Source organism: Bacillus rossius, chromosome 6 (genome assembly GCF_032445375.1).
Source record: "Bacillus rossius redtenbacheri isolate Brsri chromosome 6, Brsri_v3, whole genome shotgun sequence".
Lineage (NCBI taxonomy): Eukaryota > Metazoa > Arthropoda > Insecta > Phasmatodea > Bacillidae > Bacillus > Bacillus rossius.
This window is the reverse complement of record NC_086334.1, coordinates 65,716,163-65,788,251: the sequence shown is the minus strand read 5'-3', so window position 1 is coordinate 65,788,251 and position 72,089 is coordinate 65,716,163. Positions and strand designations below refer to the sequence as shown.

General features: G+C 34.3%; 1 protein-coding gene across 3 annotated transcripts; it reads right to left on the bottom strand.

Annotated features, from left to right (window-relative positions):
- Positions 1-32,756: 32,756 nt before the first annotated feature.
- LOC134533272 (uncharacterized) lies at positions 32,757-53,844 on the bottom strand. 3 transcript variants are annotated; one of them, XM_063370718.1, is made up of 6 exons: positions 53,559-53,844; positions 41,160-43,909; positions 39,075-40,003; positions 37,996-38,277; positions 36,936-37,156; positions 32,757-33,015 (listed from the first exon to the last, which is right to left on the bottom strand). In XM_063370718.1, the coding sequence occupies exons 3-6, from the start codon at positions 39,441-39,443 to the stop codon at positions 32,886-32,888; spliced, it is 1,002 nt and encodes a 333-aa protein (XP_063226788.1). In that variant the 5' UTR covers positions 39,444-40,003; positions 41,160-43,909; positions 53,559-53,844; the 3' UTR covers positions 32,757-32,885. The 3 variants fall into 2 exon arrangements, 2 of the variants coding, with proteins under 2 accessions (XP_063226788.1, XP_063226787.1); XM_063370717.1 differs by lacking the exons at positions 32,757-33,015; positions 36,936-37,156; positions 37,996-38,277 and having other exon boundaries at positions 38,887-40,003.
- Between the last annotated feature and the right edge of the window lie 18,245 nt (positions 53,845-72,089).

The following is a 72,089-nucleotide window of genomic DNA, read 5'->3' as shown; positions in this document are numbered from 1 at the left end:
ACACATAGTCCAAGCATTTTATGAGAAAAAGGGGTCGATTTGTGAACAAATTGTAAGAAAAGGTTTTATTTTATCAAAATTTGCAGAAAAATTCTTAGAATATCATGTCCAAAATCCACCGAAATCCACTTTATTTTGGTAACGTTTTTTCTGGGATTTGTCCCGGAAAAATGCGGAATAAATTAATAACTGGAAAACGGTGCGTTCTACGAAGAAAAGTATAGACACTAAAATTAAAGAGAGCCAAATTTACCATAACATATAAAAAATGTACAAAAATCCACTAATAAATACTATTTTGTTTTCTGGAATTCGTCCCGGAAAAACCTAAAATATTGAAATAAATTGAAAATGGCGCATTTTATAGCAAAATGTTTTATGACAAAGTTAAAGTAGGTACACAACGATTTTCATAATGTATTACAAATACACAAAAATCAACATAAAATAGGTTTTTGGTTTTCCAGAAAATTTCCTGAAAAAAAAAAAGACAAAACGAAAACGTATCGTACGTCAAAGAAAGTCGTGACTAAACTTAAAGACTTTTTTTTGTATTAAATATAATTTCAACTCACCAAAATCTGCTCATATATATATACATACATACATACATACATACATACATACATACATACATACATACATATGTATATAATTATTTTTTTGTGACTCGTCCTGGAAAATCTTTAAAAATTCAATAAAACGAAAACGGAACATCATATTGAAAAAGTTTCGGTGGGACGAACAGAAGCGCACAAGATTTCCTATACTAGATCCTAAATTCACTGAAATCTGGTAAATAGATTTTATTTTGTGATCGGCCACGGAAAAAGTATTGAATAGGTAGGCTAAATAACAGAAAGAATTGTATCCCATGTCAAATTATGTCAGATCCGAACTATATTCATTTTCCATAATATATTTTAAAGTCACTTAAATTATATTCCTTTTTCAGTTAGTGATGTGTTAAAACGTTTTTTAAATCTACCTCAATTATTTTCCAGAAAAAAATCAGACTCATTTCAACTGCTTATCGTTTTAAAGATAAATTCGACACGTCCATTCTCACAAAACATACCATACAATTAAATTTACACAAGATTTCCAGTGACCTGTTTCGAGAAGAAATAGAAAAATAAACACACATTGGGATGCACTCTGCAACACACAATACTGAATAAACATGCATGGAAATGTAGGAACACCCTACTTTAAAAATCGTCACAGTAACTGCAGTCCTCGGGAGGTAATTCACGCCGGTTTTTACAGGTTGATCCATGACAGTTTCCACAAGCCGAAGAACATGAGATGCCGTGTTTCCTACAACTGCAGTTGGATGCACCGCAACCATCTTCCTTGCAAGTGCACCTGATTACCTTCAAAAGGCATTACGGAGCTGTTGACTTGTCTGTCGAAATTGGCAAGAGAAGGTGGCCACATTTTCTCCATCCCCATTCTTCTGGATTCATCTTAATTCGCTTCCATTCTTGTATCTGATAGAAAACCCTTAAGAAATGGAAACGAGCTGAAGCACTAGTTGGAGGTAACTGTTCTGGTTGTACACATTTGGAACTAGTAGCTGCTTTCTCGCTAAACACTTTAAAACGTAAAGTGTCGAGTGTGTCACTTCTCGACCCATTGTACAGGCGTACTAGCAGCTGTTCTCCCGATTTTACAATGTCTTCTTTTGATACACTGGGAATACTATCTGAAAATACTTTCGCAAGTTGCCTGAAGGCACTATCATTCTGGATCAGATCCAATATTTTCCCCTTTCCTATACCATAGGTATATGTGTGATGTGTCACATCCCATGAATGCATGGAAGAAAAGAATATTACTACAAATTTCATCACCGAGCTTCAGCTTTAGCTCCTTAATGTGATATGTTTTCTTCTGCCTTTGTTCACTTTTTAAACACAAACAGTTATGTGATTGTGGATCAAAGTAGTAGAGTAAAAGGACAAGTAAATCTGTGTCTGTTCCTATAACTGTTGTCAACTGTTCTTTTGCACATTTTAATGCTTCTTGGACAATGTAAATATCTGCATCACCTGGTGCTTCGACAACAGGACATTCTGCTTCGCGTAAATGTATTGCTAATAACCTTAAAAATTCTCCTTTATTTCGCTCGTTCAAAAGAAACATATCTTTACGGAGTGATAGTTGCATTTCTCCTGTTAATTCAACTACAGGTGATGCATTACCTCTTGTTCTTCTCATATGTGCTGTGTCTTTAGTACTGTGAGTTTTCCCATATCCATCAAATACAGTAGTTGCTAATCCATAATTTTTCAAGATGAAACGTACAGCTGAGCGATCTCGTTGTAAATTGCAGTATGGGGCTAAGGTAACTGATGAAGTAAATATCCTCCGTCAATGACATATTTAATCGCAGTTGCGTTTTCATTCACTCAGTACAAGGGAATGGGAATTCAATCGTATAAATAGTAACTATACCAGGACAATAGTACATAAATTTTAGGCAAATTTTGATAAAGTTCAATTATATAATGCAATTTTTTTGCCCTTAATTTAATTCACGATTTATTTTGAAGTACCGTGCACGGTTTCTTTTTCTTTTTCTTTTTATAACTTTTTCCGGGACATTTCCTGGAAAACAAAAAAACCAATTAAATGTTGATCTGTGTGAAATTCTAATATATGATGAAAAACATTGTTTACTTTATCTTTTTCCTACAGCATTATGCTGTAAAGAGCACAATTTTCGATTTATTTCATTTTTTATATTTTTTCCGGGACTAATCCCGGGAAACGAAGTAGAAGTTATAAGCCGATAGTAGATGGATATAGCCGATTCTGGGAGAGGCGCAGGATCCAGGATCCGGCGGCCATCTTGGATGACGTCATCGGCGGCCATCTTGGACTCAAAAATTCCCTAAAATTCCTTAAACATGACTCAAAATGACTCAAAAATTCCCATTTTGAGAAAAAAAATTCCCATTTTAGAGGGAAAAATTCCCGTTTCGAGGGAAAATTAGGATTTCGAAAAACCTCAAAAGCCATTTTGCCTTAGAAAAAACCCAAAATCCTAAAAGCGGCTTAATAGACCTTAGAGCTAGCCACTCAATTAATAAAATTTTAATAAAAATATGAGTCCTCGGTTCGAACCCGACGAGTGCAAAAATCAAAAATGGCATCCGATCCTTCCCTCTTGGTGGCTGCTGGCAGACTGACTCCCACCACTTTGTTCATAGTATATTTATCGTCAGGTAGTATGATGTCATGTCCGCCATCTTGAAAATCAATAATTTTTATGTTAGAAAAACGGGAAAAAAATAACTAATCGAATTAAATAATAAAAATTAAATAAATTATTACTTAAAACCACTGTTGAACATATCGTTATGGTCGCCATCTTGGATTATATTTAATTGTTGCATGTTTCGTTATGCCCGCCATCTCGGTTGAGTACGATGTTATCGTGACACTTTACATTATGACCGCCATATTGGATCCTATAATGTTGCATGTTTCGTTATGGCAGCCATCTTGGAATCGTGTAATTATTTAGCTAGAAATTCGGGAAAAAATCCATAATTAATTAAATAAATCACTCATTAATTTACTTATTGATTCGATCAGTTCCTGTCCTTTTTTAATTTTATGTAAATAAATTAATAATTTCAATAAATCATGTTCAACATTCTTAAAGAGGCTTAAAATCCTCTACTACCATCATCTTATAAACCATCATGTCCGCTATCTTGGAAATTCGTAATTACAATGCTAGAAATTCAGGAAAAAGTTCAAAACTCATTAAATAAATTGTGCAACCAATAAAATGATTAATTAGATCGACTTAGGTCCTTGGTACGATTCTGGATGCTCAAGAAAAAATAAATATAACAACAATTTAACATAATAGTGACAGGTTCGTAAATAAAACATCACAAATTCTTTCACATAATACATTTTATTACAAAATCTATATTTTACTACAGGATCACTTGCGAAAGCCCTGCATAGGCGTAAAATGACTAATTCTTAGCTCCAATCGGTTTATACTAGACAGAGACCAGCCAGAACCTTTACAGACATAGTCCTCCTCTTCTTGACAGAGTTTCTGGATACCGTTTTTAACAGTTTGCTTCACATCGTCAGAACTGTAAATTACTGCAGCCGATGTTTTGAATGCACACTTCCTCACTTCGTCTTCGAATGGATACGGCTTTCCATATATACAGTCCAACCACAAGTTATATTTTGATGGACCGTTTGTTGCTACATCATCAGTAAGCTGATTGATTATGTCCTCTCTGATATCATCAAGAAAATTACAAATGTCTTTTGACTCACCTAACGTATTTAGATAATAGTAATCTTTCAATTTTCCACGAAATGCAGACTGCGCCAAGTAGAACCCATTATCATTCACTTGTAATGCACCGAACACAGTATTAGGTTTATTTTCATGTCCAGACGTTATAGCAATCGGTTGCTGCACATTGGTTTTCTTGCTTGTACGCTTACGAGTCTCCAATCTAAAGCGAGGAGTCGAAATTTCTACAGGTAGTGCTTCAGTAGACACACGGACTTTACCGTTGCATTTTTTCACATGCCGTCGCAAACTATCAATACATGTAAACCATTCATGACACTCATCACAGCGGAACTTCATGCGAGATGGATTCTTCTTGCATTTACTCCTCTCATGTCTTCGTGCTACATGAGAAAAAGTGAACGACATATTGCAGTAGCTGCAAGGATACCTTGCTGATGAAGACGAGCCTTTCAGACCCGATCCAGATACTTACGTTGCCGCAGTTGCGACATCTCCAGGCATACTCTTATGAACATCAATGCATCGTTGTTGAATATAAACCTTTACTTTCTGCCGAACAGCAGGACCTTTGCATGTCTTCATGTGCGTTTTCATATTATCTTTTCTGGCAAACTGCTTATGGCATTTCTCACAAACAATCATTTTACGATAAAGGTTCTTGACACATTCTCTCTTTTCGTGTCGTCGAGCATTGCTGTTGTTTGTGAAAATCTTGTCACAGTAACAACACCGATGTTCGTTAGTTGTTGAATCACCAGCCATTGAAGTCTCCATTGAGGCTGAAACGAAGTTCGTCGTGTTTTCCTGTGTAGCCAGCACCACCGGCATTAAATTCTCTTCTGCTGGTGGTACCACGACTGTTGAAGTCTCCTCCAGTGTTGTCAGAGGCGTTGCCGTCGAGATCTGCTCCTTCCTCGTCGCCGTTGACGTTAGGGTTCCTGTAGACGATGGTACATCCTCCATCAAGTTCGACGTTAAAGTCGGTAAAGATGCCATCGAGTTCACAAGAACAGGTAATTACGCGACTTATGCACCAGAAGAAACATACAAGGCGATCCTTACACCGATAACGTCAGTAACAAACTGAGCATCCTGCTGTCTAGGACTCGCTTATATACATGCACAGGATGGAATAATACGCTAGTCAAATCAAGAACCATCAACAATAATACTCGAGTCAAAACTACATTAAAAATAGAAGCCCACTCAACGAAAAAGGCAGCACATTTGGAAGCAAATTCGACATATGAAATGGACACGCAATGCACGCACTTGCAGATTTCATCACAAAGTTAACATTTAAATTTCATTCAAGCGAAGTAGGAAGCCAATGTCACATCATCATATTAATATCCTATTGGTCATACTATCCTCAAAATTTCACAGTATTATAAATCACACCAGTTATAGACGGACTTATGGTTTCTAACACACAACATTTCAGTCATTTTTCTTTAATAAATTCATATTTTAAAATGCAAAATATACATGGTAAACGAAGAACCAGGTACGTAAATATTTTATATACTTTATGTACACTGTAGACGCCAAGAGCTTGAAAGTACATATGTAAGAAAGATTTTTTATAAAACTCATATTAAATTGTATATTTATTCCCATTAATACACATCAGATCAAAAAAAGTAGGTTTTATTATATAAACCTCGAATTTCTTAGTTCATGTTTCTTTGAGGACGTATAAATTTTCAGCATTTCGCGAACCAAGTAGAAGTTTTAGTCTATTCTTCAATCATTTGGATTGTCTCTCGATGAACAATTGGTCTAATGTGCTACGGCTTCCATCTTCTTTACATATTTGTTATTATTAGTCTTAAAATCCACGCATCCGTGTCACTATCACAGACGCAAAGTTATCATCATCATCATCGTAGCTGTCATCAATATTATCATGAGCTGCATCAATATCAGTCATTTTATGATATCGTTTCCGCATTTCAGTTGTCAGAGATTTACCACAATCTATGATCTTGTGAGCTTCACATTATTCTCTATTGTTTTGTAGACATGGTTAGTTCCATTCTCGTTTTCTTTAAAAGCCTGTGTGTCCAGTTTTATTATTTAATCCTTCAACCCATCATCCCAAACACAATTAAATCATCGTAGTATACAGAAAAAAATCAACAAAGTTCCTTTTATTTAATCTTAGGAACCTTATCATCCTTTCCACCTATAGTATAGTTTCTTGAGCCCAAGAGTCTTTCATTATATACCATGCAGTGTTCTTCAAGAGATGTGGTATACTTCTAGTTCTAGATACAAATCCATCCTATCATTGATTTGTTGACACATTAGAAAAAAAACCTTAAAAGTTAATTTTTACGTGTTTTATTAAATTATCACTTCGGCTAAAAATAATTACCACACATAGTGTGTTATTACATTTCCTTCTTCATCTGCAATGCTAAGTTCCTTGATAATAAATCCATACTGACTAGAGAAGCCTTGGAGGTTTACACATTTCGTCATGGTGGTCGAGACGAGACTAAGCCAGTAATGTACTGTCAGGTCTTAGATAATAGACGACACAATCTACCTTGTTGCAGGATGTCTCGATGATGTCCGGAGCCTCCTCGTCACAATCACTGGTGCAGTGATAACCGAAGTTGCAGACCTCTAGTTGGAAGTAACCATCCTCGGTGACGTAGTGCACACGGCGGAATCCGGGCGTTACTTCCGCGTACTTTGCAGTTGGAAAGAACAGCATTTGCTTGAATTTGTAGCAGCAGCTCTATACCCAAACGACTATGTGTTGACTGCTGTGTCTAGGGTGTTGACCTCAATTTATTCCGCTAGGACCATCCTCCAGTCCAGTCACATGTACCATTGCTTCCGTTGTTGTGCCCGCCTTGCTGGCGACCTCCAACATTCGAACACGGTGATCAACCATCCAAGCCCTAAGCATGCTAGCAATGTGTCTTGAGATCGGACCTGGACATCCAAGTTATATAGAGTATAATATACTCTGAAATACATAATAAAGAGAAAATTGATATAAATAACATTATACTTTGCTTAATAGTTCCAGAAGTAATGAACGCACTGCTTGACCAGTGACAGGTGTAACTAAATATTAAATATATTTAATATTTTATTTTCCATTACCTTTCGTGGTATTTATTAATCATTCACTCTACGAAAAACAACTCAAGACAATAAACCTGACCAACGAATTAAATACAGTACCGCTATGCCTTACATGAAAGTATAATTTTTCGATAATCTGAATAACCTATAAATCGTTCATGTACAAAGCCACACATACAGGCCAATTGTCTATGGACCATGAGACCGAGTCATGACAATATCAGACGTATAGGCTAGTCATTTCAGGACCGCAGGACCTTCTTCGTCTTTAGATAATAACAGTCATTTAGACCATCATGAAATTTTTATACATACTAAAGGACCAAGTGACCTTGAAACATATTTTAGTAACACCAAGAGGTTTTTAACTAGTAAATATTCAGTCACTACATATTTTACTACCCGCAATCAACAAAAACGAAGCACCATCAACGAAAAGGCAGCACAATCAAAAAAGGCAGCACATTTGGAAACACCATCAACAAAATGGAAGCACATTTTGGAAGCACCATCAACGTAAAGGCAGCACATTTTGGAAGCACAATCAATAAAGACAGCACATTTGGAAGCACCATCAACAAAAAGGAAGCACATTTTGGAAGCACCATCAAACAGGCAGCACATTTGGAAACACAAGTTACGAGAACTAAGTCTTAGTTAGAAATCAGAATGCAAGAAATAAAAACATTAAATTTTTACTTTTAATATTTAATTTATTTCTTAACATTATACAAATAGAAGTAAAATAAGTCATTATTGTATGTAGCCAGCTTTCCTCAGTTCTTCGAGTATGAAGGATATTTCTTTTATGCACGAATAGTTTCCTGCACAAAGCGAGCCATGTAGAAGTCTTAGCCGGTCAACCAATAAGTTTGGATCTTTCCACGATGTGTAATCAATCTCTTGTACCACCATCTCACTTGCTTGTTTATTATAAATACTTTTAGTATCACAATCGTCCCAGTGATCATAATAAGCGTTACCAGATTTATTTATTATAACACGTCGTTTCCATCGTTTCGGTCTCAGGACACCGTAACATTCTTCGATCTTGTCAGCTTTAGGTGCTTCATCACAGTCCATGCTTTAGTCAACAGCCTCAAAGTCACTGTAACAATCACTGTAGAAGACATCCTCTTCACCCAGATTACCATATGAATTCGATATCGATGATGTCGAAGTGCCATTATCGTCTTCATGCTTCCTTTTTAGGAGTCCATCATTTTTACAAAGTAAGAAAGATCTACTTGAATTCGGCTGGAATGTATTCTCACTTTTCACGTTAAGGATTCTTCCATTGTCTTCATTCTCCCATAAATCATCATCGTCCTTCAATTTAAGTTCTTCGTCGAGATCGGAACAGCCACGAACATAATCTCTCTCAAGACAAGGAAAATTATTGTCGTAATGCAGATCACTATTCCTTAGTCTAGGAGATCCATCGTTGTCCTCTGGCTTGTACGCAGGCTTAACGATACATGTTCTGGCATGTCTTTTTAAGCTCTCTCTCCGCGTAAACGTCTTGCTACATCGAACGCAACTTATCATATTGCGTAGTGGATTTTTAACACAGTCATTCTTCTGGCGTTGTCTTCCATTCTTTCTCAAGATAAATTCTTTGCTGCAAAACTTACACCTGTGTCCTTTCGATACAGCGACAGACACCGAATCAGGATTCATATTAGTTACTGTGACTAATGTTAGATACAAACAGACAGTTTTCCAATTGGAACCATTACTTAAATATAATTTTTTAAATATTTCTTAAGCGAGAGTTAAGTTATCTCCTGCAAAGGTACTTGTTGTAAGTAGTTCTGCTTTTCAACAACAGATAACACCACGTATTGCTTGCAGGTAAATATTATTTCTTTCTTTCATGCGGGATGCAGGATTCTCACTAACGATCGCAATAGAGGGATGGCATCGCTAGACTCCAAGGAGAAGGTAGTTTGTTCTTCCAGTTAGTGTTTCTCAGAAATCTCAGGGTATATTATTATTTGACTGAATAATGATTTTTTTTTAAATTCCACCTAATAAAAATAAAATAGAAGCACTCAGAGAAAACCATCAGGGAGGATGTCGTTTATAAACATCATAAATTACCAATTTTTTTAAAAAAAGTCCAAATTTAATCCTGCTTAAGCAACATGAGAGTTCTAGCACAAGTCCGCTTGTGAACTCTTTGCTTAAGCAGGATTAAATTTTTATTTTTAAAAAAAAATTGGTAATTTATGATGTTTATAAACGACATCCTCCCTGATGGTTTTCTCTGAGTGCTTCTATTTTATTTTTATTAGGTGGAATTTAAAAAAAAATCATTATTCAGTCAAATAATAATATACCCTGAGATTTCTGAGAAACACTAACTGGAAGAACAAACTACCTTCTCCTTGGAGTCTAGCGATGCCATCCCTCTATTGCGATCGTTAATGAGAATCCTGCATCCCGCATGAAAGAAAGAAATAATATTTACCTGCAAGCAATACGTGGTGTTATCTGTTGTTGAAAAGCAGAACTACTTACAACAAGTACCTTTGCAGGAGATAACTTAACTCTCGCTTAAGAAATATTTAAAAAATTATATTTAAGTAATGGTTCCAATTGGAAAACTGTCTGTTTGTATCTAACATTAGTCACAGTAACTAATATGAATCCTGATTCGGTGTCTGTCGCTGTATCGAAAGGACACAGGTGTAAGTTTTGCAGCAAAGAATTTATCTTGAGAAAGAATGGAAGACAACGCCAGAAGAATGACTGTGTTAAAAATCCACTACGCAATATGATAAGTTGCGTTCGATGTAGCAAGACGTTTACGCGGAGAGAGAGCTTAAAAAGACATGCCAGAACTTGTATCGTTAAGCCTGCGTACAAGCCAGAGGACAACGATGGATCTCCTAGACTAAGGAATAGTGATCTGCATTACGACAATAATTTTCCTTGTCTTGAGAGAGATTATGTTCGTGGCTGTTCCGATCTCGACGAAGAACTTAAATTGAAGGACGATGATGATTTATGGGAGAATGAAGACAATGGAAGAATCCTTAACGTGAAAAGTGAGAATACATTCCAGCCGAATTCAAGTAGATCTTTCTTACTTTGTAAAATGATAGACTCCTAAAAAGGAAGCATGAAGACGATAATGGCACTTCGACATCATCGATATCGAATTCATATGGTAATCTGGGTGAAGAGGATGTCTTCTACAGTGATTGTTACAGTGACTCTGAGGCTGTTGACTAAAGCATGGACTGTGATGAAGCACCTAAAGCTGACAAGATCGAAGAATGTTACTGTGTCCTGAGACCGAAACGATGGAAACGACGTGTTATAATAAATAAATCTGGTAACGCTTATTATGATCACTGGGACGATTGTGATATTAAAAGTATTTATAATAAACAAGCAAGTGAGATGGTGGTAGAAGAGATTGATTACACATCGTGGAAAGATCCAAAATTATTGGTTGACCGGCTAAGACTTCTACATGGCTCGCTTTGTGCAGGAAACTATTCGTGCATAAAAGAAATATCCTTCATACTCGAAGAACTGAGGAAAGCTGGCTACATACAATAATGACTTATTTTACTTCTATTTGTATAATGTTAAGAAATAAATTAAATATTAAAAGTAAAAATTTAATGTTTTTATTTCTTGCATTCTGATTTCTAACTAAGACTTAGTTCTCGTAACTTGTGTTTCTAAATGTGCTGCCTGTTTGATGGTGCTTCCAAAATGTGCTTCCTTTTTGTTGATGGTGCTTCCAAATGTACTGCCTTTATTGATTGTGCTTCCAAAATGTGCTGCCTTTACGTTGATGGTGCTTCCAAAATGTGCTTCCTTTTTGTTGATGGTGTTTCCAAATGTGCTTCCTTTTTGTTGATGGTGCTTCCAAATGTGCTGCCTTAATTGATTGTGCTTCCAAAATGTGCTGCCTTTACGTTGATGATGCTTCCAAAATGTGCTTCCATTTTGTTGATGGTGTTTCCAAATGTGCTGCCTTTTTTGATTGTGCTGCCTTTTCGTTGATGGTGCTTCCTTTTTGTTGATTGCGCGTAGTAAAATATGTAGTGACTGAATATTTACTAGTTCAAAACCTCTTGGTTTTACTAAAATATTTTTCAAGGTCACTTGGTCCTTTAGTATGTATAAAAATTTCATGATTGTCTAAATGACTGTTATTATCTAAAGACGAAGAAGGTCCTGCGGTCCTGAAATGACTAGCCTATACGTCTGATATTGTCATGACTCGGTCTCATGGTCCATAGACAATTGGCCTGTATGTGTGGCTTTGTACATGAACGATTTATAGGTTATTCAGATTATCGAAAAATTATACTTTCATGTAAGGCATAGCGGTACTGTATTCAATTCGTTGGTCAGGTTTATTGCCTTGAATTGTTTTTCGTAGAGTGAATGATTAATAAATACCACGAAAGGTAATGGAAAATAAAATATTAAATATATTTAATATTTAGTTACACCTGTCACTGGTCAAGCAGTGCGTTCATTACTTCTGGAACTATTAAGCAAAGTATAATGTTATTTATATCCATTTTCTCTTTATTATGTATTTCAGAGTATATTATACTCTATGTAACTAGGATGTCCAGGGCCGATCTCAAGACACAATGCTAGCATGCTTAGGGCTTGGATGGTTGATCACCGTGTTCGAATGTTGGAGGTTGCCAGCAAGGCGGGGGACAACAACGGAAGCAATGGTACATTTGACTGGACTGGAGGATGGTCCTAGTGGAATAAATTGAGGTCAACACCCTAGACACAGCAGTCAACACATAGTCGTTTGGGTATAGAGCTGCTGCTACAAATTCAAGCAAATGCTGTTCTTTCCAACTGCAAAGTACGCGGAAGTAACGCCCGGATTCCGCCGTGTGCACTACGTCACCGAGGATGGTTACTTCCAACTAGAGGTCTGCAACTTCGGTCATCACTGCACCAGTGATTGTGACAAGGAGGCTCCGGACATCATCGAGACATCCTGCAACAAGGTAGATTGTGTCGTCTATTATCTAAGACCTGACAGAACATTATCGGCTTAGTCTCGTCTCGACCTCCATGACGAAATGTGTAAACCTCCAAGGCTTCTCTAGTCAGTATGGATTTATTATCAAGGAACTTAGCATTGCAGATGAAGAAGGAAATGTAATAACACACTATGTGTGGTAATTATTTTTAGCCGAAGTGATAATTTAATAAAACACGTAAAAATTAACTTTTAAGGTTTTTTTTTCTAATGTGTCAACAAATCAATGATAGGATGGATTTGTATGTAGAACTAGAAGTATACCACATCTCTTGAAGAACACTGCATGGTATATAATGAAAGACTCTTGGGCTCAAGAAACTATACTATAGGTGGAAAGGATGACAAGGTTCCTAAGATTAAATGAAAGGAACTTTGTTGATTTTTTTTTCTGTATACTACGATGATTTAATTGTGTTTGGGATGATGGGTTGAAGGATTAAATATTAAAACTGGACACACAGGCTTTTAAAGAAAACGAGAATGGAACTAACCATGTCTACTAAACAATAGAGAATAACGTGAAGCTCACAAGATCATAGATTGTGGTAAATCTCTGACAACTGAAATGCGGAAACGATATCATAAAATGAGTGATATTGATGCAGCTCATGATAATATTGATGACAGCTACGATGATGATGATGATAACTTTGCGTCTGTGATAGTGACACGGATGCGTGGATTTTAAGACTAATAATAACAAATATGTAAAGAAGATGGAAGCCGTAGCACATGAGACCAATTGTTCATCGAGAGACAATCCAAATGATTGAAGAATAGACTAAAACTTCTACTTGGTTCGCGAAATGCTGAAAATTTATACGTCCTCAAAGAAACATGAACTAAGAAATTCGAGGTTTATATAATAAAACCAATTTTTTTTGATCTGATGTGTATTAATGGGAATAAATATACAATTAATATGAGTTTTATTAAATATCTTTCTTACATATGTACTTTCAAGCTCTTGACGTATACAGTGTACATAAAGTATATAAAATATTTACGTACCTGGTTCTTCGTTTACCATGTATATTTTGCATTTTAAAATATGAATTTATTAAAGAAAAATGACTGAAATGTTGTGTGTTAGAAACCATAAGTCCGTCCATAACTGGTGTGATTTATAATACTGTGAAATTTTGAGGATAGTATGACCAATAGGATGTTAATATGATGATGTGACATTGGCTTGCTACTTCGCTTGAATGAAATTTAAATGTTAACTTTGTGATGAAATCTGCAAGTGCGTGCATTGCGTGTCCATTTCATATGTCGAATTTGCTTCCAAATGTGCTGCCTTTTTCGTTGAGTGGGCTTCTATTTTTAATGTAGTTTTGACACGAGTATTATTGTTGATGGTTCTTGATTTGACTAGCGTATTATTCCATCCTGTGCGTGTATATAAGCGAGTCCTAGAAAGCAGGATGCTCAGTTTGTTACTGACGTTATCGGTGTAAGGATCGCCTAGTTTGTTTCTTCTAGTGCATAAGTCGCGTAATTACCTGTTCTTGTGAACTCGATGGCATCTTTACCGACTTAAACATCGAACTTGATGGAGGATGTACCATCGTCTACAGGAACCCTAACGTCAACAGCGACGAGGAAGGAGCAGATCTCGACGGCAACGCCTCTGACAACACTGGAGGAGACTTCAACAGTCGTGATACCACCAGCAGAAGAGAATTTAATGCCGGTGGTGCTGGCTACACAGGAAAAAACGACGAACTTCGTTTCAGCCTCAATGGAGACTTCAATGGCTGGTGATTCAACAACTAACGGACATCGGTGTTGTTACTGTGACAAGATTTTCACAAACAACAGCAATGCTCGACGACACGAAAAGAGAGAATGTGTCAAGAACCTTTATCGTAAAATGATTGTTTGTGAGAAATGCCATAAGCAGTTTGCCAGAAAAGATAATATGAAAACGCACATGAAGACATGCAAAGGTCCTGCTGTTCGGCAGAAAGTAAAGGTTTATATTCAACAACGATGCATTGATGTTCATAAGAGTATGCCTGGAGATGTCGCAACTGCGGCAACGTCAGTATCTGGATCGGGTCTGAAAGGCTCGTCTTCATCAGCAAGGTATCCTTGCAGCTACTGCGATATGTCGTTCACTTTTTCTCATGTAGCACGAAGACATGAGAGGAGTAAATGCAAGAAGAATCCATCTCGCATGAAGTTCCGCTGTGATGAATGTCATGAATGGTTTACACGTATTGATAGTTTGCGACGGCATGTGAAAAAATGCAACGGTAAAGTCCGTGTGTCTACTGAAGAACTACCTGTAGAAATTTCGACTCCTCGCTTTAGATTGGAGACTCGTAAGCGTACAAGCAAGAAAACCAATGTGCAGCAACCTATTGCTATAACGTCTGGACATGAAAATAAACCTAATACTGTGTTCGGTGCATTACAAGTGAATGATAATGGGTTCTACTTGGCGCAGTCTGCATTTCGTGGAAAATTGAAAGATTACTATTATCTAAATACGTTAGGTGAGTCAAAAGACATTTATAATTTTCTTGATGATATCAGAGAGGACATAATCAATCAGCTTACTGATGATGTAGCAACAAACGGTCCATCAAAATATAACTTGTGGTTGGACTGTATATATGGAAAGCCGTATCCATTCGAAGACGAAGTGAGGAAGAGTGCATTCAAGACATCGGCTGCAGTAATTTACAATTCTGACGATGTGAAGCAAACTGTTAAAAACGGTATCCAGAAACTCTGTCAAGAAGAGGAGGACTATGTCTGTAAAGGTTCTGGCTGGTCTCTGTCTAGTATAAACCGATTGGAGCTAAGAATTAGTCATTTCACGCCTATGCAGGGCTTTCGCAAGTGATCCTGTAGTAAAATATAGATTTTGTAATAAAATTTATTATGTGAAAGAATTTGCGATGTTTTATTTACGAACCTGTCACTATTATGTTAAATTGTTGTTATATTTATTTTTTCTTGAGCATCCAGAATCGTACCAAGGACCTAAGTCGATCTAATTAATCATTTTATTGGTTGCACAATTTATTTAATGAGTTTTGAACTTTTTCCTGAATTTCTAGCATTAGAATTACGAATTTCCAAGATGGCGGACATGATGGCTTATAAGATGATGGTAGTAGAGGATTTTAAGCCTCTTTAAGAATGTTGAACATGATTTATTGAAATTATTATTTTTTTTACATAAAATTAAAAAAGGACAGGAACTGATCGAATCAATAAGTAAATTAATGAGTGATTTATTTAATGAATTATGGATTTTTTCCCGAATTTCTAGCTAAATAATTACACGATTCCAAGATGGCTGCCATAACGAAACATGCAACACTATAGGATCCAATATGGCGGTCATAATGTAAAGTGTCACGATAACATCGTACTCAACCGAGATGGCGGGCATAACGAAACATGCAACAATTAAATATAATCCAAGATGGCGACCATAACGATATGTTCAACAGTGGTTTTAAGTAATAATTTATTTAATTTTTATTATTTAATTCGATTAGTTATTTTTTTCCCGTTTTTCTAACATAAAAATTATTCATTTTCAAAATGGCGGACATGACATCATACTACCTGACGATAAATATACTATGAACAAAGTGGTGGGAGTCAGTCTGCCAGCAGCCACCAAGAGGGAAGGATCGGATGCCATTTTTGATTTTTGCACTCGTCGGGTTCGAACCGAGGACTCATATTTTTATTAAAATTTTATTAATTGAGTGGCTAGCTCTAAGGTTTATTAAGCCGCTTTTAGGATTTTGGGTTTTTTCTAAGGCAAAACGATTTTTGAGGTTTTTCGAAATCCTAATTTTCCCTCAAAACGGGAATTTTTGAGTCATTTTGAGTCATTTTTAAGGAATTTTAGGGAATTTTTGAGTCCAAGATGGCCGCCGATGACGTCATCCAAGATGGCCGCCGTATCCTGGATCCTGCGCCTGTCCCAGAAACGGCTATATCCATCTACTGCGGATTTTCTTGAACCTTGGATATGTTATGGAGAAGTTAATTTTCTCTAATTTTTGTCTCTACAGATTTTGTCGTCAGATGCACCGGGTTTGAGTTTTTTTTCCCGCGTTTCCCCGGGACAAAACCCGGAAAAAAAGTTATCAAAAGAAAGTGGATTTCGCTGGATTTTGGATATGTTATTCTACGAATTTTTCTGCGAATTTTGATGTAAAAAAACCTTTTCTTGCAATTTTTCCATGTTTTTTTTTCATATACATATTTCCTGGACTAACATGGCGAGGCGGCAGGGCGGCTCTTATCTGGCCAGCAGTGTCGGCGTGGGGAGGAGGGTGGGTATAGTGGGGTGGGGCAGTGAGGAGGAGATAAGAGTAGTTTCGAATGTCGCCACTCAGCTCCGAGCAAGAACGACATGCTATGTACGCTGTCACGCGTTTACTCTCTAGCCAGACGGCGCCCTTAATACCAAAGGTACGATATTAATCGATGAAATAATAAGAAGTGTATTTTAATCACAACAAAATAATAAAAAACACGATTAACATAAATATATATAGTCCGACGTAATAATTATTTTTACGAACATTGTTGCATATTTTTAAAGCTTTAAAATGGTATATTGCTTAAGAGTGTGACTCAATGTGTACTCCACTGCGGGAGGTGCTGAAGTCACTCGGGCTGCGGTGAATTTAGCTCTGAGGAAACAAAGACTTTTAATACAAGAAAAAAAATAAACGCTGAATTTTTTAAGTAGAGGTAGAATCAACGTTTTGTAGTAACATATCATATGTTTACCGCCCCATACCTTGTGCATCACTCATAAAACTTGCGATTATGTCCTAAATCTTAGCTCCTTGTTGCGCTCTACAAATATGAATTCTACAAACGTTGTATCTTCTCAGTTATCAAATAAAATAAGTTTTGAAAATAATTTATGCATTTGAAAGTTTAGGAGTAAATATATATACCTATATATCTTTATATATATATTTCTTGTGTGCGTGTGTATGTCACTGAACTCCTCCTAGACGGCTGGACCGATTTTGATGAAATTTTTTGTGTGAGTTCACGGGAATTCGAGGATGGTTTAGATTCACAATTGGATATTTTATCTCGATTCTGAGTTAAGAAAAACTAAAAAAAACACGCTTTGAAAGCAAAAATTGCAACGCATTATTAGAAGCCATTAAGTTTTGCTATTGTAAGGAACTAAGTAGAGAGTAAGAAAAAAAATAAAGATCCTGACAGTTTATAGTGTCGCCATATTTGTTTCAATTTTCAATACCCTTTTTGTATATTACAATTTAAATTGCAGAAAAAAATCATGTTTCATAGCCACACAAATAGTGAGGATGGTTTAGATTCACAATTGGATATTTTATCTCGATTCTGAGTTAAGAAAAACTAAAAAAACACGCTTTAAAAGCAAAAATTGCAACGCATTATTAGAAGCCATTAAGTTTTGCTATTGTAAGGAACTAAGTAGAGAGTAAGAAAAAAATAAAGATCCTGACAGTTTATAGTGTCGCCATATTTGTTTCAATTTTCAATACCCTTTTTGTATAATACATTTTAAATTGCAGAAAAAAATCATTATTCATAGCCACACAAATAGTGAGTGTGTGTCATTTCTCTATGTCCACGAGGTCTCGCCGCGTCAATTTTCTCCTTGGAGCGAACCCGTCCGCTTAATTAAATAAACAGCTTTTATCGTTGAATGATTTCATGATTGATTTAATGAAAATATGCTCTCATAAAAAAATTAGTTAGATAGACATTCAATAGGTGTCTTTCTCTCACTCTCTCTCTCTCTCTGAAATGTATGTAGCTTGCTCGCGGGTCAGTAATGCAGACAATCTTTACATTCTAGCTCAAGACGGAAAAAACAGTAAATGTGGTTTACAAAGACATTTTATGAAGTGTCTTCCCGTCATTACATTTGAAAGTAGAATCATATTTACTCAAAATTTAGGTAGTAACATATTTTTATTGCAAAGACTGAAATAGAGGTGAGAAAAATTATCATTTTTGAACATAAGAAAACTACTACAACTGTATCAACTGTTATGTTATAATGTTTAAATTTCTAAATGGTGCAAGATAATACAAAATTCCATGCGGAAAATGTCGTGGGCAGCAGATACGTATAGTTATAGGTGTGGGGCTATGCATGCTGATTTTTCATATACTGCATGGATGCGAAAATGTAAGAATAATCTATCTATCTTACTATAATAAAGCAGTACTTTTACTGTCTGTCTGTTTGTACGCGATTTTGATGAAATTTTGTGTGTGAGTTCACGGGGATTCGAGGATGGTTTAGATTCACAATTGGATATTTTATCTCGATTCTGAGTTAAGAAAAACTAAAAAAAAACACGCTTTAAAAGCAAAAAAAAAAAACTAAGCATTGTTGATAATTAGCCTCCATGGCAACGGGCTTTTGCATTGTTGTTGCCTTCTGCGTAACCATGGGAAAGGTTTTTGGTAACGGCAGTGGCGTGCCCAAGAGGAGGGGTATGTATAATGAGAAGATACAAAATGTCCAGCGTAGAAATACTTACCGCCATATCCATATCTCACAAAAAGTACATTTGGGCAGGACAATGTCTGTTGGGTCTGCTAGAAAGATATATAGAGAGATAGAGATATAAATTGAAAGATAGAGAGAGTTATAGAGATATACATAGAGAGATAGAGAATTAGAGAGATAAAGAGAGATGCTTAGTATACGTTTAAAGAATTACAAAAAAAATTGATTGAGGCATTGCAACGCATGCCGGGCATTATCTAGTCTTTATATATATATTTCTTGTGTGCGTGTGTATGTCACTGAACTCCTCCTAGACGGCTGGACCGATTTTGATGAAATTTTGTGTGTGAGTTCACGGGGATTCGAGGATGGTTTAGATTCACAATTGGATATTTTATCTCGATTCTGAGTTAAGAAAAACTAAAAAAAAAACACGCTTTAAAAGCAAAAATTGCAACGCATTATTAGAAGCCATTAAGTTTTGCTATTGTAAGGAACTAAGTAGAGAGTAAGAAAAAAATAAAGATCCTGACAGTTTATAGCGTCGCCATATTTGTTTCAATTTTCAATACCCTTTTTGTGTATTACAATTTAAATTGCAGAAAAAAAATCATGTTTCATAGCCACACAAATAGTGAGGATGGTTTAGATTCACAATTGGATATTTTATCTCGATTCTGAGTTAAGAAAAACTAAAAAAACACGCTTTAAAAGCAAAAATTGCAACGCATTATTAGAAGCCATTAAGTTTTTCTATTGTAAGGAACTAAGTAGAGAGTAAGAAAAAAATAAAGATCCTGACAGTTTATAGTGTCGCCATATTTGTTTCAATTTTCAATACCCTTTTTGTATATTACAATTTAAATTGCAGAAAAAAATCATCTTTCATAGCACACAAATAGTGAGTGTGTGTAATTTCTCTATGTCCACGAGGTCTCGCCGCGTCAATTTTCTCCTTGGAGCGAACCCGTCCGCTTAATTAAATAAACAGCTTTTATCGTTGAATGATTGCATGATTTATTTAATGAAAATATGCTCTCATAAAAAAATTAGTTAGATAGACATTCAATAGGTGTCTTTCTCTCACTCTCTCTCTCTCTCTGAAATGTATGTAGCTTGCTCGCGGGTCAGTAATGCAGACAATCTTTACATTCTAGCTCGAGACGGAAAAAACAGTAAATGTGGTTTACAAAGACATTTTATGAAGTTTCTTCCCGTCATTACATTTGAAAGTAGAAACATATTTACTCAAAATTTAGGTAGTAACATATTTTTATTGCAAAGACTGAAATAGAGGTGAGAAAAATTATCATTTGTGAACATAAGAAAACTACTACAACTGTATCAACTGTTATGTTATAATGTTTAAATTTCTAAATGGTGCAAGATAATACAAAATTCCATGCGGAAAAAGTCGTGGGCAGCAGATACGTATAGTTATAGGTGTGGGGCTATGCATGCTGATTTTTCATATACTGCATGGATTCGAACATGTAAGAATAATCTATCTATCTTACTATAATAAAACAGTACTTTTTCTGTCTGTCTGTTTGTACGCGATTTTGATAAAATTTTGTGTGTGAGTTCACGGGGATTCGAGGATGGTTTAGATTCACAATTGGATATTTTATTTCGATTCTGAGTTAAGAAAAACTAAAAATACACGCTTTAAAAGCAAAAAAAAATTAAGCATTGTTGATAATTAGCCTCCATGGCAACGGGCTTTTGCATTGTTGTTGCCTTCTGCGTAACCATGGGAAAGGTTTTTGGTAACGGCAGTGGCGTGCCCAAGAGGAGGGGTATGTATAATGAGAAGATACAAAATGTCCAGCGTAGAAATACTTACCGCCATATCCATATCTCACAAAAAGTACATTTGGGCAGGACAATGTCTGTCGGGTCCGCTAGAAAGATATATAGAGAGATAGAGATATAAATAGAAAGATAGAGTTATAGAGATATACATAGAGAGATAGAGAATTAGAGAGATAAAGAGAGATGCTTAGTATACGTTTAAAAAATTACAAAAAAAAATGATTGAGGCATTGCAACGCATGCCGGCCATTATCTAGTTTATATATATAATGCAAAATAAGCAAGTTTTATCAACAAAATTTTGCGAAATAATGTTTTTTACAAAATCGCAGGAATTAAAAAAATATTTAAACTACAGGAACTTGAAAGACCATACGTAAAAGTCTTTTTAATTAAGTTTATTCATATTCATTAGTTTTTAAATGGTATATATTTAGTTGTCTACAATAATCTATTGGGTCGCTAGAGCCGTTGGAGCGTCGCAATGTGTACTGCTCTGGGCTTCATGCTAAAGTCGTTTGGGTTGGAGTGTTTTAATCACAGGCAACAAAGATATTAAAAATAAAGATAAAAATCGCTAGTAAATTCCTCCAATGAACTAATGTAAGTAGATGCAAAAGTTTATTTGATTTTATTACAATACATCAGAATGAAAATATTTATCTAAGATAAAAAACACAAACCTTTATGGGCGCTATGAAACTATTAATGTTTTGTTTCTAATAGACCATGTAGCCTGGATAAAAAATAGATTACGTTACTGAAGTGATAGAATAAGTCAATAACTATCATATTATATTTATTTGTTGATTAGTATTGGTATTAATTTTAAATTATTTAGTTATTTTTTCTAAATCTGGTTTTTTAGTCTTCACAAAGGAATTATTTTTTTTTTTTTTAGAATTGAAAACATGCTCTCAAATAATGATATCCTGCCTCATCTGAAATGTGACGTCATGTTTCCGATGCCTAGAGTTATTACTTTAAAGTTCATTAGTGTTTCCATTTTCCCATTTCAAACAGAATTTAGTCAGATAAAAAATAAAAGCTTAAATCGTTCTTTATGAGAAGGAAAGCTTACCCAATTTTTTTAGAAACTTTTATACACAATTGTTAAACTTGGTATTTTGGGGAGTTCCTGTTGGCAAGTTCTAACAAATATGTTTAGGCCTATTGCAACTTTATGGAGCCATTATATCTGAAAAAAAATATTAGATTATTATCTTATTTGCAATAATTTAACTGATATATGTTAAATCGAATAAACGTAACATATCTGCAGCAATCCCTTAACATATTCTTGGGAACTTTGAAACTTGGCCGTCAAGGTCGCGTGCAACGCTCGGCGCGCCGGCTTGCTGCGACCGGAGCACCGCCGCAGGACGGTACACACGCCGACGCTTATGCTATTATTGCGATTCAACTAATTGCGCTAGACTATTATATTTATACCGCCTTAAAGCTGAATGAGTAAGCAAAAATATCTATACAGAAGATTTTCACGTTGGACCCTTGTTTGTATGTAAATCATACTTTTATTTCAATGAATGTTTTTAATAAAACATAATCAATAACTTTATCGACTTTGTTTCATCTTTAGTATTCAACATTGAAATTTTTTTTAACGCGATGGTGTTGAATAGCGTTTCAAGATTATTTTTATGCACTTACGGATTGTCTACGTTATTAACTGCGTAAACGCGAATCATTTTAATGGACTGCTGTAAGTCTCTACCTTCTAGTACCTAGCACGTTTTCGGTGATACGCACAAGGTCTACAGCGGTAAACTATCGGTATGTTATTAAGCATAGTTGACTCTAACAATGTGCAGAAATTCAGATTTGGACAAATTTTTCACAGATTTGTGCTTCTTTTGGTATTTCCTAGAGCAGGGCCTGGGCAGGGCGACACACCCCGCGCATGCCGTGAGTAAAGGTCCACGGTTGCGGATCAACTCCGCTTCGGCGAACTGCCCGCCTTAGGAGATCCGCAGAGGTCGCAGGGCACTCCCGGCGGACAGCACGCGCGAGCGAAGCTAGCGGTTGTTCGCCCGACGACAAGGCAGAGGCTATAGGGAAGTTAGCTTCCCGGGTGTAGCCAAGTCGGGCGTATATAAGTTTATAGATGCGTTGACACTTCTACAGCCTGAGCGTCTTAGCAGACAGGAAACCTTTCTTTACACTTTGGCAAGATCGGGCCGTTGCAGCTCGTCGTAAACCCTCGGAGCAGCTCCACAACACGTCCTCTTCCAATGGCAGCGCAGATGGAAACATTTCCACCCCTTGCAGTATTTGTAAGACCTATCAAAAACGTATGTACACAAATTTTGTATGCATTAAATAATAAAATTTATAATAGCGGCCCAGTCAAAAATTCTGGACAGTATATTTTATTAAGTAAGGTTACAGCTTTCATTTGGTACATGGCTGATGTTCGGCTAATACTTGGTATGAGTCCTGGAGTCGTTTTAATATAATGCATGTTTTTAAACTATGTACCTTGTTTGACCTTAAATAATTAAAAAATTACTATTTAAAAATAGTATTTTTTTAAATTAAATAACATGCCTTAAGTTACATCTTGCGTTTAGGACCTCGTAGTTGGATTTTTATATATTCAGTTTTTGAACGGAGTAGTAAAATGGTTGTTTCAAGGCTTGTAATGGGCTGGCGATCTTGTTGCTGTCCGTCGGCATTAAAAGTGTCGGCCCAGTCAAAAATTCTGGACAGTATATTTTATTAAGTAAGGTTACAGCTTTCATTTGGTATATGGCTGATTTGTGGCTTCTACTTGGTATGAGTACTGAAGTCGTTTTAATATAATTAATGTTTTTGAAATAGGTATCATGTTTAACTTTTAAATAATTTAAACAATACGTATAAAAAGTATAATTTTTTTTATATTAATAATTAGCCTTACATTTTGCCTTTAGGACCTCGTAGTTGGATTTAGGCTTATATTTTGTCCTTTTTATGTTTGGGTAAATGTTTTTGTAACGCGAAAACTGTCATGGCTCTCATGTATGTGTGTAACTGTTGCTTTTGCTGTCAAAATCCATATATTTGACTCCGGTTAAAATATACTATCGCAAAAAAAAAATAGCATGTTTCCTTTAGGTTTTTCTTTAATTTTAACAAGCAAATCCGCAAACTCACGGTCATAAAACATTAATATTGTCGCGTTCCAGAAATTTCTCTGTGTGGCCGGGTTCAGATTTCTGTTTTTTCATGGCGCGAGCTGTGGGCGGGCCGCTGCGCCCGTGCGAGAAGCGGCCTCGTGCAGCCTTGTGCAGCGGCCGGCCGGCGCAAGGGCGCCCATATGATAATTTGTAGGGGGGGGCCAGACTTAGGGGTATGAAGTATTTTTAATATTTTGGAAGACTAACTGCGGCCTGTTACTAGCCATAAAATAGTTCCAGTTCTGACCCTGTTAAAATTTTTTGTCCTGTTACTAAAATAATAGACCACAGTACTCATTCGCCATAAAAAAAGCTTTATTGGCTACTTTATTAATTAAATAATAACTATTTTATTGTAACAAGTGAATTTTTAGCAACACAAATGCAGGAATACAGTCCTTATATTTTTGCAGCGTCTCGGGAACACGAATATCAAGAATACAGTCCTTCAACTCATTGCTCTCTTTACCCCTAAATAAATGTCGCGTACAAATTAAATTAAAATAATTATAAAGATTAAACGTGTTGGTCAAAAGATTTAACTTTGGGAGAGAAACGATTTAAATATGTTATCACAGTAGGAAAATAGTTGTTTTTAAATGTAACGCCTGAACTATGCTTATAATTATAGTCAATTTTTTTTCAACTGTTGTTTACCTTTACCACGGCGATATTGTATCACACAAAATATTCCCTCGTTCACAGTTAAATGAATATTAGTATGTTTTGATATAAATCATAATTGCTTATCATTTAGAATTAGCACAGATGGATTCAGTAGTCGAGGACTATAAGTTTATTTAGTGATAGTAAAGCTTCAAATTACAAATGTGAAATCTGTTTACAATATTCAAATAAGATATAAGTTACTAAAAAAGGAATTGTTTCAAATCATGTAACTTCAAACTCAATTTAATATTATCAGCTCAGATCATGTTATCAATGAGTGCCTTTAAACAGTGCTTACGGCTATTTTTGCTCAATGGTGTCAGCAAATTGGACCACTGGATATGAACTACACTTAAGGGACAAGGTAAATTCTCAAAAGTAAATTGCAAAGTTAAGTTATTAATCAAACAGCAACTTCTAATTCCATCTGATCAGACACAAAATCAACATTATAGTTAGAACAAATTAAAATTTAGTTCATACCAAAAATTATTCACAATAAAATTAAATTGAAGATGAACTTCTGGAAAATTAGTGTGATCTCAGATTATATGAAAATAAATTGATTTAGGTACTTGATAATCGATAGTTCAAGGGACTCCCGAAAATTGTTCAAATGCTATTCAATACGACGGCAACCAACCTCCGTCAGTACATGCGAAAGTATGACGACACAGATGACCCCTGGCTCTGAAACAGAGCTGTGCGTGGTCCGGGAAATATGGCTGCTCACTGCCGCTGCTTCCTTCCTCGCAGTGGGAAAGGTCTTGTTCGGTACGCACCAATGGTCGATTTCGAAGTTCTGTGTGAAACACAGCGCCCTCAACTGCTTCTATATCGCCACTGTCGGTCAATCGTTGGCCTTCCTTCCTTCCGGCTGGAGCGGTTTTGATATGAACTTGCAGAAATTATTCTCCTCAGCTCGATTCTCTTTAGCCAAAAATGTTGATCGCTGGCATTACAGCACGTTGAACAGCGTCAGGAATCAGTCTTGCAGGCTGTAAACTTAGTTGACTGGTTTCATTCGTTTCCGTCGTGAAAATTTGATAGTTCGTTTCAAAGCAAGCAATAGATCGTGAAGTAACCCTATCGTGGTTGCAGTTTATCGCCTACGATGATTAAAATTTGATGTCACAATAATTTAATTCATTAATACTACTTCTGCCACATAGCTTTATTAGTAAAAACTTGAATGTCAGTCGAAACTATAATAAAATCGTGCAAAATTGTTATGTCGTGGATAATCAAAAGTAGGTAATAACGATGTCTCTTCAAAACCGTGGTAGAACGAATACTCCTTTTTTCTAAAGAATGTACTTTTCCTTTGCTATTTAAACGACTTTCAGATGTCAAAACACAAAACATAAGCTGAATGTCCTAGCTATCGCTATTCGCTGGATATGCTAGCCAATCATTAACTTTCTTACAAGTTCATCTTCTTATAATAATTAAATTTATTGTTCAACACATGAATGTCAATGGGTTATTTATAAAATATGAACATTTTATGAAACAAGCAAAGATAAAAAAGAGGAATTTCATATCAGTGTCTAAACACAATCATAGAGGATTAACCTAATTTAAGTTAACAGAATTGTTAAGTATGAATAAAGTATAAGAATTTAAATTTCAGTATCTTATGCTTCTCTACCTTCATAATTTAATACAGAAAACAAATTAAAAATGCACACATCACACAATTTTTCACTAGTATTGACATAAAAAGCAAATTTTAAGATAAATTAATATGCATAAGTTTGATTACGGATTTGACTATAATATTTATCTGAAAAAGCAAACTGTAAATTTATTTTCTTTTTGCCGAACAAGTCAAGCACTTTGTCCTCGAAACCAGGGTTTTTCACTCTTTTCCTGTGGACACTTAGAAGGCACAAGCTGGACAGACGGTCCTCGCCAGTAGTACTTCTCAGCCACGTCTTCACTTTACGCAGTGTGCTGAAAGAACGCTCTATTGTGCAAGTTGTGGGGGTATGGTTTGGTAGAATATAAGCAGTCTCCTTAGGTACTGATGGGTAAAACATTGTTTCTGAAAGTATATCATGGAGCTTTGTTTTTTCCAAACATTCCGTATTCGTCCAGACGTCATACCATACTCTGGCTTCTGCTTCCAAGTTGTCGATTTGATAAAACTTTTGCAAACTTTTTATGTTTCTCATGAAATCTTTCGTCTCCTTTTTCATCAAATGTAGTTGAAGAATTCCACCTTTGAGAGGTATGCCTTTATCTCTTTCAAATCTTGTAGTAAGAGACATAATTATAGAATCCATGTACGGATTGTAAATTGCAACTTTGAAATAGTCTTCAGGTGATGAGCACTGGACATTCACGTTACATCTGTGGGTCTGTCTTCCAGCCAATATTGGGATTTTTATATCTATGTCAAGCTCATTACAGTCTTCTTTTACTGCCTCGAAAATGGTTTTGAATTCGTCATTGCTTTCTCTCTGCTTTTGAAATTTTTCTAGCAGGTCAGTATTGATGTATCTGTCACCACACAAAAGTTAACATGATGCAGTGCGTGGTGCAGCTGTGGTTAGTGGCTGTGAGGTCACTTTATATCACTCGTGCAATGAGGCAAGTTATGGAATGTTAAAAAAATAATAAATAAGGGGAACGCAGGGGAGGGCAGAGGGCGGACGGCAGTCATTGTTTTTACTATTTAATATTATATATATTCCGTTCAATAAATTATAACATGTATCTTCAGGGGGTGGGGTGTTTAAAATTTTATGAAGATAACGTTTTTACGAATGCAATCCAAGCGACCGTGAGCGTACGTAAAATCGGGATTCCAGTGTGAATTGCTTCCGAGTCTACTGAAGGTAGCGGAATCCTTATCCTTTTAAACACTTTTGAAGGAAAAAATAAAGTTTTCCTCTAAGTTCAAAATTCCAACATAAATTTTACGTTGTAAACTTTTCTGAACAATAATTCTTATTTGAGTAACTTTAATGGTGTAAGCTTACCTTAAAAATTATTGTGAATATTCTGAGCGGATGTGATGAATGAGGAAAACTAAGAAGCACTACATAATAACAATGGTTTTTATCTTTACACTTTTCACTTATTTATTTACAATTAAGTTATTTATACTGACTGAATACACTAAACTAAATCTAGACCAGATGCATAAAACTGTAGATCTAAAGACTATTGAAAAATCTCTGTTTTGAGATGTTATTTGTGAACATACACATTATTATGACGAAAAAGTAGCAAAACATTTCGCCGTCTGCAAGCACATGTCAATTGTCGCGTCGTCTAACTCTGACTGGTCTAAATCTGTTGTGTTGTGTTATCGAGTGAGCTTGGGCAGGATTACGAAGGGGAATGACTCGCCACCTGCGTTGCGCTTGAACAGCGTTTTCTCCCTGTACACAACACCTTATATCGCAGCAGCAGAAACTAATGCTTGAATTAAACAAAAAATGAAGTAGACATGTAAAAAACGATATAAAATAATAGATTCGTGTTGAACCACTTCTACATAATACCGAATTTAAATAATTTTCTTTAAAGTAAAACACCTGACTACACTATATATTTTTTCCTTCCCTGAAAGCTAGGGGGGGGCCACGGCCCCCCCCTGCCCCCGGGTATGGGCGCCCTTGGGCCGGCGGCGTGTCGTCTGCCCTCGCTGCACATTCCTCATGAGTCGCGGGCCACCTACCTCGAGGTGGCGGTCTGCTGGCGTCACTGGGTCGCAGCGCGGTGCTCGTCGGCGCGCTCGGGCCCTGATTGCGAGATTGGGGGCGGCGGGCCGGGATTCTCTGGAAACGTCGGCGGGGCCGAGAGGGTTTTTAAGCGGCCGCTGGAGGTAGCTCGGGGCTCACTCTGGGGGAGGCTATGCCCCTCGCCAGTGGCAACGAGTCGGGTAGGGTTTAAGGATGTTGGGCTCTTTGAGGCGGAGGCTATGCCCCGGAACAGCAATACGTTCATGTAAAGTTGGTTGGGGTCGCGGAAATAATGTTTATGTTAACTTTAAGGACTTAGAATGAGTTTTAACGTCGTAGAAGATTTTGATACTCTCTAGCTGCTCGTTGATCAAAGTGTTTGTGAATCATGATCCCCTTTTAGTTCATTCAAGTTAAATTACTTATTTATAAAGCAACTAATAAAACTTATTTTCATATTGCCCTAGATTTTATTTATTAGGTTTAAATGTAAAAGTTAATACTTCGTGATTTTCTCTCATCGACTAGCAACATTTTGAATGAGGTTAAGGTCTCGTGTAATAAACGTACTTTCTTTAGAACTAAGTGTTAACTCATTTTTAAGTAATTCCTTCTCTCTCCAGACCCCCTGTACAGGGGGCGGAGATCCCGGGCTGTGGACAGTTCTGATTACAAACTACCTTTCGTAGCCAAGCGTGAGTACGGTTTATGTTTGTAAACACTTCTGAACAGACGTCGTGATCCCTAACTTTCAGCCTGAACCGACGGAATACTCGGTTCAACATATAGTTCACAATGATCGACGATCACGACTCGAAATACGATCGTGCAACAGAAAAATGTAACGAACCAAGTTCAAAGCAGTATTTGAACGACGATCACGTATGAACCTCAATGGTGAAACCGGCCATTAGTCACACAGTATAAAATGGAATGTAAAATCTACATTCAGTTCGGCCAAAACTCATTTAAGCTGATAAGTCTTTTTCAATCATATTAATATAAAAAATGTAGAGTTTTTCTGAATAGTCACGCTTACCCATACTTGTATTTAAATTCTAATTTTAATTTCGGTTTGTTCCTAATGGCATATAAAATATATTCTAGATTTCAACAAGCATATTTTGAGTGATAAGCTTCTGCTACTCTTGATCCGGAAAACTATAAAAACATGGCACCTCTTCTCGTGTTTGATATTTCTGCACAAGGCAATCGCATTAACTCAAATATAATTGACTATAGAATTGAAATTACAGCCTCTCAAAATATTCCAAAAGACTCAAAATTTTATGCTCTCAAAATTCACGATCGTTTAGCCAATATAACTCGTTGGATAAAATGGTTAAGATATTAATTTAATGATGTCAGTCGTGTCTTAGCCCCCGAGCGAACATGTACAGTTACATTCAAGCCTTCCGGTCCCAGTTTGATATTGTAGCGAAAGAACTTAGTGTTACTTACAATAACGAAAAATCAATTACTTGTATATTCAAACCTCCATTTGCATGGAAAAACTACACTGTAAAAAAAATTTGTGTAAATTTACACAAATGTTGGTGGCAGCACGAATCTCCTCACAAGTTTGTGTATTTTTACACAGACACATGTTGAGTAAAATAACACCAACATACGTCGTAAAAATGCAACCACGTATATTACATTTACACAGACAATGTCAGTGTAAGTTAAAATTATAGCTGGTGTATGTTGACACATATGTCGTGTAAAAATCCACAGGCATAGACTTTGTAAAAAAAACTACTACATGTTGTCATTGCACACATACTTAGTGTAAATTCACACAAACATAGTTGGAGAGATTTTACTTCTCGGTTTGTAATTTAGCAAACGGAACGTGTAAAACTACACAGCCATCGCATGCCTAAAATCACAATTACATTTTGTTATTTTACACGTAGCTACTTTGTGAGAATTTACAGTAACTTTGTCAGGGTATTTTTGATGACTGATATTCTATTTTAACACGACGGGAATGTAAAACCACACAAACATGGTCTGTGTAAAAATACCAGCGTTATTTGTTTTTATTGATGTACATTGTGTAAATTTACACCAACGTCACCAGTGTAGTTTAACTTTCAGTTTTTTTATTTTAACAAGGCATGTATGTATTAAAACACAGATAAAGTTACAGTAAATTAACAAGTACATTTTGTTATTTTACACGTACTTTGTGAGAATTTACAGTAACTTTGTCAGGGTATTTTTGATGACTGGTATTCTATTTTAACACGACGGGAATGTAAAACCACACAAACATGGTCTGTGTAAAAATACCAGCGTTCTTTGTTTTTATTGATGTACATTGTGTAGATTTACACCAACGTCACCAGTGTAATTTAACTTTCAGTTTCATATTTTAACAAGGCAAGTATGTATTAAAACACAGATAAAGTTACAGTAGATTAACAAGTACGTTTTGTTATTTTACACGTACTTTGTGAGAATTTACAGTAACTTTGTCAGGGTATTTTTGATGACTGATATTCTATTTTAACACGACGGGAATGTAAAACCACACAAACATGGTCTGTGTAAAATTACCTGCATTCTTTGTTTTTAGTGACGTACATTACGAAGATTTACACCAACGTCGCCAGTGTCACATAACTTTCCGTTTCAAATTCCAGCACAACATATATGTATTTAAACACTGGAAAGAAAACTATGTAATTTAACTAGTAAATTTTGTTATTTTACACCTATTCGTTGTAAATTTGCACTAACATTGCCAGCGAGTTTACCTCTTGGCATGTGCAAAACTACGCAGATGCCGTCAGTGTAAAATTACCTTTATATATGAGATATTGTCTGAGTTAACATTTATACATTCTGTTCTAAATAGCCTTCAATATCAATGTCATCTATAGGTATACTACTTGAATTTTAACGTGTAATCCATGCAAAACTAAACTTATATAGATCGGGTGAACAAATAATAATATCGTAGATTTTCTAAAACGTAAATATGGATTAATTCATATTAAAATTGTATGATTATATTGATTTTTTTCCTTTTTCAACTCTGTTGTATAACAACACGCACCAAAATGATAGTACCCTTACACTTAATACTTTAAAACCTCTCAATTGAACAATTGCACTGATATAACCATTATTAAAAAACTGCTCAATTCTCATTTTCATACATATCAAAATAATACACAAAAGATTGTAGATTTTTTCAATATTTGTTGTCTCTGCTTGTTTGATATGTTACTAAAAAATCACTTTATTTTGTAAACATTAATTTTCTACAGCTGTTTGACATTTCTAGAGTTTTTAAGGATGTTAAAAAGGAAATCTATACTGAAATCGCATGGTAGTAATATACCTAGACTTGGTTTTTATGGCTGCTTTATTATAATAAACTGCACCAATATCTTTAAAGAAATTTTAATGCTTCAATTTTCTAGCTGACAGTTCTTATGCCCTTCATATAAACAACACAAAATATTTGAAAAAATAATGTTTACTATCTTAGTGAAAACTCTTAAAAGGATTTTTAAGTTACAATTTTGAATACAGGGGGGAAAATGCTACATTTACTCGCCTGATAACTTTCTGCTTAACAAATATTCCATGTTATCTTACAAAAGCATATTTAAAGTGTAAAATTTTTCTTGTAGACTGAACTGACAAAGTAGAAAGAACCAACTTTACAGCCAGAACAAAACCTTTTTTCAACATATGCCCATAAAAAAGGCTGAAGTGCTAACAAAATAACAATCTGTTTTTAAAAATTTAATTTTTATCATTATTAGGTAACAAAAGGATACGTTATGTGAAATAACAACTATTACGTTTAGTACAAGCTGTTAAGAATGTTTGTTTTATAATAACTATTTTTGTAACTTTATATTACTTAACGTTTTTGCTGTCGCTGCAAATTCGACTGTTTAGTGCAAGAAAGACGCCTTTTATTAGTTGTAATTTTCAAGCTAAATTACAACTGCATTAATACTTTTTGATGTATTAATATGTACTTTAGTGTTTTTAATGTCTACAAATCACATTTAATAATTAATTATTAAAGGTGTCTACATTAACCAAGTACGGTGATTTTTGTTGCAGAACCTTACGATTATGAAGTTAAAGCAACATGGTCTTAACCTCAGATTACTGTCAATTTACTATTCTGATAAGGCTTCACATTAATTTATAAAGATTTCAGACATCCATCTGAAACACTAATAAATTCTTTGAACTATTAAAGTATTTTGTAAGTAAGTTGTCTTAGTTGATTTCCCGCATCAATGTAAAAATCGACGCAAGAATAATTGAGAGTGTATCATAGAAAAATACTGCTTAAATATTTTTGAGATAAACATTTATTTGAACATAGTAGTATTTATTCAATTGGTAATTGAAGATGTATTTTACAAAAAAATTTTAATATCTGTATTCATATCGGTACAATTTTGATGTAGCAAGAATAATATACTATTTACATATTTAACTCAAAACAGTCCAGCAAATAAATATCAAACACTTTCAACCATAACTGTTAAAATATATATATATATATATATATTTTTTAAATTTTCCAAGTTTCTTTGAACTGTCTCAAGGATTGAAGAAGAGTTGCCACTCGACTGTTGACAGTAGCTGGCGACGATTTAATCCTTTTCACCTTAGATCCCTCGCCATCAATTTTGAAGACAACTCTAGAACATAAAAAAATCACACCATTATAAAATAAAATAAAGAATTCATTTCCGCCACAGTAACAAGTGTTAAGAGATTTAATAAATTAACAAACTTTGTAAAAATAAAAGGAATTTTATTATACGAAATTTATTTTTATATAAGGGATCCATAAGCACCACATAGGAGAAATATTTAAAAGAATGCTACAGTAAATGTGACATTTTTTGTAGTCGATAATACGAAAGTGCCAAATAAGCTAGGCATATATTAATTATTTTGGGAAAAAAATGCTTATTTTATTCTATAATGGAAACGTTCACTTTAATTTCAATCGTAAGTAAAGTAAGTGTGTAAATTTTTATTGCGTTAACATGTAAGACTCATGTTAAGTTCAGATGATTCTAAAGAAAAAAGAATATTTGTAAGCCATAAACAAAACAAAACTGTGACATATGAATTTTAATTATTTAAAATATTAACATCTAAATTTCATACGGGTGCGAAGACATGTGTTATGTTATTCATATCTAAGACAATAAGTACTTTTGGAGTTATATTTGGGTTATTACTTAGTATATTTCAATGTATAAACGGAAAAATTCTCCTTAAAAACTTAATTTTTAATCTAATGAAAAACATGTCATAGACATATAATATATAATAAATAAAAATAATAAAAAATTAAATATAATATTCTATATAATATATAAATAATATTTATGACACATTTTATGCGATGCAGGTTTAAACGGGGTCTTGTACTTTAATCTTAACCGTAGGGTAAAAAATATCATTGGGGCGCTTATTAGGTATAGAGCATCAGACACGCTTTACCCGACTTGCCTGGAATAAAGCGATACCTTTTTTTTTTTTGCAAGGTTGTTTCCACATTCAACTTAAATTTGCACTGCTAGTGATAATAAATTCAGTAAAAAAAAGTTTGAAATTTCCCTTACCCTACTTAACCATAGGTCCTGCAACTATGCTTTTAAATAATTTTCTCATTTAGTTTTTAAATACCTTCTGCCAACATAAAATAAAATGAGAATTATTTAAAAGTTCCGGTGAATTTAAGTATGGTACTACATCAAACTTGGCCTATAAAAAAAAATTTACCGGACCCTTTCTTGCGCTGCTCGGCTTCCTTGCCTTTTCCAGTAATTGTTTTCTTGTTCGTGTTATGGAAATTTGTGTATATCGTAGTGTATTTTTTGTGATGTATGTTTGATTTATTACTTGTTACGTGTTCTCGTCAATGTATTGATGCTGTTTGTATTGGTATAGTGTACTTGTTAGTTTTTTTATATTTATTTTTAAATTTACTATTTACTAGTTTGATTTTATTATTATGAAGCCAAGCATTTAAAAATTATAAATAAAAACTGCGTGAAGTTGTTTTGTATATGAAATGGGGTTATGGTAAGATAGGAATTGGAATATAAGGGAGTGCGAATTTGTATATGTTAATATTTATTCTAAATTAATTCCTTGTGTTTGTCATTTGTCTAGGGGTACAGGGTGCATAGCAACCCGCACCTAAAGTTTCGTTTATTTAGGATAGGATGGGAAAAGAGTTATGGTGGTTTTTGATGTGTTTTAGGTAGACTTCAAAGAAATACTACCTATTGTAGCCGTACCCATGGTGCGAATTGTGGGAAATGTTTAACGTTTTTCGTTTCATGGTCCATAGACCTCAAATCCATCGTCAAAACAAAATTATATATATATCACAAATTTGTGGTCACGATAACTGCCGCAATTTTTCACCAATCACTTCTAAACTGATACATGAATTCTAAAAGAGAAAAATCTCGGTCGAGTTCGTTAATGGGCAATATCTGACCAAAAGGGTAGAAATGGGGAAGGTTTTTCGAAAAACAGAAAAATCACTATAACTCCCATAATACGAAATACATCACGTCCGTTTGAACGTATTAAAATTTGTAGAAGTAATACAAAACTTTTTTGTCTTAGCTATTTTTTATAAGACCAACCATAACTGCAGGGGGTTGAAAAAACAATGGTTGGCGGACAAAAAAATGCATAGCTCCCGTTGTAGGCACAACATCGGATCCAAACAAATTTTGTATTATTTTTATAATTTTTATCTAAAACTTTTGTCCAAAACATTTTTTGATGAGACGAGTCAGTATTGCAAGGGGTTATAAAAACAATGGTTGGCGGACAAAAAAATCATAGCTCTTATTGTAGGCATAACATGGGATTCAAACAAATTTTGTATTATTTTTATAATTTTTATCTAAAACTTTTGTCCAAAACATTTTTTGATGAGACGAGTCAGTATTGCAAGGGGTTATAAAAACAATGGTTGGCGGACCAAAAAATCATAGCTCTTATTGTAGGCATAACATCGGATTCAAACAAATTTTTTATTATTCTTATAATTTTTATCTAAAACTTTTGTCCAAAACATGTGTTGAGACGAGCCAGTATTGCAAGGGGTTATAAAAACCAGGGTTGGCGGTCAAAAAAATCATAGCTCCCATTGTAGGTACAACATCAGATCCAAACAAATTTTGTATTATTCTTATAATTTTTATCTAAAACTTTTGTCCAAAACATTGTTTGATTAGACGAATTATTTCTGAAATAAAAATTTGCATTTATGTCTCAATATCTATACTTTGAAATCTACCTTCGCCTGTAGGCTGTGCTGAAAGGGATTTTTTTATTAAGATTATTGGGAGGGCCGATTGCTTTAGTTATAATTTCATTAATTTAGTTAATTTGTTATATTAATTAAAATATGTTAATAAAATATTATAGAAATTTAAAATAAAATATTATTTAATTTTGTATAATGTATGTAGTTTATTATAACATAAAATATAATTTAAAATTGGTATAGTTATTTATTAAATTTATAAAATTCATTTGATTTATTGCTAAAATCATTTGGGCCAATTTTGATATTCTGCTGGGCTTGGGAATCTGGGAGCTCCTTGACCATTTTCACCGAAGCTTCCAACGGCCGAGGAGGGTGACTATTATCCTGGAAACTCTTTCCTTATCGTCCCTCCTATTCTCCCTTTCGAGGCGGGGGACTTAAATAAAAAAAATAATTTAACATTTTCTCCAGACCTCTCGCAGGGTTCAGCCAGTGCCTCGGGGGCTCGGACTTCACTTACAGTTCTCTTTTCCCGACAGAATCCGACCGCCGCGAGAATTGAGTAACAGAATATAGGCCTAAACATTTTATTTTAGTACCGACATGTGACATCACTTGATTTCTACCTCAAGATAGTAAGTGATAAAACAGCTAAATCGAAACTATATGCTTAGCTGTCATATTCAATACTATATACCTTTGGTTAAAATAATATAATAATCAGATTCATGTCACAATAGTTCGATATACGAAACGTAAACATGTTTCAATACCGGTCACGAATTAAGCTATTTAATAACAATTGTAAAGACATGTCACTAGCAAGATAAATTATGCATGCCCATTTATAAAATCTTGAAGAAAAAAAACGAGTTCCATGGAAAATTATGGTCTTTGGATGTAGGCCCATATTTTGTTTATAGAAAGGCACTATCTGGTGCAAAGAAAAATGTTTACCAGCTTCAGAAAATTACGTTTAGTTATGAAAAGGCATTAGTCAGTGAACTCATGTCCTTCCAATGCAGTTAGGTTGCATCGTTAGGAATAATATACTTATGCCCTCTCATTACTTAACAAAAATCTTTCCCAAACGTATTATCTCTTTTTATTTAACATATATAGGTACAGGTAAGCCTACTAATAACGTTTTCTTAAAAGGTATTTTATACTTGAAAAAAAATGATTGATTTAAGCTGACTGACTTCGTAACAAAACCCTAAGTTTACAAATTATTGTCGGCGAAAATTGGCATATTTTACTGTTCCTTCTCACCTTCAGCAATAAAAAAGCGCAAATTTCATTTATTACCTTTGTATAAACTCCCATACAGCCGCTGACTTTGGAGGATATGCCACTGAATGAACATAATAGAGTGCAAATGTAATCAGAAGAGCATCATACACTGGCATGACTGGTATCATGCTGAAGTTTTCCATGGTCACCAAGCATTGTGCACTGTTGCCAAGTATAGAAATGTGTGGATGTGGCTGTTTTGCTGCTGCTTCTACCTCAGCAGAAGAAGTTGTTTCCTATAAATAAAATGATACTATGTTTAGCATTTTAATCTAAAACATAAAACATTCTATACACTAATTTTGTTTTAATTACACATTAAAATACTTGCTCAACCATATTATATGTTTTCCAGTTTTAACAATTTAAGTTACGTATTAATAAAGCTACGATAAGTAACATTTGGAGACAAGACAACATTGGTCCAACAATGGCATAAAATCGCAATAAACAAAACATTTGAAATCAATGAAGTTTTAATTTTTAAAACTCGTTGACACCAGAAATGCTAGCTTAATACCAGAAATGCTAGTAAATTGAGGATAGTAATTAGAACATAAAATTAGGCAATTTGAAAAATGACTAAATTACGTGGGAGTAAAATTTTACAACTTAACGTCACAGAGAATAACTAACATAAACAGTTTACGAGTTAAAAAAAAAGGAAATTTATACTTATAGAACATTCCTCCTACTCTCTGAAGGATTTCTTTAATTTGTTAGCTAACACAGTAATATAACTGTTATTTTGATGAATGGACTTGTCATAACTACTGCTTCATGTTTTGCATAATATAACATATACATTTTAAGTGTGTAACCTGTTCTGTTTTTTATATAATATTAAGATTATTGTAAACTTGTATTTTATGTAAATAGTAATGTCTTTACATATTTATATATAGGTGATCTACAAGTAAAACATGACATGTTCTATATCCCGGAGCGTTGACTCCATGAAGTATCATCGGAACAAAAATATAAAACAAATAAATAAAATACTTATCATAAATTATATATTAGAAGTTAAAATTTGCAATATTCTAACAAATACAAACTTTGAAAGATGTATTACCTCATAAGTAACGAAAACTTCTTGTTTGTCTTGTTTCCACAACTCAATCAATATTTCTATTACTGGGACCAACATTTCCTTACTGTTACAACAGTGCTTCTCGATGTGTATAATTTGGTCCCTAAGAGTCTTTTTCTCTTGCGTCAGTTTTTTACCATCACAGTAAACCTTTGACGAATAATACTTAACCATCAGTGGCATTAAACTTTCCAAAGACTTCTCCGCAGTTTGGAATAAATCAAATCCCATCAGGCATTTGAAATGATGCTCAATGTGTTCTCTCTGAAAAGCCCAAAAACAATAACAGGAAAACATAAAAATAAGTTATATTACAGTGCTGTACCAAACATCTGAAGCTGTACCAACATTTTTTTAAATGGGGAACCACTTGGTAAGATGTCTTCAAGTATGTGTAGTATTTTTAATAAAGTTTTCTGATCTTTTTAAATTGTTAAATGTAGATAAATTACAATTTTTATTTATAAAAGGGTTAAAATATTGACAGCGAGGTGGCGTAATGGTAACACGTAGGACATGCATCCTGATTTCGGATTTCCACGGTTTCCTTCAGACAAGTGCTGGGATTGTTCCTTAAAACCGGATATGGCCAATTTTTTCTTCAGTTCATACTTTAAGTATTTCTCCACAAAAGAAATGTGGCTGTTTGGGGCACTCAAATCAAAATCAAAATTTAATTAATATAAATAAACATAATTAATATGTGATACATGTTAACACTATACGTGCTGACAAAACCTTTAATACAAATTATACTTCACTAATAAAATAACTTTTTTTGGATATACGCTAATGCAAACAAAGGATAAACCCATATGGCACATGTCACAGAAAAACCAGAAAACTATCTGGCATGCTCTGACATATGCCCAAAGAAGTTACTTAAATTAGCAAATTGTCATTATAACAAATGTCCTTTAAAAATCACAATACATAATACGAAATGCACTTGATATACAAGAACCGAATAGAAAAAACCTTCGCGAATAAGGAAAAATCTGTTAAATGTATTATTGAAATCTGTACTGTACATTGGCAAATAAAACATTACTTGCACTTACCTCGCAAAGAAACGGCCAATGCTTGTATACATCCTTATAATACCTGTTCACAATGGTAGCCCTTTGAGTAGGGTACGTCAACATCATGAATTCTGTAACTTTCGTTTGATCCCGCAACGAGCTTGGTTTATTATACTCTTCGATAAGCCACAGGCGCTTATCTTCTTGTGTTTGAGGACTTTCGTTGGCGGGTAGCTCCTTTGGCATAAAATTTACGCACCCGTAGGTGTCCTTCTTGGTGGGTGGCCGCTTTTTGGGCGTTTCCTCTTCCTCATCATCATCAATGGATTTGTGATTCTGTCCCCGATTTAAATTTCGGAAACGATCCTCAAATTTCCGTTGCAGAAGATGATGTCCCTCCCCTAACATGTCGCCATTGTCTAAAATAAGCCAAATGTTTCTGGGTATTTTCCCACCATCTCTTTAGCTACAGATTCGTAAAATGCAGTACCTGGATGTTTGCAAATGGCATGTACTTCATTAGAAATGATCCTGACAGCAACATTAAGGAGAGATGGCTTTTCGAGAGGTTTTTTGTCTTTCATGGATTCAATGATAACTGGGGGAAACTTATGGTAGGGAATAACAAAATTCTGCAGTTCTCTCTTAGGCGTGCTGCTCACAGGGTGAAATGACAAATCCTCGTTTGGCCAAAACAGTGCATTATTTTGTGTTGTATCAGAAGTTGATGGAATGCTTTTCATAGGTACGTCTGGAGTACAGACTATTTCCTGTGGTAGTCTCTTCACTATGGCTCTATCCATTTTCAGTGCTGACACCAATTTCAGCGGAGGAACTAAATGCTTCTCGCATGTAATGAATTGAAGATCATCCATTTCTGTGACTCCTATTTCTTCCAACTTCATCTTTAATAAGTTTTCATCAACTGTCATTACAATTGACTTAAAAAAGTTTAAGACTTCTTCCATCTGAAAAAAAAATAAAATTATTGTTAGCGAAAATAAATTTTTAAATAAAGTAAGTGTTAAATTTGTGTCAGCAAACATGTGTGTTTTACTTCACTACAATATTTAAGTTAATGTAAATATTAACTGTTGTTTTAGGTAGTCGAAAACAGCTGTCTTATTAGCATTTAAAAATTATTACACAGAGTTTAATAAAATTCATATTTCCATTTTTATAAATGTAGTTAAATGATTACACAATAAATAATGTACTGTAAATAATGGGATTCATATTGTTACTTAATATAATTGGTTTTATAACTATCACACAAAAATATCAAGCCATAAGGACTACAGTACCAAGTACAGCATGCAAATTTGTCTGGACTTTATAAAAACATGTAAGTTATACCTTTCAACACCTTAAATGGTTTGTAATTGAGACTGTTGCTTAAAGGTTTATAAAAGTTGTACTCACAAAATATGTATATATTTTATTATGATTTTTAGGAACAGTAAATAGAAAAGCTTGATTACAGATATTCGGCTCGGCAAACCCCTACATGTAAATGGGCTAAAATCTATTAGGCCTTTTACTCTAGGAAAAATGGGAGAAAATAGTATTTTTTATTTTGTCACAACACAATTAAAACCCTATTTTCACGTTACTCATTTAAGGCTTTTTGGATGGATGCCCATCTTGATAGTGAAGAAACAGCCCTTAATGTTGTAAAAGTAATGATGTCATCACAGAAGTCAACAATAATTTATTTACTTCGTCCCCGGAATTTTTCCGAGACAAAGAAATAAGTATACGAAATGCATCATAGTGGTGTCAAAATTAGTGAAAATTACTATGTTAAGTCCAGCATGTTCGCAACACTGTGGGCCCTTCAACACTAAGGAAAGAATAAAAAAGTTCCACGAGTTTATCTTTATCATGATAAAGTGATTCTCAGGAGTTTTACTCGTGTGGTGAAAGGACAACACATCATCCATTCTACAACCAGAAGAATGAGGTACCTACTAATTACCACACTGACTCGGTTTACAATTTAACTCATCAGACTCTAGGTTTACTTGTCAAAGCTTGTTACCACTGAGAAAAATGGTCGGATTAACATTCATGAAACATTGTTCAACAAATAGGTCTTAAAAATTAATATCAAATTGTACATACGTGAATTCAGCTAGCTGGTTAGATGTTTCAGAACAATAGCCGGGTAGCCAAGGTCATCGTAAATTGCGTAGGGTTCGTTATCTTGAAGCATTTCAATTGAAATACACACCATTTGTTCTTCCTTTTCAACCTTATGCACGCCTAAATCTTGTTGATGATGTGCTGTAGCACGAAAACCAATAATAAATACTTCTCTGTTGACTGTTTGCAGAAAGGCTTCTATTACTATTAAGTTCAAAACCAATCGAGACTTCAAAACAATGACATCACTTGACCTGTATATTGTTCCTTTATGTGTACAAGACACTCCAACCACAAGATCAACAATATGCAGTGTTGCATCTTCGATACATTTATTAAAATCATCACTGTATAGTACAGGTTTGTATGGCACTCCATTGTTCACAGATGATTCATTGATGACACTTTGTTCAGAATATGATGCCATTAGTAATTGGTGTTTGTAACTTAGGGTTTTGGTGACATTTTTCGTATTTCCTGAAATCACTTGCCATTTCTTGAAACACCTATGTTTTGCTTCGAACCGCAATGTACTGAGCAAGGCTAGTGGTCCGTACATCAGTGTCAATCTGGGATAATGTAAAATATAATGATGTTTTGGCTTGAGTCGTTCGTCAGGGTATAGGGTCTTCCTAGTGTCATTATACTCAGTAACTATTTCTGCCAGAAGTCCCACTATCTGCATGTTCAATCTTGGAGATGTTATTATTTGACACATTTGCAGTAAGAGAAGAAAAAGTTTCCATGCTAAATGAGAGTAATCAGGTATTCTGTTTCCGATTATAAACGGTAACATGCGAATAAGTGTCCAAGTTTGTGCTGCTTGCCCTCCTAATCTTTTTCCTTTATGCGCAATCTGGCAGGGTCTATTATTTACCTCATGATTTTTGTACTTAAATTTTTTTATTTTCCTGTTCAGAATTTCGAATGAAATCCAACCTTTGTCTTCAAATGAATGCAGAATAAGTGGCAAATCATATTGAGCTATGCCTTCAAATATGTCATGAGCAATACAAGGTGGTAAGCCATTTGCCACATGAAAATAACGAAGAGAGTTAAACACAGAATTCGATTTGATACCTTCGACATTTTCCAAACTATTAGTTTCCAGAATTTTAACTGCTGAGTCATATGTTTCTTGCGTCCTTATTTCACCACATTTAATGCCAGACTCGTGATCTTCTCTGCTGATGTTACAGTAGCGACATATATAGTGTGCAGAACTAAAGTTCTCTGTAAACCCTCCGATTAAGTGACTGCCTAAGTTGTCACCAGCAATGTAGGTAATTGACCCTTTAATAGCCTTGCCTTTAATCTCAATGCCTACATTTTCTAGTTCCTTCAAATCATTGATTAATCTTGCGAAAATAACTTCAGTGCCAAAATACCTTAAATCGTTCGACCTACAGAGCAAAACTAGCTTAATGCTATCCACTTTCGAACGACTCCATGGCGGTAAGTTGCCCAGACAAAAATAAACTTCCAACATTTTCAAATCTTTTTTGCTTGAGCCGAGAGGATTGGCCACAAGAAATTCATCCTGGAATAAGACTACCTGTAAAGCTTCACAATTATTGGAAAATAGTGGATGGTTTTTAATTTTTGTTCCATCTTTGGTATCTGTTAGTACAATATTACTTTCCGATTCAATAGAATTGGGTTCATTAATGGTAGTTAGCAGATATTGCGAGTATACTGCCTCGTTTGACAACATTGCTTTCAATGAATGTAATATAGGAATGTAGTGCATGTGACATTCCTCATTATATTTATTAAACCCCAGTCGCACTCCAACAGGAGAAACAAAGTTGAAGTTGGATTCAAAATATTTTCTTCTTGAATAAGAACTACGAAGAGGACCTTTTCTTGGTGTCAGTATAGTGTTAATGTCATTGTTGTTTCTAAACACTTCATACAAAACTTTTTTCAATGTTTTAGTATCAATCATGCCTGTTAGTTTCTTTTCCAATTCAGATTTGAATAAATCAAGTGAAAAATCCATGACTGAAGTAAACTTGTCAAGTATTAGTTGCACAGATCTTTCTGGGATATTTAGTTTCGACACGAGCACGAAACAAAAGTGAGCTAAGCTTTTAGTAAGTGACTGCTCTGGCATCTGGTGAGTTTCAGCTGTACCCATGCCAATAAAGCTGTTTTCAGCAGTGGTGTAGTCATCGCCATGTGTATCAGGCACGCAAAACTCACTGGGATCATCCACATTTTCTTCGTTAGGCATGTCTCTCTCTAAAGTTACATAAGTATTTATTGTTCGCTCAGGTTTCTGAGAATTGTGATATCTTGACAGGTGAGCAGAGAATGATGATGCAATAGTGTAAGATTTATAGCAACCATTGTAGGGGCACATCACTCTTTCATTTCTGCATTTCAAATGTGTTTTAAGGTGACTGACTAAAAGATGAAAGGATAAAAACGATCCCGTACAAACATTACATGAAAAATTAGAAGCAGCGCTTGAAACTAATAATTTCTTAACTTTTGGCTGCCGATGATCTCTTGATATGTGAGTTACGAATGAACTGTAGCACCTAAATTCCCGAAGACACATAACTTTACCACAACTGAAGTGAGTTGTATGTGCAGACTTGTGGAAAACTGAAAAGTGTCGCACATACAGCAGGGGTGAGGACGTGAAGAAACCACAGCCATTTTCTTTGCAATGCAATATTCCTTTCCTTTTAGTGTCCATTTGATAGTATCCGACCAACGTTCTGGAATAGAAAAGAAATTTCTGTGAGAACTTAAAATATTTAATTCCTGCATTACAACATTTAATTTTACATTTCTTATCAATGTTATAGAACACATACTTTTGTAGCCATTAATGCATACTGCAAGAAAATAATATGGAGTAGCTAACGGCATTCATCGCTTGATATCTACTAATTTGATCTCTCTGGTAATAGTCCAGTTATTACATCAGAAAAAAGGGCATATAAATTCAAGTGAACCGAAAACGCTGATTTATTGATATGTTGTAGAGGGGACTCAGAAATGCTAACTTCAAATTGTTGACCAAGATTTCTTATGAGCTTTCGTTGCCATCTTGAAAAAGGGTTAAATTTGGTTTTTTCCTCGATAATTCGACTGTATGTCACGATATGAAAATTGTTCTCGTGTACTTTTTACACGCTTTATATTAGCTTCACCTGTATGTTTGTTTGTATGTTTGTATGTATGTTTGTAACCGACTCCTTTGGGTGCGATTATGACCCACTTTAAACGGCGAGATTTCATTCAAACTTTGTAGATTTATCGAGGACCGATGACACTACACTAATTTGATAAGATTATTCCATTATTCAATTTGCAAAATTAGATTTTTGTCAATTTATATAATTTCAGGCTTTGTTTACATCGCGCCAAAGACAAACTGAAAGAAAACAGTTCGCACATGAGCGAAATGGTTTTCTTTACAATGTGCGAACTCTTTTCTTTCAGTTTGTCCTTGGCGCGATATAAACAAAGCCTACTAAATATTGTGACATTTAATTAAATTAAAAGTGAGAGTGGGTTATGTATAATGTGAACAGTATATTTTCTTGAAGAAAATATTATCTATATTTGTAAAAATATGAAAAAAAAAAACTGAAATAAGGGCTTTAAATGTTGTTTCTTTCGTTAAATAGAGAAACACAATTACGTCTTTGTTTCATTTTACCACTTAACCAAGAGTGAAACATTATTATAAAACAACATTTTCTGCAAATATTTCACGAAACATAGAAAAATTGAGATTTGATTTTGCTGTGAAACCAAAAGCAGATGGGAAATCAAACATCATATGCATAACCTCAATAACTACACCTGATGGGCAGATTTTTGAAATTCCACTCGAACACCAACCTGCAAATCTACACCAAGCAGTTACAAATACTCCAAACTATGCCAAGGTCAGTAAATCATTAAATAAAAGACATCAAACACGGAAAATATGGATACGTTTGACAGATGATATATCAAAAACATATTTGGATAGAGAGCAAAACTTACAGTTTAAGGATTTTTACCTGGAAGAAATTGAGGAAAAGACAAAAAGTGCTGAATCTATACCTAGTGGATCAAATAAAATATTGGAAAAACTGTTAGAAAAATTTCTTGAAGAAAAAAATCTATATCTGAAACTCAAAATTTAGGGCAAATTGCAAAAAGATTTCATGATTGAGAAATTCACGGGCAGAAACTCAAATGCTTACCAGTTACCAGTGGATTAAAGATTTAAAAAAAGAATGTGAACGTTTCCTAATCAAATAAGATAAAAAGAAAATAGAAAATTTAAAAAATTTCTTAGAATACTCCAGTGTAGTTTGGTACAACTGCATGCAAATGAAACTTACAGTGTAATCGGACTGGAACAAATGGGAGAAAAAATTTTTGTGAGACATTTGCAAACAAAGGATGGTCACCCATCAGATATGCTGACATAAATGATATCCCGAATATATTAATTTTCATAGCAGGATATTGAAATTATTGAGTACTGTAGTTCTTCAACACGCTATATTGGATATATATTTTAGAAGCAGCCAATATCTACTCAAATTCACTTTAATAGTAATGTCATGTAATAAAAATAAAAAATTGAGCCACATCTAGAGACACTTCTGAGATAAAACAATATTTATCGATTTTATTTTAACTGCAGCCAATATCTATTCAAATATACTTTAATAGTAAATTGATATAATAACTATCGTTTTTTTTACATTGTTATAAAATTTCTTTCATACGTCGATAAAGAAGTATCACTTTATATTATAAATAAAACAAACTAAAAAGTAGAAAATAAATAATAGTTTAAAAAACTAGAAAACATGCTTTATATAGAAAACCAAACTAAAAAATAGAAAATAGATTTTAATAAATTTGAATTAAGAATAGTGTAAAAAATGTTAATAAATATAAATTAATAATAGTGTATATAAGAAAAAATGTATTTTATTAAAAAAAAAGCATGGGATGCATGGTGTTAATAGTTATAAATATTTTATTGACATATATGAGTAGAAGGATTATCATTTCGATAATTAAAAAGCACCCCACATTTTTTTAAATAAAATACATTTTTTCTTGTATACACTATTATTAATTTATATTTATTTATATTTTTTACACTATTCTTAATTCAAATTTAATAAAATTTATTTTCTATTTTTTAGTTTGGTTTTCTATATAAAGCGTGTTTTATAGTTTTTTAAACTATTATTTATTTGTTTCTTTTTTACGCTTTGCAATTAAGATCATATGAATTTTTTAACCACCATTGATCGTTGAGATATCGAGCGCAAAAGTGTAACATTGACAGATAAAGATTTTATTTTTCAGTTTTATTCTTTCCTGTGATAGATATCGATAGTGTTTGAAATCAAACTGGTAGAGCATCTTAATGCCTACACTGTCCTTTTTTTCTTTTTAGACAAAAATTACGTCTCGTAGCGCGCCGCGAAGTCGGCAAGTGCGCACGCCAGACAGGCCCCGAAGAAGGAATACGGAAAGGGACAGAAGTCATCATTATATAATGCTTTCAAACCTTTAAAGGAAAATTTACAATTCTCTAACAGACATCTTCAGATAATTGACGGTGGTTTTCTTATGCACAAAGTTGTTTGGGGACGTGCGAATCATTTGGTCTCATTTGCCAGAAATACATTGAGTACGTGCAAAAACAGTTTGGAGAGAACGTCAAAATTTTATTCGACGGTCATCCACAAAATATGAGCATCACGGGAACCATAAATTCGGAAAGTCAATGACGTTCAAGAAAAAAACCAATCGCCAGAATTTACATTTGATGAGATTACAACTCCAAAAGTTAGCCAGGAGAAGTTTCTTGCAAGAGACACAAAGATAATTCCATATAATTCCATACAAATGCTTCGCCTTTATTTTGCAACACCCGAAATTACAAATGAACAAGCCATTGAGGACTCAGATAAACTAATCTTAACCACGGCCATAAAAGCAGCATCACTTTATGACTCCGTTGAAATCGTCGGTGAAGACATTGATTTTTTGTTTTACTTTGTGGACTCGCACAGGACACAAGAAACATATACTTCCGAAAACTAGCAAAAGGAAAAACATCCGAAAAACTCTACTCTCTGGCTAGTATAAAACATGATAAGTCCGTTCTCGGCAACACACTTTCCCTTCATGCTTTTAGAGGTTGTGATTCTATATCGTCCTATTTCAATATTGGGAAGTCAAAAATCATAAACACTCTCGAGTAGCATCCGGAACTATGGTCGTCGGTGCACTTATTCAAACAAGAAAAATTCGATCCGGAGATTCTGAATCCCATAGGAGAACGATTCTTAATCCCGCTATTTGGCAGAAATAACTAGGAAAACTCCATAAATGGTTTTCGATTCAACTGCTTCGCTAAATCAGTGAATAAAAATCAGTTGGACCACCTATCACAACTCTCGCGGACGAAAAGCGCCGCACGCCAGCATATAGCTACTTGGTACATATCATCATGTGAAAACGTGGCTTGGAATTTATGAGGATCCTCAGAAATGGAGTTGCCAACGAACAAGTCATGGCCTTGAACCAAATGTTAACACTGTTTAATCCGGGCTTCCTGAGCTTTCGAAGCTCATATCGTGCAAGTGCAAGTGAAAATGCGAAGCTTCTTGTGGGCATAGAAAAGCGGGAATCGCTTGCTCGATTATTTGCCTCAATTTTATTGGACAAACATGCAACAACGTTGCCAAAATGGACATCCTGTTGCATTAGGATGATGATGACATAGAATTGAACATCGAAGAGTCACGTCATGTGGTTGTAGAATCAGATCAGCTCGATGTGTTTTCCAGGATGACTGTGAACCGGGACTATAGAAACGAATAAAAATATAAATATTGAAAAGAGAACTTCATTCATGTTCATTTTCTACATATATTAACATGATACATTTCATACGAGTGATTTATAATTTTTCTGTATCATTTATTTTTTATACCTTGATAATTTTCCTTACAATCGTCAAGTTGTTACAACATATACAGCCGCGCAAGCTAATATGAAATCGAAACTTCGCGCGGACTTGCCTAATTTGTGGCGCACTAAAAGTAGTAATTTATTCTAAAAAAAATTAAGAAAAAAACACTTTGCAGATATTAAAATGCTCTACAAGTTTGATTTCGAACATTTTCTCAATATCTCTCATAAAAATGTAAAAGAAAAAAGAAAACTAAAAAAAATCTTGATATCAAATTTCACTTTCGCGCTCGACATCTCAACAACGATCAACGGTAGATGGAAAATTTATATGATCTTAATTATTCAGCGTAAAAAAAGCAACATAATAAAACACATGAGCATAATTTTCGTATCGTTGCGTAGAGCCGAGTTATCGAGAAAAACCAAATTTAACCCTTCTTTCAAGATGGCGGCGGAAGCTCATGGGAAATCTTAGTCGATAATTTGAAGTTAAGCCTTTCTAAACCCCCTCTACAACATATCCAAAAATCAGCTTTCTCGGTACACTTGCATTTTCAAATGTATATAATGACTGGACTATAAGAAACTACTTCATCATCTTGTCAGAAAAGCAAAGCAAAATGCTTTGCATTATGCAAACCACAAAATCAAACAGAAGTTAACAGCAGTTCCAGTTCTGCAAAAAAACATACAGGTAAAGTTAAAATGCAATATGTATTTAGTCATGTCATCAATTGAGGAAGTGTATTAATATTAGTTAATATGAATCTTTCATAAAATTTTGTTGATCTACAAGTTCTAATATTTCTTATGCTTTTAAGTTTCTCTTGTTAGGTAGTCTTTCTGTAGCTAAACTCACTCCAAGCACGGCTCATATAATTTTTTTTTTGCTGCTGGCTTCTCTCCATCTTTTAGTCCAGAATTAGTTTTGCAGGTCATGTATGGAGATATCCGGTTGGACTCTCTCCCCCCCCCCCCCCCCTCCCACACACACACACAAAATAAAAACGGGAAAAATTTTTGTGCGAATAGGAAGCAACTGTTGCACATTATGAAATTTCGTGTCATATCATATAGGTATACTTAAAGACAAAACAAAAAAGGACTGCGCAGATTTACGCAAAGTACAGTAGCGGGCAACAAGGCGTTAAAAATCTAGTAACACTTTCTATAAGTTTAAAAAAGCAGTCAATACAAAAGAGAAGAACATTTCTCGCAAAGGAGAGAGGCGCGCCTTATTAGGTTTCCTGTCTGTAATTTCAGATAGTGGTACGAAGGCTGATGATAGCTTTGTCATTCTAAAATAGTGTAGCCTGAAAACTGTTATTTTTAAAAAGTGAACAACATTACAGTTCAATAAATCAGAGACTAAGAGTCCATATTACCGGCTCTGGTTAAATATAGCTGATAACTATCTAGCTGATAGGCTTCCCAACGAATATAACCCGCCCTTGCGCATTACGACCCTGTGATAGCCACCTGATAGCAGTCAGCCTGCTATCAGGCACAATTGGTTTATTTTATTGTATGTTGGCAATGTAAATGTTTCTGAGGTGGTCGTTTTTACTAAAACTCAATTTCGTTTCATTGGTATACCGGGGTATTCCGTTTTTATTTATTTTTTGTCTCACGACAGTCGTACGAACATGACCTCGTACGAAAATATTAAAATGACTTGACACGAAAATAAAACGAGAGTAATTATAATAAAAAAAATGCATGAAATACAAAACGTATGTTCGAAAATAATAAGCCTGATGCAATACTTATGAAAGCAAAAGTAAGGTTAGGTTTACATTAATTTTAAATCTAGTTAGTTTAAAGGTTGACTGTTATATTTTAGCGACATTAAGAGAAAATTCGTATGAAATTTGAATACTTTTACGTTTATAAAACTGTACCATGGCCTTAACGAAGCATTAAGACCAATCTATATAAATAATAACTTCCAATAAAGTGTATATTTTGACAGATGAAGGGGATACGTAAAACAACTTTCGGCACAGCCTACAGGAAGAAGTAGGTAGATTTCTAAGTGGAAATTATTTGGATTCTTTTATAAACTTCTAGAACATTTAAAAAAACTAAATGTACATAACACCCTATTATATGTTATATGTTCACCAATATTGCAAAATGACTAAACATTTTCTCGTATTCCAGACAAAAATAATATTTTTAATGTTCATCCTTAACTCAGTGTATTCAGCATCGAATGTCTAAACGAATTTAATATTTAACCTACTAAGTACTTATGTAATAATTTTTAACCTTCAAAATTATGTAACATCGTTGGCACTAATACGTGGTTGTATAAAAATATTCTTTGGACAAAGGTTTAAGGAAATATTAAGATAGTTAAAAATAAATTTGAATAAATTGATACTATTTAATGTTGTTTTTTTCCAAACTCAGTTTTTAGTGTTTTTCGTCAAATTCTTTTCAGGCCAAAAGTTTCATTAAAATTATTGTGAAATTTATATAAAAATATCTGTTTAAAAAAGTAATAACTTTTAATCTTTCTATCCTTGTTATTTCCTTGCAGTAATAGCGTGTAACCTAAAATTTACTCAGGAAAAACTTTGCAGCAATATTAAATGTAACCAAAAACAAACATTAATCCCATAGAATACATAGTAAAGAAGTTTTAATTATTTTCTTATTTAAAAGCAAAGTTAATTCAACCCCTATTCAACCCCTTGCAGCAATTGTTTGTATTATCAATAATGTTTTTCGACAGAACTTTTGGAAAAAATATTAGATTTACACGCGATTTTAACGGATTTGATGGTATGCCCAAGAAGGTAGTTGGAATTTTTTTTTTAATTTTCCCATAATTTATTCAACCCCTTGAGGCAGTTGTTCTTATAATAAAAATTGTTCAAAACAAAAGTTTTAGGCTAAAATATAAATACAAGGTTCATACGGATTCGATGTTGTGCCAGTGAAGGGAGCTATAATGTTTTCGTCCTGTAACCCTTGTTTATTCCACCCCTTGCAGTAATGGTTGGTCAATTTTTTTTTTTCAAATGTAATTTTGGGTAAAACTTTAAGGTTTTACAACGAAGCCAAACAGAATCAATAGTGTAAATGTTAAGTAAAATATAAATTTAATTATTTTACACCTTTATTTTTCAACACCCTGCAATAATGGTTCGTCTTTTCAAAAATTGTTTTAGATGAAAGTTTTGAATAAAAATTATAAAATTAATACAATATTTGAACATATTCGATGTTGTGCCTACTAAGGGAGCTATGATATTTTTCCCTTCACTCCTTGATTTTTCAACCCCTTGCAATACTGGCTCGTCTTTTTAAAAAATAAGTTTTAGACAAAAATTATAAGTTTTACAATCAGTTTTGGCGGATTTGATAGTGCTCCCTCTAAGGGAGTTATGAATTTTTTTAATAATCAACCCCCTTTTTTTTACTCTTTTCATAAACAGTTCGTCTAATCAAAAAATGTTTTAGACATAAGTTTTAGATAAAAATTATTAGAATAAAAAATTCGCACGGTCGGTTCCGAAGTTGTGCCTAAAATGGGGGCTATGATTTTTGATGTCCTCCAACCCTTGTTTTTTTTAACCCCCTGCAGTTACGGTTGGTCGTATAAAAAATTAGCGAAGACAAAAATTTATTGCATTACATACTTCTAAAAATGTTAATTAATTCAAACGGATGTGATATTTTTTATATTATGGGAGTTATAGCGATTTTTCTGCTTTTCGAAAAACCTTCCACGTTTCTACCCCTATGGTTAGATATTGCCCATTAACGAACTCGACCGAGATTTTCCCCTTCTAGAATTTATGTATAATATTAGAAGTGATAGGTGAAAAATTGCTGTAGTTATCGTGTGTATGTAACACACACACACACACACACACACACATATATATATATGTATATAAAAACTTGTGAGTTGACGATGTATTTGAGGTCTATGGACCATGAAACGAAAAACTATATAAACATTTCCCGCAATTTGCAACATTATCTACGGCTTCAATAGGTAGTAGGTATTTCTTTGAAATCTACCTAGAAATTACTGTAAGCGATAATATTTATTCCAGCGATGTTATATGGTATATGCGAATAACTGAACAAATACAAATGCACACATAGGCCTATACAATATCTACTCTTGGGATTCTAACTTAAAATGATTTCCCGCCAGTTTGCAGCAACTGTTTATGTGATGGCGAATGCCATGTTAATAATGAGTTTTCTTCGTTCCTGTGAAAATAATTCAAAAATTTTGTAACCGATTGTTTTACAAAATTCAAGGACCACAGTAATAAAATACCATGAATAAAACTGCGTTGAAACCTTTGTTAATTGTATATAAAATTATCTTAAAAAAATATTTTTTATCATTTTGACTTGTTTATACCGAAAATGATACTCTTTTTATGCAAAATATATAAAAAAAATTAAAACCTCTGAGTTTTAACGATATGAATTTTTTTGTATGCACAGAATTTAAAGTTTTCCAAAACAAATTAAAATAAAATAATGTAAAATTATTATGTAATACACTACAAGATACTACGAAATTGCCTTAAAAACAAGAGTAATTGTCTTATTCCAAAGAGCAAGCGCGTGAGAGAGCAAGAAGCAGTGATATTTTTACAGTTAAGTGTGAATGAGTTTTTTTTTATTATTATTAAAGAATCTAAACAGCGTCCGCCATTAACCACGCTCACAAAATTTATCTACATCCCTAAATTGCCACTGCCCCTGACTCGTCACCTCCCTACCGGCAAGACCGGATTTGCAAACCATACAATGAAAAAACGTGAAATTATTGCCGTCTACAAAAATTCTACGTGCAAGACATTACAACCCCAAAAGTAAAAATTTTGCATTTATAATTATTTTTTTCTTCACATTTCCGCATTAAGTTTAATGTAAATAATTATATCCATCATAGTTCTGTGTTTCTTGGGCAGCTAAAATTTCACAGTTGTGTATGAAAACACAAAAAAAAAAAAAAACATACCGTAGGATTTTTCGTTAAATCGCACTTCTACAAGAAAATTGCAACGTTCTATAACTGTCTGGGATGTACATGGCGCGTATTTAAACTGGAATCACTGAACTGAGGAAGATTGCAAGTTGGCTAAATTCCTTTTTTGTTTTTTTGAACAGTACCTATTTAAAAACGAACGTCCTAAAAGAAGCATTTGCTCAGTTTCATTGGCTTCTTGCGTATCTTATTCATCCGGCCTGATTATACATGTACCTATGTAAATGTATTTATTATTTTTTTATTTATGTTGCCGGTAAATAAAATGTTTGCTTTTAGAAGGTTAAGCTTAATTTAAGTTTCATATAAACGTGGCTGAAAAATCATAATTCTAATTAAAGTTTATTTTACTTGAATGTTTAAATATTATACTCAAAAGAACTTACCTTAACTCTTCTTTCGTATCTGCCGCATCTTCATTTACTTCTGTTAGGTTCCACTGCATATACCCTTCCAAAGACCATATGTACTCGTCTGAGCTACTGGTGACAAACTGAATCGAGTCTCCTGGTAGGGGTGGTAACAGCAAATACTGTAGAGGGAGAATACAGGACAGCTCTATACTAATAGCACAGCCGCGCGGGCGAAGAGCGTCAGTGCTGCTACCTAGCGGCTCGGCGTGATAACAGCACCCACGGCCATGCATTCCAAGCCTAAAATGTATTAAATTCAACTCGTCATTGCACCTAGACTAATCAACAGATTCTTTTGAAAAAAATTGTGTTGACCGTCGTATTCTTTGCGGCCATGCAGATGTAAATTTATTTGCTGAAAAGTTAGTTGCTTTCGATGTAAAAAATAGTTAACAATGAACAGCATATTTTCAAGGAAAATTGAAGTAAAAATTTTCAAAGCATTCTATTGCTAATCATCGTTCATTTAGGGAATTATCTAATGAATTAATTAAATTATCCAGATTTTTTAGCCACTAAATACTATTGATTTGCTATCGTTCAACAGCCTATTGGTTAAAAGTTTTTTTTATGAATATTTGCAATATAATGAGTACAGTTGTTCATATAGTGTATAATACGTATATAATAATTATATGTACAGTTAACAGAGATTTGAGCACGATATTATGAAATTAAATAACATGGACATTTAAATAATATTGAAAATTAAAGGGAGATGAAAAAATACATAATTTCAGTATGACATAAATATGTAGAAGTACATATCGTTTGACACAATGTAAATAAACAATATAATCCTTAAATTAGAACTTACAATTGCACCATCTTAAGCTACCATAAATATTAAATATGTATTAATACCTCGTTACTTTAAAATAATAATATTTAAATAAATACATTATTACAATGGTACCAGAGCTAGAACAAGTTTTACAAGATTCACTTCCATTGTAAATGAAAAAGGCAAATAATATACAAGAGACGAATATGCTTGTAAAATTGTATCCAGCTGTACCTAAATAGGTAGCAAAAAGTTTATTTTCCCCGATCATACCTTATAACCACTGCTATGCTAGATATTCCATACAATTTACATGTGCATGACTTTTTTGCTTTTATGTTTTCTTTACTCCGGGTTTCCCACATTCATCGTAAAACAAATATTTTAATGTCATAATCAATTGTTTTATAAAAGGTGTAAACGATGCTTTTGCGAGGAAATACATTATCTGAAAAGGAATTGTGTGAAAATAAGAAGAAAAAACAAAGCATAAAATCACTATAATATCAACAAACCATGAAATAAGGCATATTTAGTTAACAATGAAAGCGGGAAGTGGGAAATAATACAACTCACGATAGTATGTTTTTCTAAAAGAAATATTTTGACTTAAGGAAAATTTTTACGTTCTATAAGGCAAATTAATTTAAAAAAAATATTTAATAATATTTCCTTTCAATTCTGACGGTTACTCTTTGTACTTCAGCGAGTTTAGTTTCAGAGGTTTTCGTATGGCGCGGCCGTGGTCGCGGCAGCTAGGGGCAGTCAGCACGCCGAGCCGCGAGAGCGCAGCACCGTCGGTTTCTCGCGAAAAGAGCTGTCCTGTATTCTCCCTCTACAGTATTTGGTAACAGCGCCAATGTAGTAAACAAGTACGGAGCGGATGAGGGTGAGAAGGGGCGGGGGGGCAGTTGAGAGGCTGGACGGCTATCCTAGTACACTCTGTTCAAAATACAAAATACTTAGACCTTCGTCGCCAAGTGACATGTAGAACTTTATTTGCATAGTTGTCAGTTGAAAACTGAAACACTGTTCACTTTTTGTCCCCGTAATAAATAACATTAAAGAATTCCTTCGAATTAGAAAACAGGTTCACGGTTTTCCATTACATAAATACTGCGAATTATTTTGATTAAAATGTTTGAACAGGAGCTTATCAGTAACTTTCAGGTCTGACACAAAGCCTTTATCTTCAGTACAAATATATGAATTAATAATGCCACCACTGATGGCCCATAGTAATGGTAGAACAACAAAAAGAGCGCGCCTGTTCTGTTACTTACACGCTAGAGCAATGTGGCATGTACTGCGAAGTTATCTTTGGCTACTGTAGCCTCTAATTTTCTAGCTCGCGAACATGCGAAATAGCTCTTGGCAGACTACTGGTTTGTCCGTTAATTACAATGGATTATTTTGAATAACTAAACACTTTTTTGGCGAAATAAAGTAACGTGTGCATGAAACTGCTATTGCCGAATACAACACAATGTTTGCAATATGTATTAATGATGGTAGCAAAACAATTTATGAAAACAATTTTTAGAACCTTAAAAATGGCCAAAAAAGTTTAACAAGTCCTTTTTGAAAAGCTACCAAGTGTATTGATATGAAAGCACGATATTAAACTGCATTGCTGTAGGTATAGAATATTCACTACTAAAATATTCACTGTTTACTTTCACACACAGTGACGAACGCTGCACGCCACTTTACTCCCTGCACTTAGGGTCGAAAGGGCACTTGAAGTAATCCTGTGTTTCTGCTTCTTTCGCTTAATTTCTGTTTCCGAGACTTATTACAAGAACAAACAGACTATATAGCCTACGGATAGGTTTGTGCTTTAAGGCTGGTATCTACCTGGCGTGGAAACTCCATTATACACTGTTTGTGTTAAGAGAAAAAATGTTATGCGTCAAAAAAAAATAACATTCCAAGCAATGTTACTACCACTCTGAAATTACGTTAGGGCTCTGCTCTTATTATGTGGACCATTTTCGAATATCCAAACACTGAGTTTTTCGTACCATATTTGTTAAACACAATGTAAGAGAAATGAGTTGGCAGAAAATGGTTTTCAAACATTATATATTATTGGTATATCATTTGAAGCTGCGTGGATAATAGGATTTTACTAATCGTAATATACCCATACACTTTTCAGTTGACTGGTACTCGCATAGAAGAGGCAAGGTTGCCGCGCCTGTCAGCGGTGATCTAATCTTCAATCGCTGTTCTGTTTCTGGCCTTCAAGCGGGCCTGTGTGCCAGAAAACTTCACTGCAGTGTTATGGCTGTCCAGCAAGTGCTCCAAAACCTTTCAAAACATGTGCCACGATATTTTATGAAACAGAGTTAAATTTATATCTTACGTTCCACAGTTACTTGGAATTTTTAGTAGTATCTGCCAAACACTCTTTTTAAAAAATATTAAAAAAAGTATCTACTGGCCCTTTGTAGAAGTACCATAAAACGGGGTGAATAGAAACAGTCTGCTAAGAAGGTATTTATGAATAAAACCATTAATTTTTAATCCTTCTATTTTTAGAGTAATTTGCCAACATTGTTAAGAATGATTTTTCATTGAAGATTTAGTTTTTCTGAATCTCTAAATTGACCGTTTCTATTCACCCCGTTTTACGGTAGTTTGGCACTTGAGACACCGTCTGCCTCGCGCGCAAACGGTAATGCAGATGTTTTTCACACTTGTTTGTTAAAAGATTGTGTTTTTGAACATTACAGATCTTCCTTTAATTATCCTAAAATTGTTGTCTGTAAAGTCGGTTTACGGACGATAATTTTACGTGATAAAGTCACAAGAAAACTTTGATGAAAAATGGCATACTTTTATGAATTGAATTGAATTATTATCATTGAATTATCATTATTTTGTATAATACAAAGAAGCATCGGCCAATGGAGTGGAAGAGAGATAGATGCGTCACAAGCTGAACTGTTCCGCGCTCTCGCTTGCACGCTCGGCTCAGATGTAACGTGGCAAAGAGTCGTGCTTTTTCGTGCGTGCAGCCGGCGTTCATCGATTTATAAGACGTTATCACTTCAAAAAATAATTATTTTACGTGCGTCCACGCAGTTTACTAACAAAAATAAATCACACTTTAGACTATGTCGGACTAATTCTTTCAAACGTTCTTTGAATGTTCATGCAATGGGGAATAATGGTTTACTTCAGATTTTTGTACAAACTCCATTGTCATTTATTTGTTTATTAATTTTCGGAGTTTACCATGATAAACTGTGCAAAAATAACAATGGCCTTTGTCAAAAATCGAAGTAAATAATTCTTTCAAGCCACCGCGTTTATTGCAAACACTCTTCCAAATACCTTAAAAATGGCCAAAATCTGCATTTTCAGACTGCCATATATTGAAATATGTGTAAAAACTATTAAAAACACCAGAAGGACATTCGTTGCACCTTTCTGCATAGTTCACATAAATAAAAAGATGGGGTAATCGCTTAAGTCCCGTGATAAAAGTAGTGCGATGAAAATGCTGCACGCAAGTTCGGCGCCTTGCACGTAGAGGCGCCGCCGGGGCAGTTGAAGCACGTGTGTTGACCCTTATTGCACCCCGACTTATGTGGCTAAAACGAACAAAATACCTCCAGCAAGATGGTGCCCTTAAGGATTGATTTGATCCGTATTATACCACTCGACGGAGACGTTTTAATGCATTGTGCAACTTGTAACACTCTCTAAGTTCAAACGTGAGGTTGCGAACTACATTGTTCAGTGTCGCCAGTGATTCCACGACCACTTCCATTTATGTGTATGTGTAATGTTTGAAGCCACCCCTATATTTGTAGTATTTATGTATGTTTCAACTTGTTTTAATTTTAATGTTATTGACTTTTTATTAGTTTAGGTGAATTTAGTATTGTAAGTTTATAAAGTCCGATTTTTGTGCAGCTTGTGAATAGCTTTGGTTAAGTGTAAGAGAAGGCTAAAAGCCTTAACTTCACCACTAAGACAATAAATAAATATAATAAATGAATAAACTTGTCATCATAAAATGGAGTGATCACAGAGGAAAGTCACAAATTCTAGATTACGAAAACATTGCATGCTGATTGAATATTATAGGCGGAAAGGTGATATTTTTGTCTTAAAAGTTGGCTCGCCTTCACGGTTTAGTGCTCCTAAACCATCCCAGGAAATATGTGAACTACACAAAACTACATCGTCTCCCCCTCTGACTCCTTTGCTGCTACACCTCCCAGCCAAAAGCGAGCAATAGGTTGAACTTCGGGACAAGCAGCCGTACAGTCTCGTTAGCTGGAAAGTTGTGACCAGTGTTATGTTTAGTTTTGGTCCAGGTCGTGTCGTAATGTACATGTGCATCCATTGGCATACCCAGTAGAAGTGATTTGGACGTTGAACCCACCACCAATTATTATTATTATTGTTAATTTTACTGAAACAAATTTATCTTAATAAAATATTTTTATTTTTACTAACTTTACATTCTCTGTTTGGATATAGAAACTGCTTAAAGAGCACGCTTTCGCTCCTTGAAATTTTTTTGGCGAGGAAGGGGACTTCGAACCTCAGCTTATTAGAGGGCGGGTCCGGGTAGATGAGCCAGACGCAGCTTATTAGGAATATAGGGTCAACTTGAATACAAAGAAAAAAAATTAGATATTTGGTTAATTCGATACAGCTGATACGTTCTTTGAAAGTTTGATGCAATGGGGTGTGTTGATTTAGTACAGATTTTTGGACTTTCGCCATTGCAGTTTTGGACTGTTTGTCATGGAAAAACTTCAAAAATAAATAAATAATACAGCCGATTACGAATGTCTAGATGCGGACATCAAATTCGGTAGATTTCTTCCTCAAAATGACGTTCAAATATGGCAGATCGGCTGACTAGAACATTTCGTTTAGTTAATGTACTAGTTTTTCTGTACATCTTTTAAAAATGATATGAAAAGAATTTTGTCCGTCTTAAATACAGTATATATATATATGAATATAATATAGTATACATATATATAAATCTACAAGAACATTTTGTTTACAATATTAGTTTACGTACACTCTCGTTGCAACGCAAATGCTGAAAATGTTTCAAGAGCAATAAAAAAATTAGTGAGACGAATTTTTAAGTGCAGTGTAATTGTAGCACATCAAGATAAACGACTTTTGTATGTAGAAGGATGCGCGAGTCAGCGTGTTGGAACTTTTACATGTGCGTTTTTTTTTACAAGTACGGTAGTTCGTTTGTAATTCGCCTTTATTCCTATTCAACTCTTGTTTATTATAGAAATTAAAGCAGACAATAAAATATTAGTAATAAATAAGACTACTATTCTACATATTATGTTGCTTAGTAATGGTGCGTTTAAGAACGTTGGGGCCTTTTGAGAAAATAGTGAATAATATTTTGGCAAACTAGTTGAACTCACTGTCCTAAATGAAAGAACAAATACTTAAACGAGCTTCTAATCACGAGCATTAGGTCAGGAAATAATTCACTTATACTCAACCCTCCCCCCCCCCCCCCCCCCCCCCCGTTTTTTTGGCGTAAAGTATCAAAAATGTAGAATGCTATTGATGTTAGGGGAACATAGTTTGCTGACTTTGGTTGACTTCTGCTCTTGTACGAACACGTGCTGGCTCAGTGTGGTTCCCCACCCCCTCATTAGTAGCCAGGTGGTCCCACTCAGGTAAACAACCAAACAGTGCAACGGTCTTCAGGGATGTCCAAAATGCTGATATGTAACTCGCAATGCATAAAACCAATTACCTAGATAATCAACCTGTATATACAGGCTTGGCTTCCAATATCAAATTTTGTGTAAAAATATTAAGTTTTATCAGTTTTGAATGCTTGCAATTAACACGTGCGTATCTAGTTCTTGCCGTGAATGTTATTTTGGAAAATTAAAAAACCCCTTTTCTAGCGCGTATGTGTTAAGATGAAAAGTAAAGAAAAAGAATGTTTTTATTAAGATTTTAAGTATTTGTATTGAATTTATTAATTGTAATAAATGCCCTTCATAGTAATTGTGTATAGAAATATTGCGTTTACCTATTGAAAAAGCAATATTTTGTAGTGCCGATATAAGGCAAAATATGAAACGTGTAAGTACGTGTGAGCACATGTAAGTAGAAAACTATGTACTAATGCGTGATTAAGAAAATGAACATTCACTCAGTGTGAATCTTGACTGACAAACATGAGTAAGCACACGCTATAACCTTGATGACAAAACGAATAATGCTACACTCTGCAATAAATCTCTTTAAAGAACTGAGGTTGTTGTGCGAATTCAGGTTAGGGCCGAATTCGCATTATCTACAAAATAAAATAATCATATGGCTGGCGTAACAAAAACTGTTATGAAAAAATACATATTTCACAAATAGCTTAATAAATAATAGTTTGCATAATCATTCTGAGCGTAGCCCTACTGATGTACATTTCCGTATGTCATAAACTTCACACGTTTTGTGCGTTTAAGCATTTAAAGTCATCAAATCTAATGGGGCGAAAACTTGAACTTATCACAATTGAACTTAAAGGTAGCAAGTTTCAAAGGAAAATTAAAAAAATAGTGTTACTAATTTTGCTGACAAAAACAGTTCACGTGAACATTTCAACTAAATGTGACCGTCGGAACAAGCCCTGTAGTTGATTCATGGTGTAATATTTCTGGATTTTTAAGCACATACACGTAGGGCCTATTATCTACGTAAAATTTGTCTTCTATTTAATGTGCGTTGAAGCGTGCCTCGCCAGTAATGTTCGCCAAAATTCTTGTCTACAAAAAGAAATTGCACTACAGTCTAGACGAGTATGGTAAATTCAAGACATAAAAAACATATCTGACGTTAAACGTGTGTTCCAGGGTTCTAACCGAACTGTTGAAGAGTCTCGCACGCTGCCATATGGCGTGAAACAAGCAACAAATACCATTAAAATGTTTAAAAAATGCCCTTAAAATGTTTAAATTCAGGATATCAGTGCCAAACACCATAGGTGACTCAAATACATATCAGAGATTGTTGAATTACCACAGGAATGATCAAACCACTCACAGTAATGTCATTAAAATTGCTTCCAAATATATATTTTAAATTCAGATAACTCGGAATAACTCAATATGTTGTGTTGAACCAAGTCATATTTAAATGGATGTAATTTAACCTTAAATTATTGTTATTGTTATGACCCTATTTTATGCAAAGGAAATTTTTTTTAGTTTGTTCATTTATAGTACTATGTATTTTTTTTTTGTTTTTTAACTTATATCATCTCGGATGTTTTGTCTATGGATAAACAAGGCTGAATATGTAAATTATTATACACAAATACAAGAGGTAAAAATTTTAGCAGTAATTCTTCGTTTTATAAGACTGAAGATGTAACTTACCTGTAACGACCATGGATAGGCTTAAGGGCGCAACTATCAGTGAACCAGTCTTAAGTCAATTCCATAAGCACATCGTAGTCTGTTCCGTCAGCTGTAAATTCAATTTTTTTTAACATGTATATGAGCAGGTGAGATGCAGAACTATCCTTATCCACCAGAAGTGATTTTTCAGGAATTGGGAAAAACTCGTAACTTGAGTAATTTACATTTTCTATGCAGCTAAATTTTTGTGGAGTAAGAGTACAATAATATTAGTTGATTTATGAAATATTTTAAAAATCTGGATAAACCTCCCTGAGTTATTTGGGTTTGTAATATGGAAAAGGAAAGTTTTGCAGCAAACTAGCGAAAAATAATATATTTGTTATTAAAACACCTTGTAATAGGGCAGTTTAGTTTTTATTGTAAGATTTACAAACTTATGTACTATGTACAAAATGTTTCACATAAAACAGAAATGTATATTCTGGAAAGAGTAAAAGTCTACACCATTGGATCATCTGCTTCATCCACATTGGCACACTCTTCGATTGCGTTTGCATCTCTATGCTCATCTTCTTCTAGAGCATCAATAACATTTCGGTAGTATTCTAGATCTTCTAAGTCTCGCCAGTTCTCGCCAAAATGTTTAGAAAGAAGATTATTGACATCTTTCAATTTTGCTTTTTTTACAGGAACTGTGAGTAACAGTGGTTCTGGATGAATATTGGCCATAGCCATGCCCCTTCTGATGATAGATGAAACAGTAGAACAATCTGTTTCATAGTTAATTTCGCCTCTAACACGAACTGCACCATTTTTATTTTTTGTTAGAATTATCCTCTTGCACATAGATAACCGAAAGTGCCACTGTGATGTAGGCTTGAGTACATTTTGCACAGAAGTTTTCCAGTCAAAAACAGGTACTTCCTTTCCAAGTCTCTTGACTGTTCCGAATGACTTGAAAATGTCAATGTATTCATCTGGTGTTATTACTGTTTCCCTACTCCTTATCACTTTTTCTATCCTCCCAAAAACCCTGTCGGGAGGAAGGAAGGAGTGCCCAACAATTGGAAATAGAAATCGCACTTGTTTTATTGTTTGAGGACACTCCTCACTGAACCACTTCATAACAACCCCAATGACAATACTATTTTTATTCTGGCCGGGGCAGCCATCGGAGCACAGTTGAATACATTCTATGTCACCATCAGAAAGATATGCAGTTCTTAATGTGTCAATAATTGCTGAAGCAATTTCATTAGATCCCTTTAAACGTTCATTTTCTAGCCATGCATACATTGTGACAGTGTCCTTATTCTGAGGTGCTTTGGAATGTCCTCTACACATAGTAAAATTATACATAAACATCTGTCTGCTGTAGTAAGCAGCTTGATCAGGAACACGAGGTAAAACTAAGTTCTTTTGACAGTCGTAAGTAAAAACCACTGTACGTTCAGTACGCCTTTCCTTAATCTGAGAATAAAATGCAGAGGCTTTTAGTTTATGAACCCTTAATTTCACCATTAAATCAACCTTTTCCTCACTGCCTGTGGTAGCAGCCTTCATCTGATTTGTGAGTTGAAGGCACGTAGAACAAGCATCGGTTCTGGGGGTCTTGAAACTTATGTTAAAGTTGTATTGGAAGATGTGTATGAACAGACTATACTTAACCTTAAATTCACTATCATTAGATCCATTATAAATCCTCCATAGTTTTTTCATACTTAAACCACACTCAAGATACTGACATTTAGTTTTGTTCTTGGTGTAATGTTCTTCAACTGGTTGTAATTTCTTAATAAACTCACAAACTGCATTTCTCTTTGCTTCATATATTTTATTTGATCGTTCACCACCTCTATTTTCTTTTGGAGAATACCCAGTGCTTAAATGTTTCCTACATAAATTCTGCACACGGTATCGAGATATTCCTAAAATAGATAGGAAGGTGGTAGCACATACCTGTACAGGTCCGTGTAGAGTTTTTACATAGTACTTGTTTGAAGATGTTTTCCTGGAACTGTTTGCCACTTTTGACCGAGAAGTCCTCTTTGGAGACATCTGGGAAGTGTACTTCAAAATAAAGCTATCCTGAGATGCTTTACGAGACGTAGCATAAAAGGCCTGATGGAAACGTCTGATATCTTGCATGGCTAGAGTTGTACATTTATAGGTATTCGTATCATGTCCACACTGCGGCTTTCTCGGCAGTGATTTTGATGTATACCTGAAGCAATAAATTAATCATAAAATTTATAAGTAACTGGTATGAGCAATCTTTGTATTATTCCATGCATACAACACAGTATAATCGCAAAAATGCAAGAGACCTGTTACATGTAGAAAGAGTTGCTTGCTACAAAAACATGAGTGATAATTAGTTTTAAAAATTATGAAAATTTTGTTAAGGACAAGTATGTCACAATTTAAACCAGAACTAGCAAAATGGCATGCGTAATTTGTTTGTTATCGCAATATCAAAATATTTTACATTCTAATTTCACTTCCTAATGTATTGCATTAATATGAGAGGTTATATTGCTGTTACCTTTCTCGTTTGGATATTTCTCGAGTCCATGTTTCCTTTCGCCGATTTCGTTTCCTGCCCCTTTCAGTAGTAACTTCAATCACGTTACTAAAATGTTCTGAATTATCCATCACAGGCAAGAACAATGATTCGTTTAGTTATTCCCACAAAAACACAAATAGGTAACAATGTAAACATCAAGGCTAGTTATTATTTCCACAGATATGCACATAAAGGGCAACCAACTGCAATATATTAAAACACACATTATAGAAAGAAAAAAGAATTATAAATTGTTTTATACATTTGTCATAGAAACATATAAGCATTATTACAGATGGTTTTCATACATAATGTTAAAACATGTAGGATAAAGACAGTTTTGAAACAAATTGTAAGAAACTGGAAAAGGACAGTTATGTAACTTACTGGCACTTGGAATAGGAGAGTTTTGCAACGAACTACATTCTTCAACTCACAATTATCGTGGGAACAGAAGACTTTAGAAACACAACAATATTGTCTATACATGAAGGGGAACTCTTACTTTACAAATTCTATGGAAACGTGATTTTTTCAATTAATGGAAAAGGGCAGTTTTGCGTCTCACCTGCTCATATGTACAATGTAATAAAGTGTTTTAAATAAAGTTTAAAGTCTCTGGATTGCCATAGTCATAAGCCCTTTGCCAGTTTGTGGACTGAAAGACGATACAATTTTTCAAATCATTCCTCATTATCACTACGATAACTCCCAAACCGTTTGTACAAGAGTGTAAAGTACAAAATATTTTTTGCAGCTCTTTTAAAAGCTTTCAAATGGTGTGTCAAAATGTTAAAATATGTTGATAAGTAATGGTGCAAGATCATTTTAACGGACATGTTTCTCGTTATAGCAGCTTTTTTTATGACGTCAACACAGGGAATCATGGCTTCTGATCAAGTGAGATCCCAGTGGTTTCTTCTTCTTTAATATGTATGTAATTACTGTGCGAAATTTCATACCAGAAGCCTCTTACCCCAAAAAAAAGTTAAAAAAATTGCATATCATGTCTTTCGTCTCTCGCGCAGTGAGTAACTTCATAGGCCTTAAGAACTAATTAGAAGGATTATATCTCCTCACTGAGGGAGTTAAAAAAAACTACCCTAAGGTTTAACTTGAGCTTCAAACAAACTTATTTGTTTATTTAGTGGTATGATTATATTTTATTTTAGTGATTTTAAATTGTGTTATTTTTTTCTCAGCGCGTGCTTTTGTTAATTTTTTGCACACGAATGATTCCAGAAATTTCGTTCTAAACCTTACAGACTCAACTTTGATGTTAGAAAAACAAATTTTTGTATTGTGTTTAGGATTAATTGCAATGATATGAATGTATGCGTGAGTCAAATTGCTGTCTGTACCACAAGCTGCCTGGCAGAAGCCCTGGTGAGTGCTATTGATATGGTTTTCAAATATTTCCGCTTAATAATATTTCTAGCATGAGTGACAATACTCGGAGGTTGTCAGCACTGAGCCCAGTATCGGAGTATTTCCTGGAACTGTGCAGCTTGTCCTTGGCCACAGAAGAATGCGAGCTCACTTCCCCCACCCGCAATTCGACACTAATCCCTGAACCCCCTCCCTTAGTTGTTTACTACGGAAAGACCTCCGCCTAGATGCTTACAGCTGGCGCACGCCTATGTCCAGTCTCTACCTGCCCACCATTCTGAGTTTGAAGCTATTTTATTAATGATTAAAGCCTCCATGCTATTCTTATATCTGAGACCTAACTAAAATTGACCCTACCGTCGTCAATGTTCCCACTCACGGGGTAAACGTTAATTCTAAATGATGGAGAAGGTAAAAGAGGTGGTGGCGTGGCACTATACGTTCGAAATGATTTAAATGCTAAGATATTAACATCATCTTCTTGTCAATATTCACAAAATATAGAATATTGATTTTGAGACCTAACTGTAAGCAAAAGTAAAGTTCTGTTAGTAGTGGCGTATAAGCCACCTAATGTAGTTGATTTCAGTGATTTTGAAACCAATCTCGTGAATCACTCTAGCAATTACAGCCACACTATAGTCATGGGTGATTTTAACAGTAATGTGTTATTAAGTTCAATTGAAGTGAATACAATTAAAAACATGATTAATTCTTGCAATATGTCTATTTGTCCTCTTAGTGCCACACATTACACGGCCACGTCACATACCTGCTTAGATTTAATCATTTCCTCTAACAATGATAAAGTAGTATGCCATGGCCAAAGTTTCGGCTTCTGCACTTTATCGTCATTACATTATTTACGTAGCGTTTTCAATCCGTGTTCCTAAATTTACGGCTAAATTATAACTTATAAAGACTTTAAGAATATCGACAAAGCTGCTCTAGTTGCAGCTGGGCAACATATCTGAACATATCTGAACATCGTGAACATATCTCCCCGTATTACACTAGGCTAAATTGGCTAAAACTCAAGAAAAGGCGTAAGTTCCATTCCCTTTCATTGCTCAAAAAAACATTAGTATCTCAGGCTTCAAAATATCTAGCTGACAAGTTTCAATAACTTATTTCACGTCATACTTTAGGCACACGTTCGCAGAGAAATGGTTCTTTGCTCATTCCCCAACGTAAGATATCTGTTTACTCTAAATCATTTTCTGTGATTACTGCACGCACTTGAAACGAACTACCCTGAGTCCATCAGACTTCAAAATCCCCTTTCCATGTTTAAAAAACAGTCAGGTTCTTGTTTGGCTCCGAGACTATGGTTGTCTGTGGTGTCAGCAATGTTTGACTGATTATGCGCCAATGTATGCGTATGTGTGGGAATTATTTTAAGAACATTTAGAAGTAATTTTCAAATAGTTTATGTCTTGTTTAGTTTATTTAAATATTTTCAACAAATTATTATTTTTTTGAAACTGGTAAAACTAGGAATCGATAAATCTATATAAATTTAAAAATTCAATAATTCATATTTTATTATTCAAATAAAAATGTTTAGATAATATAATGATATTACATTTGCTAGTGATGTTGTAGATTTAGTTTTATTCATTTACCTTTAATTTTTTCCGCCTATTCTACCTGTAAGTTCTTTTCGTTTTACTTAGCTATAGTTTTTATCGTCATCTTGAATGTTGCTGCCTTGAAATAATGTACCTATGTGGTTAAGTGTAAGATAAGGCGGCACACCTTAACTTCGCCACTTAAAATAAGACAATAAAATAAAAAATAAATAAAAATTATGTAATGCTAAATGCTAATCTATGCCCGCCACACAGAAAGTACAACCTTTTTGGAAATGTTGAAAATTTCATTGTAAACAATCCTTAGCACAAATTAGAAGTTATAAGGGTAGAATCATGACATAAAGAGTAAAAAATCCTTTTCGGCACGGCCTACAGGCGAAGGTAGATTTCAAAATATATATTGGAACATCAATGCAAAATTTTATTTCAGAAACAATTTGTCTAATCAAAAAATTTTAAAGGCAAAAGTGTTAGATAAAAATTATAAAAATAATACAAAATTTGTTCGGATCCGACGTTGTGCCTACAATTGGAGCTATGATTTTTTTTGTCCACCAACCCTTGTTTTTAAAACCTGTTGCAATACTGGCTCGTCTCATCAAAATGTTTTACACAAAAATTTTAGATAAAAATTATATAAATAATACAAAATTTGTTTGGATCCGATGTTATGCCTACAATGGGAGCTATGATTTTGTTTTGTCCGCCAACCCATGTTTTTTCAACCCCTTGCAGTTATTGTTGATCGTAAAAAAAATTGCTAAGACAAAAACGTTTTGTATTACTTCTACAAATTTTTATACTTTCAAACGGTTGTGATATATTTCATATTATTGAGTTAAAGTGATTTTTCTGTTTTTCGAAAAACCTTCCCTATTTCTACCCTTTTGGTCAGATATAGCCCATTAACGAACTCGACCGAGATTTTTTTCTTTTAGAATTTATGTAAAAATTTAGAAGTGATTGGTGAAAAATTGCTCAGTTATCGTGACAACAAATTTTTGATATATATATATATATATATATATATATATATAAACTTTTGAGTTGACGATGGGTTTTAGGTCTATGGACCATGAAACGAAAAACTATATAAAAATTTCCCGCAATTCGCACCATGGTTACGGCTACTATAGGTAGTATTTCTTTGAAATCTACCCAAAAGTTTCATATGGAAACTATTTATTTTAGGTTACCACACCGGAAAAAAAATCTTTGTGGTGGCCACAATATATGTTGTTGGTATTCTTCCTACCAAATAATTTCTGTGGTCATCACAAAAACATTTTGCTGTCACCACTAAACATTTCTTGTTACCATAAAATAAATTTGCGCTTACCACAAAAATAGTTTTGCGCTCTCCCCAAAATAATTTAGTAGGAAGATGTTCCCAAAAAATAAATTTCATTCAGTGCAAATTATTAAATGATAAAAAAACTCCATAAAGTCAACTGCTGTATCTGTATATGTTCCGTCTAGTGAAATGTGATGTTTACTGAACATTTAAAGCTACACGATGTATGCAAAGATAATCTAAGGAAATGTGAAAAAATGTTTGTAAACAATCTAAGGAAGCACACATCACTTTTTTTAAAACAAGACCGTTAAAACTAAATGATACCAAACGAGTATTACGCTCTCACTGACCCTATTGACAATAACCATATATTGATTTCTCGGCAACTATTTGGTGATACTGAGGTTAACAAGGCTGAACTAAACTCCTAAATTAAAAAAAAAAAAATCGGAATGTTTCCTTAATGTTGTTCTTAGACTCTGTGGATTAAATATATGGATACAAATGTTATAATACGGGCAAATTTTGAATATCAGCTCCAATAAATACAAACCTAAAAATTTGAAGTTTTTTATCTATGCTGTAGTCACACTAACTTCATATATTTTTAATGCTTAAGCAGAAATAAAATTAAAACATATTTTTGGCAGGCTAAATATAAAGCTTTCGAATGTAATTTACGACTCATTCCACGTAAATTTTTCGAAATGTAAGTCAGTAACAGAAATTATGCTTTTAAGTGGCTGATTATTGTAATAAACATATACAATAAGTCAATAAAACAAACTATTATCTTGTAATATAAATAACTATAAAAAAATAATCTAACAAATTTGGCATTTAATAATGACGCGTTTCCGCAGAAAATGATCGAGAGAGGTATGGCTCAGAGGTAACACATTAGACTCCCATTCAGGAGGACCTGGGTTTGATCCCCGGCTCCAGCCAATCAGATTGCGGTTATCCATAAACCACGAAACCTCACTCAAGGGGAATGCTAAGACGACGGTTCCTTAAGGCCAACTTTTCTTCTAGTACTTGATGCGTCCAGTGGTGTTACCGTCTCTAATGACATCACCATCAGCTAGACGTAAAACCCACTTCATTAAACTCCACAGGAATGGGAAAAACCTCTAAGGTCCTATGTTACAGTATGTCAAATAAATAAAGGTCCTTGCGGCTATACAAATGCACAGTGTGCTCAATATGTGTTACGGTATGTTAAATAAACAACACCGCAACTATACTGGGATGGAAAATGTTGCTATTTCTAGATATAAGCCTTGAACACATTCCCAAGTTGCGTGTTTAATTTTTACTTTGTTGCTGTTGCGCAATTTTGCTCTTAATTTTATACTGGCGTTTTTATGTTGACATTGTTATAACGGTATCCAACGAGTTCAATACTGGACTGCTTAATACAGTTGACTATTTTATACTTGATTCTTTATATCCCCGTTGATGGCTATTTAATTTTGGTTGCAATCATTAAAACAAGAAAACAAGGCAGATAGACTACCATCGATAGGTTTGAAGATTGTAATTGATTATTGAACGTTATAAACTCTACCAATTTGTTTTTTGGTTAAATGAGTAACAGTCCGGAGCAAAGAAACACGACATTACCTGTAGTGTGTAGAAAGAAAACATACTTTTGTTTAGTGCAAATTTGGTTCATTCATTAGATTGTTCCATTAGGCTCACTCTTTAAGAGCTGACACCAAACTGAGACTGAATTGGTTCAATTAGTTAATAGTTCTGCAAGTGTTACATTGTCGCAAGTTGCCGTGTATGGTACGCCGAAAGGTAAAGCTATTGAAATGTATAATATTACAATTCAATTCACAAAGCTCTACATATACTTTACGAACAGTTATCTGATTTTGTTATTAGCCCAAATACCCTTTAAAATCGTCAAAGAGTATAGGCTGTTTTGAAAACAAATGATCGGGTACACGAAAATCATATTACCCTAATTCCAAGAAAACTTGAACGCCCTGCTCGCAATAAAACAGTTACTTTGTAAACATTCACTGTGCTTCAGACAACTTACAATTTTCATTTAACATTCATTCATATGTTGACAAAAAAAAAGTCAGTTGGTACTAAATTGAGAAAAAATATTTCTTGATCAAACAAGTAACAACTACACGACCAAATTGTACGTGTCAAATATATACGTAACAAAGCTTATAAACTTATCTCACAATGCTGTAAATTGAATCGGATTTTCACAGAAGGAACGCAAGTACTAGAATTTCAGATGTCAAATATCAGACAGCTTATGGAATGTATTGCACATTAAAGTGATATGACATACTGTAATAAAATTTAAAAAAATACTTTATCATAAACAATATCAACGAATGTATACCATAAGCGGAGTGCTATTTACATGTGCCAGATTCCCACTACAAAATGATTCGTAGTAAATAAGCTAAAAAAAAAATAAATGTAACCTAGAAAATGAATGAATCAAACATGTTCCTTCAATGCATGTTGAGGCACTGCTTGATCTAGAGATATATTAAATGTTATTCAATGTTTCCAAATGCTGTCTTTAGTTCGCCTTTCTTTATATCCTGTAGTAAGCTTTTATTTCGAAAGACCTTCAAGGGAAACATTCAAAAGTATTAGTACATTAAACTTAGAACGAAGACTTTTTTTATATATTTTATTGGCTAAAGTAGTCACTCAACTTCGGTAAAGACGAAAATTTTCCTCAAACCGTTCAATTACGTAGCAATCCATGCAATTTAACTTTCAACTGCGCAATTTAATAATGACAGGCTACACTTACTCTGCTTTCGTAAATGTAGCAACATACATTTGTAATTTTTAAGTGACTTCCAGTGAATTTTCACGATGGTGTCAGTTTACCGGTTTAATGAGTAAAAACACATAAGTTTATTTCATTTTTACACACATGCGCGAATTTCAGAAATTACGATGTTGATGTATTTTTACACACATGGCGTGTTAGTCAAATTAACACGTAAAGTTTGTGTAAAAATACTCTAAGCTTTGTTTTTTTACACGTATTATGCTTTACACCATGCCATATCGCAATCATTTGAGTAAAAGTTAGTATTTTAGGTACAATTTTCCATACACTGCCGATTTATTTCCACACCGACATTGCTTTCGTAAATTTATCAACACATATTTGTAATTTTAAAATGGCTTACAGTGTGCTTTCACAACAACACTAGTGGTGTCAATTTACATAGGTACGATGTTTAAAGCACACAAAGTTTGTGTATTTTTACACACATGGTATGTTGTTAGAATAAACACCTACAGATTGTGTAAAATTACTTAAAGTTTTGTTTATTTTACTCGTACCTAATGTTTTGTACACTACGACGTCAAAATATGAGTAAAAGTACAATATTATAAAGTGTAATTTTTCATGTAATCTTAATGTCTTTTTACACTGACATTGTTTTCGTACATATATAAATACATAGTTGTAATTTTAAAGTGGCGTA

What these genes read in the sequence shown, in the direction of transcription:
- LOC134533272 (XM_063370717.1), bottom strand. Translation starts at nt 53,818, where the DNA reads ATGCATGGCCGTGGGTGCTGTTATCACGCCGAGCCGCTAGGTAGCAGC. An exon ending in GATACGAAAGAAGAGTTAAG is followed by an intron (nt 43,910 to 53,558) that starts GTAAGTTCTTTT and finishes TTTCTATTCCAG; the next exon opens with AACGTTGGTCGGATACTATC.